This window comes from Bolinopsis microptera, unplaced genomic scaffold (genome assembly GCF_026151205.1).
Source record: "Bolinopsis microptera isolate Bmic1 unplaced genomic scaffold, MBARI_Bmic_1.0 sca12, whole genome shotgun sequence".
Classification (NCBI taxonomy): Eukaryota; Metazoa; Ctenophora; class Tentaculata; order Lobata; family Bolinopsidae; genus Bolinopsis; species Bolinopsis microptera.
In genome coordinates this window covers 1-61,455 of record NW_026971784.1, presented here as the reverse complement: position 1 = coordinate 61,455, position 61,455 = coordinate 1, and the positions used below count along the sequence as shown (strand labels likewise).

The 61,455-nt window shown below is 37.8% G+C and overlaps 1 protein-coding gene across 1 annotated transcript; it reads right to left on the bottom strand.

Annotated features, from left to right (window-relative positions):
* Positions 1–17,313: 17,313 nt before the first annotated feature.
* Positions 17,314–39,738, bottom strand: LOC134825687 (GTP-binding nuclear protein Ran-like). The gene is made up of 7 exons (XM_063837892.1): positions 39,715–39,738; positions 20,184–20,229; positions 19,812–19,896; positions 18,835–18,892; positions 18,347–18,602; positions 18,001–18,153; positions 17,314–17,756 (listed from the first exon to the last, which is right to left on the bottom strand). The coding sequence occupies exons 2-7, from the start codon at positions 20,220–20,222 to the stop codon at positions 17,688–17,690; spliced, it is 660 nt and encodes a 219-aa protein (XP_063693962.1). The 5' UTR covers positions 20,223–20,229; positions 39,715–39,738; the 3' UTR covers positions 17,314–17,687.
* Positions 39,739–61,455: the final 21,717 nt, after the last annotated feature.

Below are 61,455 nucleotides of genomic sequence, written 5' to 3'. Positions count from 1 at the left end.
AGTAAAATTTAAGACCCTCCAATAATTTAGTAAAATGTATTAGAATTATAAAATAACAGGTATTACAGTTGATGTTTTTGCAAAACATCAAATAATAAACATTTAAAAAAAATTTAAACGAGTAAAACATACGAAAATGTTAGTGTTTTACACTGTTAACTTAACCTTCGATATCGATTCGTTTCATTTCGTAAGTTAACTTCTACACGTATACTTCTATTCGTTTTTCGTTCCAAATTCGTTCTCGTTACAAACAAAATTCGTTACGTTAAATAATCATGTGATTCGACTCACTGATCATCCAGGGTGCATTAGGCGCCCTTTCAGATTAAAAAGTTTAAATAGAAAAATTAATTTTAGTCCAAATCGGTATCCGTTTCAGAATCCGAGTCTAACACATTCATCTTGTAGGTGAAGGGTGATTGTTAGTTATAGTTAGGGAGGGTATGTAATGGCGTGGGATTAGTTTAGTAAAAGCAATTTGACTTCAAGAATCACTAGTTGGAAGCCTAAACTATAGGATTTTTATAGGTGGCAATTTTTATTTTGGCGGGAACACCCATATACGGGCCACGCCCTTTTTCAGGGTTTCGCGGTCACTCGAATTTTTGTATTTCAGCCCAGGAAGGTCTTAAAGACTATTCCGATACACCAAAATGTGCCTAATAGCCACATTTGTATACAACTTATGAAGCAACATATACCTTAAAATGCTTCGTTTCGGAAATATGGCCGAAAAAACGGTTTTTGGCTTGACGCAGTTCGTAATTTCCGTGATTTTTGGCATTTCCGCCTAGGAAGGTCGTAGAGACTATTCTGATACACTAAAATGTACATAATGGCCAAATTTATATACAACTTATAAAGCAACATATACCCTAAAAGACTTATTTTCGGAAATGTGGCTGAGAAACGGATTTTTGCCGAGCGAACAATGACAATATTCACAAATGGGCTATTGGACTGTTAACTAGAAAGGTCTTAAAGACTCATGAGCAACACAGCATTTGTCACAAGATGTAAGATGACTCACTTTGTGTCCAGAAACACCTACAAAAATTGGAGAATGATCTACTTTATTGGGCATCTCTCTTAATGGGCCAGGCCAGCAGCATATTTGTGTCTTACGAAAGGGCAATTTTTCAAAATTACGGTTTCTTTAGTAAAGGTGAATGGGTCAGTTGCTAACAGCAAATTGTTCCCAATTACCGACTCCTGCACATCATACTATACTCAAAAACGCTCACTTTAGGAGTCATTAATAAATAACTACTACATGATTTGTGAAAACTCCAACAATTTTTACTTGGCACCAATTTAGCCAAAATGTAATGACCAAAATTCAACTTTTGATTTATTCATTCCATGAAACCATTATATGTACTAAGAATACGGGACCTAAAATAACTCGGCACTGGATCCGGGCCAGATTGTCGCTTGACCACTGACCAGTACCCCACTTTATAATTATAATTGACTTCACTGCCTCGACCAATATTGGTCTGTTATCCCTGGATTGAGATCTGTTGGCTGCAGTTTAATTTAGCTCTTTTACCATAATAGTAATACCGCAGTGGTTTGGTTTGCATAGATTTTCCCATTGTATGATAATGTCTTAATGTGTGTCATTCCTTCGTTTTTTAATCAAGTGGTTACTGGCTAGCTCTTTTGTTATTACAGCTGCCTCGAGATCTTATCTAGGGCACAATACATTAGTACTAGAACATTAGAACTGTAATTCTAGAACTTCAGATTAAGATTACTTGGCCGAATGGCAGGGTTCGATATTCGACTCTAAAACGCTCAGTTTAGGAGTGATTAGTAGATAACCACTGCATGATATGCGAAAACTCCAACTAGACAAGGATCATTCTTAATCAAAGTGTTCCTCGACTTGTACTTAAGTCTTGTAACCTACTGGAGTTTGGGCCACTGAATCGAATACGACCTGATATTAATTTTAGGATGTCGGGAAATTCATTAAGATTTTTGTTCTTTGGTTTTTCAATTGTGCTACAAATCCGAGTTTGAGTTGATAACACCGAATTTCTTGTTTGACTCTCAAAGAGAAGAACCACGGCTTAGGTTCCTCTTTTTGGCTCTGAGATCCAACTTTAAGATCGGACTTCGGAGATCCTCGCGTCATAGATCATGTAAGTGTAACATCAGTACCGTAGATCAGACTTTTGCTTGATATTGGACCTATAAATCTAATTATATATTCGAAACGGGATGTAACCAAGGTTAATTTAGATAAGATATACCAGCTTTCGGGGTTACAAGACCCCACGAAAGGCAGGCAGAGCATCCTAAATCCTCATGCTATCCTCACGTTGACCATCTAGGTCCAGACTCCAGCCTCTCATTAAAAAACAGCTATTAGGCCCGAGATCCGTCCCTCGTCCCGTAGTGTCCCGTCAGTAAGAGATCGTTCAGATTTTGGTCATTTAGACCCCTACCCGCTCTAAAATCCACTTTACCCAAAGCTGGAAAAATTTCACATGTGAAACCTAAATAGCTAAATCAGCATCTTGAGACCTTCTATTATATAAACTCCGTGATCCTACTATAAGCTTATAACTTATAAGGCATTGCATGCCGAAATTAAGATTCACCTCAACTGGTAATATGAACCTGGTATGTTACCTGAATGTCCTCAGTCAAATCTCGAACCCTGCTAATGCTATTCTGCCAAGTAACCTTAATCTGAGGTTCTAGAATTACAGTTCCAATGTTCTAGTATTTGTGCCCATGCCCCAGATAAGATCTCGAGGCAGCTCACAGCTGAAATAACAGAAGAAATAGCCAGTCACCACTTGATTAAAAAACGAGGGAATGACACACATTATCATACGATGGGAAAATCTATGCGACTAAAAAAAAGAATATGGGGTCATTCTGAAGTGGGAACCAAACCACTGCGGTATTATAGGAAATTAGCTAAATTAAACTGCGGCCAACAGATCTCAATCCAGGAATTACAGACCAATATTGGTCAAGGCAGCGAAATCAATCATAATTATAAAGTGGGGTACTGGTCAGCGGTCAAGCAACAATCTGGCCCGGATCTAGTGCCGATTTATTTTAGGTCCGGTATTCTTGGCACATATATCATGGTTTCATGGCATGAATAAATAAAAATTTGAAGTTGAATTTTGGTCTGGCACGTCACACATTTTATTTAAATTGGTGCCAAGGAAAAATTGTTGGAGTTTTCACAAATCATGTAGTAGTTATTTATCAACGACTCCTAAAGTGAGCGTTTTTGAGTATATGATGTGCATGAGTCGGCAATTGCGAACAATTTGCTGTTAGCAACTGACCCATTGAACTTTACTAAAGAAACCGTAATTTTGAAAAATTGCCCTTTCGTAAGACACAAATATGCTGCTGGCCTGGCCCATTAAGAGAGATGCCCAATAAAGTAGATCATTCTCCAATTTTTGTAGGTGTTTCTGGACACAAAGTGAGTCATCTTACATCTTGTGACAAATGCTGTGTTGCTCATGAGTCTTTAAGACCTTTCTAGTTAACAGTCCAATAGCCCATTTGTGAATATTGTCATTGTTCGCTCGGCAAAAATCCGTTTCTCAGCCACATTTCCGAAAATAAGTCTTTTAGGGTATATGTTGCTTTATAAGTTGTATATAAATTTGGCCATTATGTACATTTTAGTGTATCAGAATAGTCTCTACGACCTTCCTAGGCGGAAATGCCAAAAATCACGGAAATTACGAACTGCGTCAAGCCAAAAACCGTTTTTCGGCCATATTTCCGAAACGAAGCATTTTAAGGTATATGTTGCTTCATAAGTTGTATACAAATGTGGCTATTAGGCACATTTTGGTGTATCGGAATAGTCTTTAAGACCTTCCTGGGCTGAAATACAAAAATTCGAGTGACCGCGAAACCCTGAAAAAGGGCGTGGCCCGTATATGGGTGTTCCCGCCAAAATAAAAATTGCCACCTATAAAAATCCTATAGTTTAGGCTTCCAACTAGTGATTCTTGAAGTCAAATTGCTTTTACTAAACTAATCCCACGCCATTGATATTCCTGACATATCCTCCCTAACTATTAATACTCATTGCGTTTTAGGAAGTAGGCTGATTAGTAGTTGCAATGAGTATTTTGAGAGTTGGAATTCAAGGTTGATTAGGATGTAATTTTAGAGGTACTGTGGGTACGGGAAATCGGTGGTAAAGTTACAGAGCCATGTGCGTCTGGCGCGGGTTTACTGACCACTCAGGGCGCCAGCTCCTTGTGACAGCAAACCTCTACACATGGTGACTCCGCATTACTCGAGATCAGACTTCTTTAGCCAGGTCACTGATTTCCCGATGGCCGATACCGACATTTATCACAGTCATCTGGTGTATGAATAAGTCCATTGAGATGCACCACGGATCCCTATAGTACTTTCTGAATTTAGGGTAATGTTTGATGGAAGGAGATAAAGGTTTCAGGACCAATACCTTGTCACCTCTTTTGTCTGTTCTGCGGAACCTTCTCGTTTTATCGTGAAAAGTCTTGTGGCGTATTTGACTTACACTAATGTTGTTTCTTACGACATTGTACAAGTCTTTCATATCGTGGTACGTGACTGGAGCGAGATGAGCAGTGAGCACCGGATTTATAATATACTGTGCTATCGGTTTTTAGGGATGCATGAGGATCAATAGGGGTATCAGGGTTCCTGATTGGAGTGTAGTCCTGTTTAGTGGATTCCTCTGATTCGGTATCCATTTTATCTTCGTTGTTAGTCTTCACTTTGTTCGCAACGCATATAAAGTAAGTTTGTGTAGGGAGACTTTCGAAGGCAGTATGGTTCACCAAAGGTGACTTTGATAGGCTTTTCTCTCTCAAAGCCGGGTTATTTTCTACAGCATGTTGAGGGAGAGGTTCTTTCTTGAAGTTATTCTGTTTCTTTGTGTGCGTGTCTGCAGTATCATGCTCTTTTTGAGATTTAAGGTCAAACATTAATATTAAATCTTTGACGCTGTATTGCGGCTTAGTTTCAAGGCTCGAGTCTCTTTGGACTCCTGGAGGAGGTGATTTTCCGACAGGAATAGGTGATTCTTTGACAGGAGAGAGTAATTCTTTGACAACAGAAGGTGGTTCTTTGACAGGAGAGGGTGGTTCTTTGACAGTAAAGGGTGGTTCTTTGACAGGAGAGAGTGGTGGTTCTTTGGAGTTGGGTGGTCTTTCGCAAAGATTACCAATGAAGGAATAGTTGCTCACCGTCTTATTATTAAAGTCTAGGATCATCCCGTACTTTTCGAAGAAGATTTGTCCTAGAATACACTCTTCTTTCATTTTAGATGTAACCACAAGATCTATTTCGAAAACAGTTCCCTTAATAATGACATGAGCACCTCGAATGACTCCTAGAACTTGTAATGGCATACCCGTTATCCCTACTAGTTTGAAAGTGGCGTTTTTAACCAGGTATAAGAGATTATGTTTTTTGACGAAGTCTTCACTTACTAGGTTCATAGAGGCTCCAGTATCTAGGAGAAAGGTTGTACGGATGTCAAATATGGAAGCATCTAGATATACATATCCATTGCACGAATTCACAGATGTGTCATGTTTCAGCGTATGTGGCGATAGCTCCTCCCTCCCTCCAGGGGAGGGGTAAACTAGTTTTTTGGGACTGTTGAGGTAGTTTTGGAGTAGGATCTGCCGTTGCTAGTAGCTCCTTGAGTATTACAGTTCCATTCTTGCACTGGAATTTGGTTGTAGGATACCGGTCCATAATCAGAATATAATTCATTTATTCCGTTGTACGGGAGGTGTGGATTAGTACAGTGGTTGGTGGGTGAGTCTGGTGGGAGCTGTCCAGGTAACTGAGCTTCATCGAAATGTACTCGAGCATCATGGTTTGAGGCGTAATTTCTAACGTTCGTTTCAGATAGTTCTGGTCTGGTGTGGTTGCCTTGTCCCGGATACCCTCTAAATTCTGTTTCACCGTGGTATCCTCTCTGCGACTGGGACCTATTTAGGTCGCTGATTCGGTTTCGGCAATTTCGGATAATGTGCCCAGCCATTCCGCAATAGTGACAAGAGAAATTTCGATGGTTCCGGTTGGGTGGACTGGAGCGAGGATCTTTTAGTGGACATATAATGCCCCGGTCTCTGACATCCATAACAGATAACTGTGGGTCTCCCAGAATGTCTGTTATCTCTTAGATTGTCGTTGTAAGAGCTCTGAGGCTGGTTACTTCGTATGGGATTCGGGCCGTAGTAGGAACCGGGTTGATGTGCAGTAGGGTGTTGATAGGGGTGGTCAGAGTGTTCATCGTTTGCGTATAATTCAGGTCTTCGAATGGGGTGCTGGGGAAGGAATGAGTTGGTCCTAGCGGTATCTGCTGCAGTGGTTCTCTCGTTCTTTAGTACCGACACTGTAATATCATCGCCTTCTTTAAGAGTGGATCTGGCTCGATAAGCGCAGTCCAATTTCACTGCTACCTCGAGATTTCTGGCAAACGTGTCGTCTGTGTTCCCTATTAGGACAATAGAGATTTCATCTCGGAGAACTCCACCCGAGAGTGCGTCAATCAGAGCTGATTCCCTGGCTGCTTGGTTGTCAGAACGGTAACCGAGTCTTCCCAGGTCTCGTAGCCTCTCACCAAACTGGGCCACGGTTTCGTCAGCTCGTTGGATTGCTTTCTTCAATTCGAACCTTGCTTGTACTGCTTCGCGAGGAGAGCTTAGAGCCCTGATTACTTGGTCTTTGAAAGTGTTCCAATCATCCTCGGTAGCGGAGTCCATAGCTTGAACTATAGCTAAAGACTTAGGGTCCAGATAAGTCTGAAATTATTGTACGGCGTTTGCGTCCTTTAGTCCAACGACTCGCCTAAAGGGTTCGAAACATTCGAAGTACGCAGTGATGGAGGTTTTAGCAGGGTCAAATATCTCTGGTCTTCGAGTTCCAGCGACGCCTGCTCTGAAATCCACCCTAGCTTGTTCTACCGCTGCGGCTCCTGCATTTCTTGTAGCAGTCTCAATGAGGTTTCTTACTTGGGCTTTCTGATCTTTGGTGATACCGAGAGCTTCCACGGTTGCCATGTTCGGTTAGAGATTTTGGTTACCGGGAATTAGAAACAAGATTCGAAGGATGTGACTTTGTTGCAGGGGCGGATGATTAGAAGTTCTGACCTCACTACACTGACGTTAAGCTGAGCTCTATTAGTTAGGTGACGTGAACAAACTATAGTTGTTCCAAGCAAAAACCAATCGGTGCCCGGGTTCTCCACCAATGTAGAGGTTGGTGTTATACCGGGATCTTGAGGACTAGTTCAAGTACTTTTTTAGGCGTCTAATACAAAGTGATACTCGTTATATTAGTTTGACTTCTTGAAAGGTAAAGTCAACAAAGGCTTTTTAGAATATGGGAACTAAACACAAGTTCATTCGTATCTCATAAAACGGGTCAGAGACAGACTTATTTTACAATCGTAGCCACGGACGGCTATGGAGGTGAAAGTAATGTCATGTGAGTCGTGTTTCTCAATTGTGATTGGCTGATGTTAAGATAGTGTTAGGACGGTAAGAGGTGAAGGTAGTTACTTAGTCTTAAGGTTTCTGAGAATGAATTCGTGAGGGAGGTATTACTAATAGGTGTGAACTTGAAGTGTTGAAACTTGTAGGCAATGCTTTGTGAAATTAGTATGAGTTTATTTAAAGCCGTCCGGGAATAAAACATGAAATATTAGAATTAAAATTAAGAAATGAAATTATATGCTCTACAAGTTAATGGGCCGGTGACCTTATCACGTGATTAGGTAAAGCCAATCCCCTGATCACACGTAATCAATAAACTCATTTTGTTTCGTATCTCGAACTATCCAAACTATCAAATAAATGCGAAAATAAACCGTTATTTGAAAAATATGAACACAAGTATTTGTAGATTTGACAAATTCCTCGAACCAGTGGTAGTAATATAAGTCATACAAGAAATGATTATTTCAATTGGGAACTTAGTGACTTTAAAAAATTTACGGTCGCGGTGATTCAATATTGGATGAGCACGCAATTAAAATTCGTAAGCCGTGAATGAATGGAAAAAGCGACCAACCGATTTCATTATCTGTATCATTTTGTATTTGCCGACAGTCATTTAAATTAATATCATTTACTTTTGTTCGGGAAAGAGACACTGGTAGCGGTCCACTCTACCCAATTATGGGTTTTGGTCAAATTAAATAATACATATTCAGTATATCCATTTTCCAAACATAAAAATGTTCGCATCACGTGTTAAAGCTGTAATTCCAAAGAAGATGCATTGAGACATTAGAGAGTTTAAACTCAAGTTAAATTATATAAAACTAAAACTAGAAAACCTATAGTATATCGGTATTTCAAGAGTTTGAACAATTATATAAAACTAAAATAAGAAAACAATCACTGTTTTTTTCAGGCACGGTTTCCATTTCTGCAGCTCTGATAACTTCGCCTGCCGGCCCATACATCTACAACTATCTGCCAAAAACCATCAGAAACGCGTCCCTTTTCAAAAGATATTTTTGTGGGAGCCTTTTGAACCTAACCTGTTCCTCCATGATGGCTTTGATTCAAGTATTCATTGATATGAACTGTGATGCTCCTGTTATTTTCGTGACAATAGCATTACTGAGGGGTATTCAAGGGTTTGCAATGGGCATAATGCATGTGTTTGTCCAGGTGAGGAATTATTCCATCTGCAGCCATATGTTTTTTTCTAATTTTTATTTTAAACTATGTCAAACATATGATTTGCAGCTTCCAAAAATTGCAAATATAGATTTATCAATTTTTCTATATTGCAGGGACAGTTATTAAAAATAATTTCAGGGCGAGGTAATAGATTTGTATCTTAAGGAAGATAAGAAGACGATGATCTTGATAAGCAGTTTCATGCAAGTTGGGGCAATCCTCTCAGCAATATTGGGCACTGAGCTATTTGTAGCTGGTGGGTGGGTATTAGTTGGTCTTGGTATAGCCTCCTTCAACATCCTCCCTCTTTTAGTATTTCCATTCCTAAAAAACATAGAGGTGAAAGAAAGTAATAAACAAAAAGTTGATTCCACCAATAAGGAGTCCCCAGAATTGACCGATCGAAGTAACAGCATCGGCCCTCAGTATATTCCGCTTTGGTCACAAAAAATTGCATTCTACTTTCCCGATGTAGTCTTGTTCCTGAATAATGCGTTAAGTGATCTTATACGTTATTTGCTGCCTGCAAGGATCTTGTATTCCACCACCATGTCCCTTTCTTCAGCCGTACAATTAGTGCGCATCATGGGAATTGCCTCATTGATTTCTGCGTTAACATTGAGCCTTTTAGCTGGTAGAATCAAAACGCTTAATGTCATCACCACAATGGCGATAGGAAATATATTCTATCACTGTGGATCAGTAGTCGCATTTGGAGCCACTACAAGTGATTTCAAATTCTTTGACTTCACCAACCAATTGGTGATAGGATTGATTCTTATGGGTGGAGGGCATGCGTGTTATCTTAACCTGTATACCCCCACCAAGTTCTACCTTTACAAAAAGTGGAGTTTGGGCAACAGTAACCTCGGAGAACAATCTGCTAAGATCTTCAACATCGTTCTAAGCCTTTCTTCTGCTATGGGGACTATCGCATCAGCCCTGTCGTTGAATGAAGGGACTGAAATCCTAACTATAACTGCAATTTCCGGGCTTTGTGTATTTTTAACATTGGGACTGTTTCTTTGTAACCTGGTTAAATAAATTTGGAGAACTTGTCGGGGTAAACGTTTCTTAGACACTGTTTTAAAGAATTTGACTTTATTTCATCCGATAATCAATCTTAAAAGATATAATACACACTAGTTTTATATATTTCATTGGATTCCAGGATAAATTATTATTTAGCATGATTACAACACACATAACTCCGACATGCGCAAGAATTATATTTTCGGGCTTGGTGAATTTTTAACATTGGGTAAATTTCTTTGTAACATGATTAAATAAGTTCGGAGAACTTTTCGTGGTAGATGTGTCTATTTTATCCGATAATCAATCTTAAAAAGATATTACACACATTATATTTCATTGGATTTTAAATCCAGGATAAATTATTATTTAGCATGATTACTATTGCATCACAAGACTTGATTTTAGAGACTCCGAATCTACTCGTTTTCATTATCAGCACACTCAAATAAATGAAGGAAAAATGAAAATGAAGACATATTTTTGGAATGAAATAATGATTATTGAAACTTGGTTCTAATTCATGGCAGAATAATTGCTCAAAATATTTTTCACCATGGATCCAGTCTGATCAATTTTTGAGGTGATTTTTGGGACTATGGAAATTGAAACTCATTTCTGTAGAAAAACGCCTGATACGAATTTATTCACTCACAGATAATCCCATGATTTCCACAAACATTATTCCTAACTGTAAACACCCAAATCATCTCAACTGTAAGTGTAAACAGTGCTCTTTCGCTTCGCCAAGAATTATTCTTTAAAACCGTTAAATTGTACAGTGTACAGCAATATTGTACAATGAAGCAATGTTAGAACAAAGCATTAAAACGATTTCACTGGTTACAAATTAGCATAATTATAAAAGATAGAAAGATAAAGGTAGGTAAAACCCCTTGTTCTTCAACGTTCTTCTCAGGACTTGGGGAACTCAGATGGAAAACTGCAAAACGCTTTATCTGCGTTTATAGTAGTGATCCAGATTCCAGACTTCAGATTCCGGTACAACAGGATTGAGGATAGTGATAACAGCAGCCTTGTAGATGCGGGTCTTGGTTGTTGTTTTTATAGTTTTGTTGTTCCATGTCTTCCAGAACTGGTGGAATGCACAATTGGCACGCCGGATCCTGATGTCTACATTTGGATCGATGTACCATCCCAACTAATGTTGGTACCCAGATAAAAATAGTTACTGACCTGCTTAACAGGGATTCCCCCTAGATTGAACGATATATAAATACATAACGTATTAATATCTATTATCCAAACTCATAGCAAAAACACGTATTTTTGCCCGTAAGAGCCTCTACTACAGGCGAAACGTAACTGTTTGCCCCGCCACCCCCCCCCCCCCCCACAAATTTGTTTCCGCGCCACCAAAATCTTTTTGGTTGTAAAAAAGGTCGGGCTTCCTTTTTGCCGCCTCAAACAGCTTTTTGCCGTCCCCTTTGGAGCAAAAGGACCCCAAATATTTTATTCACGTCGACCGAACTTTAAATTAAATTGGATGGGATAATACACAAATTGGGCGTTTTTGCTTTTGAGAAATACCTGAAATTCGAAAAAATACCGCCTTCCCCTTTCACCCGCATAGCAGGGGTAGCGGGCGCGGTCGTTTCTGTGGTGGATCCCAGAGCGAATATGGGAATAAGAGTGCTGAAGAGTGAAGAGTACTGCTGTTCTCAGAGACTTGTGTTTTAGTCTGACTGGAAGTGGAAGAGAGAAAACCAGGAGGATGAACGTTACGTTTGCCATGAAAACTGTTACATCTACTCATCTAGGATGTAGAACGCAATATTCTGCAACGGAGTTGCTTCTTTCTTTTTGGAATCAACAACTGAATACTGATGATTAATTTATAAAGTATATATATTGCATTTCGACACGAACGTCACTAAGGGAGACACACAAGGTTAGGCTTGAATCCTTCGTAAATAAACTACATTTGTAGAGCCTGTAAAACATTTTAGATAAGCACTCTATCAAGCAAAATTGATATATTCATCATAATTTATTAACTCAAACGCATTAAGCATATATGCTATATTCAGTCTGGTCAATCATGCACATTGAACTGTAATTCATAGTAGAGTTTCTAACATTTTTTGGCCGCGCCCATTTTTATTATGTTCGTATATAATTATCTAAGCTTCTGAACTTCGTAGAGACTTTCGGGTTTTGTGAGTATCGCACGATGATAGCAGCATGGCCGGATGCTCATCTCGGAAGTAGTTACAGTTATTCGCCGATTCAACACGGTTTAAATGCACCGACATTTTGGACGGGAAATGTTTCCAACACTATTGTCATGTGCCATAAGCAATTGCAAAACTCCTGACGTAACTTGTGCCTTCGGCACTCGTTGGGTTAAGAGTTCTATAACCTACTATACCATAAGTAATCAGCAAGTCTTGCACGGTATAGTCATAACAGAGTAACAGAAACAATTGTGGATCTAATCTTTCCATGTCACCAAGGACACGATCACCAGTCCTTGCGAAAATGCATGATTATTCAAATTATTCACTAGGTCAAAAAACTACAAACAAATAAATCTTCATCTTGAGAAGAAATTGTTATTTCAGAAATATTGTAGCTAAACAATTTCTTAAGCGCTTTGTGACATGACATGTGATTCGCTGTCCACGTGGTGTTAACTTACCAATCAGATCACTTTAAAGTAACATATACCTAGTCGTCCAGCTGGACGGTTCTCCGCAGGACATATTTAATGCAATTTTTGGCCTTTTTTAGACTAATAATGAACCATAACTATATTTATTTGTAATTTTTTTAAACAGATAGTTCAGGCGATAGGTTATGTTCTTGCCGATATAGTCAGTGTAATAAGCGCCAAACGCGAGCACAGAACTTTTTTCTCCGATTTCGATAAATTTGGTACCAAAAGTTGTCTAAAAATGTGAATAAAACAAATCCACCGTGTAGCAATTTTCGGAAAAAATGCTACACGGCGCTTGTTCGCCGCGCGTGCTTTTTTCGCGCAAATTTTTAGTTTTTGGCCTATTACTTGCACATTTTCAATTATTATCACATAGATATGGTATCGTAATCAGCTCATCGAGACGAAACTTTTAGTACTAACAGGGAAGTTTAGCTCCGGACAGTCTATGCAACGTCTATGCAACGTCCGTGCAACAACAAAAGAACCGTCTATGCAACGTCTATGCAACGTCCCTGCACAATGAACACTCTATGCACACTCCCTGCACGGTCAGTCTATGCAACGTCTATGCAACCTCTATGCAACGTCCCTGCACAGTACCATATGAACACCGGCTACTAGCCGGCTACTAGCCGGCTAGTAGCCACTTTTGTAATAACAGCTCCTCAACTTCACATTACCAACCGGCTACTTACCGGCACTTGAAAAGTGGTCACTAGCCGGCTACTAACCGGCTACTAGCCGGCTAGTGACCACAAAGTGGCTACTAACCGGCTACTAAGCGGTCACTAGCCGGCTATTAGCCGACCCAGAAAACCTTACCGCCTGCTGGGCTTGCTAGAGGTTATAGATTTTCAACAGCACGTTGGGCGTCGCGCGTCACATCGAGTTTACCTTTCACACGCTGCATTTAGTTTAGTAGTCATGACAACGACATGACTTTGCAAAGTTTAAAAGCTGCAATCTTTAATTTAGCCAAAAATCAAACTTTTTGGTTTAATTCAGAATCTAAATTGTTCCCAATTGTGCTCCTGGGGAGCCTCCTTTAAATTTACGAGACGGACATTTTGTTGAAAACCGGAAGGTTCTATCTATTTTACTTTTGGAGATATACCCCAGCCGGTAGGGTTTCCTGGGGAGCTCTAAAGCAGACCTACTAGTAGCCGGTTTAGAACCGGTTTACTAATAGGTCTGCTTTAGAGCTCGGCTAATAGCCGGCTAGTGACCGCTTAGTAGCCGGTTAGTAGCCACTTTGTGGTCACTAGCTGGCTAGTAGCCGGTTAGTAGCCGGCTAGTGACTACTTTTCAAGTGCCGGTTAGTAGCCGGTTGGTAATGTGAAGTTGAGGAGCTGTTATTACAAAAGTGGCTACTAGCCGGCTAGTAGCCGGCTAGTAGCCGGTGTTCATATGGTACTGTGCAGGGACGTTGCATAGACGTTGCATAGACGTTGCATAGACTGACCGTGCAGGGAGTGTGCATAGAGTGTTCATTGTGCAGGGACGTTGCATAGACGTTGCATAGACGGTTCTTTTGTTGTTGCATGGACGTTGCATAGACGTTGCATAGACTGTCCGGAGCTAAACGACCAAGTTGCCGTCGCAAGTGCCACATGCTACATATGATAGTGCCACAAGTGCCACATGTGAGTGTCGCAAGTGCCACATGCTACATATGATAGTGCCACAAGTGCCACATGTGAGTGTCGCGAGTGCCACATGTTAGTGCCACAAGTGCCACAGTGCCACATTTACGTTATAAGGTTGTCTGCTAATTTGTAATTTCTGATAACAGTTTTTTTGCACTTTAGTGTTTAGTCTCCCTGCGAACTTGATTCACGATGTCAATCCTTCGCATCTCGCCGATCTGCATACGTGGTTGCGAGAAGAATTGTTTGATCATTGATTGTTGATGCGCGGCGCGACCCAGTAGTGCATCGCGCTACAACCTGCAAACGTAACATAAAATAAAAGCACGTGTGGCGATGAATGTTATATTATGATTATTTATTACCCAGCGTGAGCATCGAAGATTCGAGCATTAGCTTGACGGATGTTACTCGTCTAAATTTCTTCGAAGTAGCGCGCGCCGCTTTCTTCCCGATGGCAAGTGCTACGAAGTAGCGCGCGCCGGGCCAAACCATTAACAATGGTCAAGCATTAGCAAGCTAATCTAGGCGCTAAATTTTTTAAAATTACATTGCATAACATTTCCCGAAATTCGGGAAATAAAAAAATTTCCCGGTCGGGAATTTCGGTTCAAAAAAGATCAGGAATTCCCGACATTGGCAATTGGGATTAACTTCGTGATTGACTTCGTAATTGACGGATGTTACTCCTCTAAATTTCTTCAAGGTAGCGCGTGCCGCTTTCTTCTTGAAATGGTATGGCCCGATGACAAGTGCTACGAAGTAGCTTAATTGACGATGTCAATTCATCGTAGCTCGGCGCGGCACGGTACTCGGTAGTGCATCTCGTCGATCTAGCGAGAGAAGCCTCATTGCATTGAGTGCGCGGCGCGGCACAGTAACGCATCGCGCTACAACTGACAACGAAGTAGGGCTAATATTAAATACTAGTGGACTCTATGCAGCTCTCCCAGAGCCCCTAATTTTACTGATCTGGAGGTCACATTTTATTGAGCCAGTACAGGCTAACATTAAATACTAGTGGACTCTATGCAGCTCTCCCAGCGCCCCTAATTTTACTGATCTGGAGGTCACATTTTATCCATTCTCTGTCTCGCTGTTCAATCTTCGTGTTTCTTTCAAAGTGTTACAGTGACAAGGAGACCGAATGATATTGTTGTAAAATAAAAAGCTTGTCCGCTTTAGTTATAGTGATATTAAAACATATACAACACCATGTATTATGAAATTTTAGATTTTGTTACAAAATATGGACAGTGAATTTGATGTTGTTGTCTAATAATACAAAGATACAAGACGTGAGGCGCGGCGACATTATAAATTTTAGAACTGCCCGCGCATTTTGCTACTTTGCCGCGGCTCCACTAGTTTTTAACGTCTACCACGAAGTAGCGCGCGCGGCGCCGGGCCAGACCATTAACAATTGACAATGGTCAACTTCGTGCCCAGAAAAGGTTGACCATTGTTAATGATCTGGCCCGGCGCGCGCTACTTCGTAGCTCGTGCCGTCGAGAAGAAAGCGGCGCGCGCTACTTCGAAGAAATTTAGACGAGTAACATCCGTCAAAGAAAAGGTTACCGGCTGGCCGTGTTACTAGAGGTGGTTGTTTTTCGATAGCACGTGTGTCGGCGCGCGTGACGTCACGTTCACTGCATGATCGCTCGCGTGAATTACAATCTGGAGTCATGAGAACGACATTTCTTCGCAAAGTTTAAAAGCTGTGATCTTTTATTTAGCCCAAAATCAAACTTTTCGCGATAATTCAAAATATAAGTTGTCCCAGATTTGGCTTCTGGGGAGCCAACTTTAGTTTTACGAGACGGACATTTTGCTGAAAACCTGAACTTTCTATCTCTTTTACTTCCGAAGTTAGGCCCCTAACGGTAAGGTTTCCTGGGTGACGATACTGGATACAGCCGCGCACTCGTGCGCGGTAGGTCTACATAACAACGTGTGACAAAAAATTATCAGTTGACTTTGGTTTTTTATGGTTATGCAGCTGAACAAAACTGAAAACGGTTTTACATAAACCCTAATCATAACCTTGAAGCTATCCATAACTAAACCCTAACCCGAGCCCTAAATCGAATTCGTGTTTTATTTGTATCACGTTGCGACCCCACGGTCGTTTCACTATAGTCCTGACGATATTCCTGACGATACAGGGGGAGCCGCGCACTTCGTGCGCGGCGGGTCATACAACGTATGACAATGTTTTATCAGCCTGTCAAGTGCCACAGTTTTTTGCCTAGAAAACTCTCCAGGGAAGCAATTTTACGTCCTCATCTCATGGGGTGATTCGGAATCAGCGTCCAAAATATACCGGATCAGATCACTCTCAGTCTCATACCGACCCTCACTCTCAGGGCCTTTTCACAAGAATTTTCTTAAAATTTGGGAGAGCCTATCTTGCCTGGGTATTGCAAGCGCGCTAAATCACTCTGATCTACACTCTAAGGGGTCGTTCACATGTTACGTTTTCAGCAGAGGGGTTTTTTAATGCTTACGGTTGATTGCGGGGGGGGGGGGGGGGGGGGGGTTGGTCGTTGATTTAAATTTTTTACCGATTTTCGAAATACCAATTGGACAATTTTCGTTAATAGTGTAATCAAAATTTTCGTTTTTTAAACCAATTTTCGTTCAGTAAGTGCTTTGGGGGGGGGGGGGGGGGGGGTTCGGTCTTGATTACGCCTACGGTTGATCACGGAGGGGGGGGGGGGGTAAAAATTGCCAAAATATTGATTACGTAATATGTGAACGACCCCTAATTTCTCTAAAAAGGGCTCAAACTTCAATCGATGCATTTAAATTTTCGAACGCTCATTCCGAATCACCCCACATGACAAAATGTTAACCACCCCTGACGAAAAATTGTTTCGATCACGTGACATGACCGTTAAGGTTCTAAAAAGTCACACAGAAAGTGTTAGTAAGTAATGTACGTAAAGTCATAGTAGTTAGTAAAGTAAGTAACGTGATAAGAGTGTAGTGTATATTGATTAATAATATAATCATTATCCTACATTCAGAATAAAACGCCACTGAACACAGATTAAATTGTGCATGTGATTTGTGGTCGATTCGGTGCGGTGTTTACAGTTTACGTCAATTCATATTTTGTATATAAACTTCAACCTTAGGACGGACGTGGTATTCTGTCGAATTTTGGTAAAGTACGATGTCCGGATTGATTTACCTCACGACTTAGCAATTTTTCATCCCCCTACTGATAAACGAAAAATACCCTCAATCTAATGGCAAATTAAAAATATAAATAAAATAAAACAGTCCGGCTCATAGTTTTAATTTTATAAATATTTTGGGCGATACTGAACTAAAAATCAAATACGGGTGTTTACCCTCTTATTTTGAAATTCTAGCCGGGTTCTGAGGCTTATTCAAATGTTTTGACAGATTCGAAAATTCAAAAAAGAATTTCTAACTTCGATCTCCCTTTCCCAAGATCGAATTAGATTAGCCCAAAAGGAAACACATTTTAAAAACACTACTAAAGAGCAAGATCACATCCAGTTCGGCAATTCTAAACTGCAAATGGAATATCCAGACTAATTGAATGTCATTTAAGACTGACTAATCAAGTCTAAAGCCTTCCTCATACTCTCTCTACAAGTCGTCATCGTCGTCATCGTCGGGAAGGGCCATGTTCGCCGCGTTATCCAAATCTTGTTCGTACTGTGAATGAAGTAATGAATAATTTAAGGTTTTTTCTTAGATTACCGCCACTTTATTTATATAATCACCTAAGTATTAGCAACAAGTAATTCATTTTAGGACAAAGGATGGGTCCTTATTCAACATACAATACAACAAGTCCGTATGGACTTGAGTGGGATCAAATAAATCAGTGCAGATCGCTTCAATCTTCGCGTTCGTAGAATTAAAATTAACAAATTAGGTGGACATCTGAAATACATACCTGAGCCATGAGATGAGGATCGACTTTGACCTCTGGGGGAGCCAGAGCGGGTGCTTCAACAAACTGTAATCCTGCCTCGCCCGTAATCTTTCGGGCTAACCAAAGGAATGGTTTCTCGAAATTGTAGTTAGATTTGGCACTGATGTCATAGTACTGAAATAGAATTACGTTATCTTGCAACTCATGCATTACTGGGCGGCGCTCAGCCTGTCCCCAGGTAACTCCTGCAACCTCAGGTTACAAAATTATATCTTATACTCGAGTAGGGTTTAGAGAACTAAACATTTAAGAGGTAAAGGAAATTAAAAGTATTTCTAGTATGATATTACGCAGCTAAACACCATACCTGAAGATTCTTCTTTCGGTGGAATGTAATCTGTTTAGCCTTCACTTTCCTGTCCTTGATATCGACTTTGTTTCCACAAAGGACAATGGGCACGTTCTCCAGTACTCTGACCAAGTCCCTGTGCCAACTAGGCACATTTTTGTACGTGACACGAGACGTGACATCGAAGAAGATGATAGCACACTGTCCTCCGATATAGTAACCGTCACGGAGACCTCCAAATTTTTCTTGGCCGGCTGTGTCCCACACGTTGAATCTGACGACACATTCGTTCAATAAATAAGTCTCGTATTTACGTTATCTAAATTGATTTTGTGTATTGAAATTCGAAACCAATCAATCATTAGTCGCAAAATAAATTATTGTCTTATTCCCGAAAGTGATGTTTCATAACATTCGAGTGGAAAAGCATTATATAACAGTCAATTAACTGAATACTCAAATAAATGAGAACAGATGGTATTGGAAATTTCTAACGAATTGCAGACCTGATGGGCCCGAAGTTAGTATAGAACACCAGTGGATGTACTTCAACACCGAGGGTTGCTGAAAATATACGTGTTACAATATTACAGCCACACATACGGTCTATACATTTTATTACACTAAGTATTTCCCGCCTTTATTACATGAATGCGAGAGCGGCTAATAAAATGGCAATAAAGGTCAATGTTTGACCTCCGTATGTAATAATAATGGGCGTAGAGTAAACGTCGGAACAATTTCAAAACAGGGTTGTTTGACACGAAACTTTTATGAATTTGAGATACGGAGGATCCACTGGCTTGGAGTGGATTGAACCGGTCGTTCGCACGCACAAAGCGTATAGGATTAACATTTTTAGCGCGCGTCATCACGAATCGAGAGTGCCGAAAAAGGACCCAATTTTCGGGGGTAAAACGAAGCGCGCCACATTTTGGCGCGCTTTTGTACTGGAGTCAGAAGATCGTCACCTGCGAACTTCGACCCGATTTTAGAACGATGTACATTTTGTGTACTAAGTATTGCAAAATGTATCAAAACACAAACGTTAAAACTTTAACGTGGCTATGAAAACGGAAAATTTGTAAAAGCGCACTTTTTTCACGTTCTCAATTACAAGATCCCAACTGAATTTCAAAAAATGTATCCCATTAGCTATTTGCTATTCATAAGTGACCTCAGGAACACACCAAGGGAAATTTGTTATACATGGCTATGAAAAGTAGTGGCAGATCTTAAGTATACAGTTTTGGAAAAGCCAGTTTTTGAAATCACGATAAATTTCCTCCCCTTTTCAACTGAATCCATAATATATACACAAACTGAATTGAAATTGCTGGCATCTTCTGCTCTACTTCATTGCAACAGTACGATTTCAAGTAGAAACTGTTTAAACTGGCTTTTTATCACACTGAAAAGCCGTCTAACAGGTAATGTCAGTACTCAGCATACAGTGACAAGTGAATGGAAATATACAACTTACCAACGTATTTCTTCTCAAACTCTCCCGTTAAATGACGTTTGACAAATGTTGTCTTTCCAGTACCACCATCACCCACCAACACCAGCTGAAATTATTTTAATGGTCATTCTTTGACATTAGAAACTGCCTCAAGGTTTTATAATCCCTATTAAGTGCTTAATTAATTAGTCAAGTACACAATTCCCCGAATATTTTGAACGGTAGTTAATTGAACTGTTGATAACCTAAAGTTTAAACTGAGCTGTGGTTGTCATGGTGATGATGGCGACCTCCACAACTCAAAATCCACCATCAACATTTTCAACGTCAAGAAACTTCTTTAAAAAAACAATGATAGCCATTAGCCAGAATTTCGGATCAATCTGTACATACCTTGAATTGTGCGACGGGTTCTTGTTTGGTTTCCGACATGATCTCCCTTAAATATTTATATCATCAGACATATGAAACAATATTGACAAAAACCTGATTTACATTTCAGTAATTTAATACAGGGTGGGCCAAAAGTCAGTGTGCAAACGTTGGGTCTTATACCTCCGCCGTGTTTTATATTTGAGAGCTGTTGCTTTGCAGATGGCATACTGTACTTACTGGTTCGAGGATTCCGTCGTCAAAATTTGAAAATTCGAATATTTTAGACCACGCCCATTCAATATTAAAACACCTATATTGTTTTCTCTGAACATGCTGAACGCCTAATTTTTTCAGAGACGGTAGATTATTAAATGTTGCATATGATCTGAAAACATGAGGCAAAACGGATTAGAAATGACGAAGTTATCAAGCATTTTGTGTATCTCGTTAACAAAATTGACTGGGTGATTATGTGACACCGTGACACGACACCTTAATTGGGCACCCTTAACAATTCCCATAATGTTTAACGGGGTAGTTAACGGGGTCACCTTATCACGTGATTAGGTAAACCAATCACCTGATCACACGTAATGAATAAACTCGTTATGCTTCATATCTCGGTCATCTGAGAAGCTACAGTTCTAATTCTTTCAGGACAAACGTAATTCGAATGGCCAAACACAATTCAATAATATTTAGCTTGATCCGACTATCCAAACTATCAAATAAATGTGAAAATGAACCTCCATTTGAAAAAAATGAACGCGAATATTTTTCGAGTTGACAAATTCCTCGAACCAGTGGTGGTACTAAGTCATACCAGAAGGAAGTATTTCAATTGGGCACTCAGTGACTGAGCTATTAAGGCCAACGTTTGCACACTGACTTTTGGCCCACCCTGTAGTTGTATTCATTTTGGTGTCATCCAATTTTCTGAGTGAAATCAAAGATATTATGTCATTAAATGATGAGATATGTAGAAACAACACTTGCAACTTGTTTATTTGTTAACTTGAAAATGTCACGAATTGCTATATTACAAAATACTTTATTCAAATATGGTTAAAAATAAATACAGATTTAAATATTCTCAGTAAAGAGTCGACTCAAAATTAACAAAAAAGTGGTGTATTGAAGTTGCAAATAGTTTTAACCTCAAAATACCCATCTGCAATGCATGATATGAACACTATGCGGATTCTGAATAGTGTTCATATCATGCTCTGCCTACAAATTTATTTTCCCGGAACATGGCTTAAATTAAAATCGTTACACATTATTTACATTTTTGAAAATTTCACATTAATGTAATAATAACTTGTATACAATTTCCTTTTTTCAATTTTCATTTTTTCTTTGTACTGTCAAATCTGTTGAGGGAGAGACTAAGCTGAATTGTCAAGTTTCAACTTTCAGAGATCACTTGCAAATTTGAAAATTAATAAGTTCTGATACTCTTCAAACCGAATATGTGTTCACTTGAGCATAAATAGACTTCTTGAAGTGGAATGTTATGTGTAAATAATTCATCTGTTTACAGGTATCTGTTGTTAATTGGGAGCTGCAGTTGGGCAGGAATTTTGATTAATATAAAATGATCATCCAAATCAGATCATGATAGGAGGCCATGAGGATTTGATCTTTTTAAATGCTTCAGACTTTCAATGTCCTTTGTCATGACAGTTACTCTTTTGGCATGAGATGCCAAGAGATTCAAATCTTCAAAGTAAATCGTCATGTAAATTTCACTAGCCTCATGGAGGCATATCAGGCATTCCTTTGTTACCCTGAAATCCCTGTTCCTGAATGCTGATCCACCATCTTTAACTATTCGCTGTAGTACAGTCCTGACAAATCTGGAAAAGGGAGCACGAGGAATGAGATGATGTACAGATTGTTGGTACTTCACTATTTCTCTGAAGACACGATCTTTCATCCTTTTTTTGGTGGTATTTTCAATAAAGTTCTTACTTTTGCTTTTCTTTTCTTTTCCTCTGTCAGGTATTTTCTTCGTTCTTGCCATTTTCTTTCCTGAAGCAACACTAAGTTACCCTTCTATAAATGTACCCAATTTCATGAGACAATTCGATTTATAACTCTTTAAGGCCAGAGGGGGGGGGGGGTAAGGGGTCAAAAAATTCTACCAAAATATTATTTTCTAAATCGATTTAATTTTTAATGACAAAAACATTGCCGCTATTCACATATTTGTAGCTGATTAACTTTATTTTATAATTGAGGTTAACCGATTTTCACAAAATTGACTATACAACATTGAGGTTAATAAAATTGAGGTTAATATTTTATTACACGCCATAATTTTTTGTTATTTCGGTCAGCAAATGTAAACTCTAAATTTTAGGTTCATAATTGTCAGAAAAAGTAATATCCAAACGTGATTAAATGAGGTTAACCTCGTCTTTTAGATATAGCGAGAATAGATCAAATGATAGAGTTATTATTTTCATCGTAAGTTTACGGTATACACATTTCTAAATAGATGACGTGTTGATTGACTTTCTTTTATCTTGGGAAAATGAAAAAAATGAGGTTAACCAACACATTTTGGTACCGTAGGGAATATACATACGATTCTTATTTATGTAATGTACCACAATATCGAAGTGAGGTATCTATTGGTATCACAATGCCTACAACTATAATCACGTGACAAAGGTGATTCGAACTGACCATATTTTAGTAGAAGATTTTACCCGTAAATGGCTAAAAAATGAGGTTAACCTCTCATTTTTTGAATACCTGACTAATCAATTATATTTTAACCTCAAAAACTTAATCGTTATACTGTGCAAATGTTTTACTACATATATAATAACATATTGATAAACCAATCCCAGTGTTATATGGTCTAAAGCGAGGTTAACAACCAAATTTTAAGTAGTTAGTGTTTACAGGAAGTCTTGGTTAACCTCATTTTTTACAATACAAGGAAATTAACTACTGAAAGTAGCTAAAATCATTTAGGGGACGGCCAGGTCTGATCAAGCAAACGTTATTAAGTTTATAAAAAGTCCTAACTAACGAACTGTGATACATTCCAGTGAATATTCAAAATTTTGAAAACACTAAATTGCATCTATCTCAAAACACATTTTTTGACCTTTCGATTCCTTAGTTGAGAAAACCAGCCACCCCCTGATATTGAGATTTGGTACAGTGGTTCCTTGGACAATTATCCTCATTTATTATGTGACCGATTTTTTTTATTTGACTCGGTTCTCGAATTATGAGGTTAACCAGCTAAATTTTCCGAATTTTTGACATAGTTAACCTCATAATTCAAGAACCGAGTCAAATAACAAAAATCGCTCACATAATAAATGAGGATAATTGTCTAAGGAACCACTGTACCAAACCTCAAGATCAGGGAGTGGCCGGTTTTCTCAACTAAGGAATCGAAAGGTCAAAAAAGTTACAGCCGTTTAAAGATCCAGTTCAACATGTAATTACAGGTAAACCTCAAAATTTAGCGCGCGATATCTCAGGAACGCAAGGTCAGATTTTGATCTGGTTTTTTTCTTCTTGTTTGTCTCCAGCAGCTATTATCAAATATGTGAAAACTAGAAAAGTGCCATTTACCCCCCCCTCTGGCCTTAAGTTGCATCGTAATGAGATAATATGGTCAAAAGATTATTGAAGAGGTACAATATAATAATCAAACTTATAAAAAACAATACAGCTGGACCAAATTTACTTTGGGGGAAATAAAATGGGAGGTTAATTTAGGTGTACACTGGAGGTAAATATAATGGTTTTCAATATTTGAATCCCAGCTATATCACATTGTTTACGAGGTACAGTGTCAGTTACCACCAAAGGTTACAGCTGACAATCACTTAAGCAAAGGTAAACACTGTCATGAGACAATTCGATTTATAAATCTTAAGTTGTATCGTAATGAGATAATATGGTCAAAACTCAAAAGATCATTGAAGAGGTACAATATAATAACGAAACTTATAAACAACAAGCAAAGGTAAACACTTGAATTAGCATCAACAAACAACATATTACCAAAAGAATAGTTCCTCAATAATTAGCTGCACCAAAAATTACTGCACTATTACGACTGTCTCACCTCTTGTTCTTTTAAGGTGTAGAGTAAAACTGTGATATGTACAACTTGTCCTTAATTTATCGGAAGCAATCTCTTGGCTTGGCCCTTCGGATGGAACTAAAGTATCTGTCTGATCATTATAAAAATAGCAGTTCTGTTAACAACTTACACAATTAACTTCTACTGTATGGGTTAATTGAGTGCACATTTTTGCTTGATATCTCAACTTGGCGGCCTAGACTCACTAGTGACTAGAGGTTAGAGCTTCCGCTCAAATTGAAAACGAATAATTTCGATACTCTTTAAACCGAATATGTGTTCACTTGAGCATAAATAGACTTCTTGAAGTGGAATGTGTAAATAATTCATCTGTTTACAGGTATCTGTTGTTAATTGGGAGCTGGGCAGGAATTTTGATCAATATAAAATGATCATCGAAATCAGATCATGATAGGAGGCCATGAGGATTTGATCTTTTTAAATTCTTCAGAATTTCAATGTCCTTTGTCATGATAGTCACTCTTTTGGCATGTTGTGCTAAGAGATTCAAATCTTCAAAGTAAACCGTCATGTAAATTTCACTAGCCTCATGGAGGCATATCAGGCATTCCTTTGTTACCCTGAAATCCCTGTTCTCGAATGCTGATCCACCATCTTCAACTATTCGCTGGAGGACAGTCCTGACAAGTCTAGAAAATGGAGCACGAGGAATGAGATGATCTACAGATTTTTGGTACTTCACTATTTCTCTGAAGACACGATCTTTTATCCTTTTTTTGGTGGTATTTTCAATAACGTTCTTACTTTTGCTTTTCTTTTCTTTTCCTCTGTCAGGTATTTTCTTCGTTCTTGCCATTTTCTTTCCTGAAGCAACACTAAGTTAACCTTCTAGAAATTTACACAATTTCATGAGACAATTCGATTTATAACTCTTTAAGTTGTATCGTAATGAGACAATATGGTCAAAAGATTATTGAAGAGGTACAATGTAATAATGAAACTTATAACTTTATAAACAACAATACAGCTGGACCAAATTTAATTTGGGGAAATAGAATGGGAGGTAACTTTAGGTGTACACAGCTCAGCTACAGGAGGTAAATATGGTTTTAAATTTAGGAATCCCAGCTATGTCACATTGTTTACGAGTTGCAGTGACAGTTACCACCAAAGGTTACAGCTGAAAATCACTTAAGCAAAAGTAGACACTTGAATTAGCAGCAACAAACAACATATTGCCAAACGAATAGTTCCTCAATAATTAGCTGCACCAAAAATTACTGCAGTATTACGACTGTCTCACCTCTTGTTCTTTTAAGGTGTAGAGTAAAACTGTGATATGTACAACTTGTCCTTAATTTATCGGAAGCAATCTCTTGGCTTGGCCCTTCGGATGGAACTTAAGTATCTATGTGATCATTCTAAAAATAGCAGTTTTTATTAACAACTTACATAGATCTGTTCAATAAACTAATAAATTTTAACCATTAATTTAAGGATTTCGTTTATTTTTTGGTAGCAACGAACAAATTTCACAATAATACACGCCCTGTGCTCAGCTAAAATATCATAGGAATCTATGCTATAATTAGTCATAATTGAATGATTGTTTAAGTACTCCTCTCGATTGAGTATGTGTAACTGACAATTTGAATACGCATCAAATCATGTCTAAAAATACAGGGTGGGCCAAAAGTCAGTACCCATACGTTGGGTCTTATACCTCCGCTGTGTTTTACATTTGGGAGTTGTTGCTTTGCAGATGGCATACTGTACCTACCTGTTCGAGGATTTCGTCGCCAAAATTTGAAAATTCGAATATTTTAAACCACGCCCATTCAATATTGAAACACCTATATTGTTCTCTCTGAACATGCTGGATGCTAATTTTTTTAGAGACAGTAGATTATTAAATGTTGCATCTGATTTGAAAAAATTATGTGAAACGGATTTGAAATGACGAAGTTATCAAGCATTTTGTTTATCTCGTTAACAAAATTGACTGGGTGATTATGTGACACCGTGACACGACACCTTAATTGGGCAGCCTCAGCGATTCCCATAATGTTTAACGGGGCAGTTAACGGGGTCACCTTATCACGTGATTAGGTAAGCCAATCACCTGATCACATGTAATGAATAAACTCGTTATGCTTCGTATCTCGGTCATCTGAGAAGCTACAACTCTAAATTTTTCAGGACAAACGTAATTCGAATGGCCAAACACAACTCAATAAAAGTTGGCTCGATCCGACTGTCCAAACTATCAAATAAATGGGAAATGAACCTTAATTTTTTTTAATGAACACGAATATTTTTCGATTTGACAAATTCCTTGAACCAGTGGTGGTAGTAAGTCATACCAGAAAGAATTATTTCAATTGGGCACTCAGTGACTGAGCTATTAAGGCCAACATATGGGTACTGACTTTTGGCCCACCCTGTAGTATTATGTAATCGATCTCCTTGTGGAATCTCGAGTTGGGAGTTTCTTGACAGTGTCTGCCTACGCTACAGATGGTGGATACCAAACACTCCCATCGCCTGCGGGTATGGGAAAACAAGTGATCTTGACCACCTTCTCATCTGTTAGCTAGGGGGCTACTGACCCCCAGTCGGCTGACATCTTGGGTTGTACTGGATGTAACAAGTTTATTATCGGATGTCTACTTATATTTATTATGATATCATTATTCATTGTAATGGCAATAAAATTTAGTAAGTAAGTAAGTAAGTAAAGATTATGACATTACATCATCACAAGTGTCTAAAAAAATATCATTGCACTAAATAGAAAAATAATTCAAATAGATATATTCTTCCATCAACATTAATAATTTATTAAATTCAATTTTATTAATTAATAAAATCGAATGCATTATATATAAATAATTAATTAAAATTTCCCAGTGGAATAAAGATTTATAAAACTTTTCTTTGCCACAAAAGGATGAAACCGAAGATATTCATTATGTGTCTCCTTATTGCTTAAATAACTGTGTCCTTCAATTTTCCCTAAAACTTCGTTCGAAACATTCCAAAAATAAAAATCATTTACACTGTTTTTAGAAATCATTTTTTCTTAAATCCTTCCAACCTAACTTTAAAGCTTAAAACTGTCAAGCAGTTCTTGACATCTGAAGGGAGTTTGTTCCAGTAAGGAATGACTTGCTCCGGAAGAAAAGAAGACTGAAGATTCTCAACTTTAGTTACACTCTTACTACACCTATTGGTTGAAACTAGATTAAGACCAGATCTGCTCATTCTGAACAAACCCGATCCATATTCAGTCAAACCACTAGTTACTTTAAAAGCTTCAATAAGGTCCCCACGTATTCGCCGCTCTGCCAGCGTTGTCAAATTGAGGATATCCAGTCTACGGCTGTACCCAGGTCAATATCATTAAAAATATGTCGTATATTATTATATCTGGGTGAAATATGTCATGGTTTTTATCACCCGATGGGGCATTTTTGGGCCCCACAATGATCCAAATTGGCAGAACCCGATCCAGGGGGACAAAGCCTGCTACAGGCGAGTCCTAGAAAAATTTATTAAAAAATTCTTAACTTTTTTGATATAATTTTTCAAACACAAGGATATTTTTTATATGATATCCCCCGTCAGATATTTAGATCCATGTCAAATATGCGCTCATCTTATCAAATATGCGGGGACGTTTTTCATGTCAAGTTTTGCCTGTAAAATACAGGTAAAAATATGCGCGAACTTTCTCAGATATTTGTAAATCATGACATGATGTCAAGATTTCGGATGTCATGATTTCGGATGTCATGAAAATATCAAAATATTCCCAAAAATTTTTCAAGAAATTTTTTCGAAACATTTTTTTTAAAGGAATTCTGTAATCAACTATTTCTGAAATTAAATTAATTTGTAACAAAATTTAACAATAATTTTGTTATGTCGTGGTTTTCCTTCGAAATATGTCGTATATTAATATGCGAAATATGTAATGATATTGACCTGGGCGGCTGTATGGAAATTTTGTTTTACTTAAAATTTTGTTTGACTTAGTCCCCATGACCCACAACATCAGAGACACAATGGCGAATCTCCTGAGTGAGGTATGTCATGATGTGAAAGTTGAACTCCAGCTACAGAAGGTAAATGAGGGTGACTTTCTCAACCCTAAGACTATAACATGGTCACATTGTGACCAAGCTCAGCTTGATGTATCTGCTAGAGTAAAACAAATTTTAAATAAATAAATAAATAAAGTCAATTTTTACAGCACAGCAATATATATCTAAATATCAGATCCTCTGTAATCATAATGTATAAAAAAAGGAGCTTTTCTCTGTGCTGAAGGATGAATCAAGGCAGATCATGGTTCTGTTAGCAGGCCACCCTAGTTATGGACAATACATATATATAAAATAATTAAATTATAATTTTAAAATTGTGTCAAGATTGAACTAAAACATAACTCAGGGTAAAATAGACGTATTCCCTTCGTCAAATTAACTATTTACAATACTAAACTTAAACGAACTCCGGGTAAAATAAACGTAATCCCTTTGTCAAACTTGCTATTTACAATAAGTTAATAAATTAATACGGTTGAAAATTATTTCATATTCAATAACAATGTAGCATCAATATAATTGATACAAATGAGGAGCATACAGTGAGAATTGCACATAACAGGAGGACTGGAGGTATGGAGCAATAATGATTGACAGTGCACCTTTCCACTGATGTTCCTAATTTCCTGTAATAGCTTAATAGGCATGGAAATACTTTGATTGCAGGGGATAGATTGGATTCACTTATGTACTGAGATAACTTAACCGAAATAACATAACTGCCTAGATACATTGGCTAGTGTTGGGTGGGATCATGAATTTATCGTAAGAGTTATCCCCTTGGTAATTCTCATCAGTTAGCAACATATTCATAAGAGTTTCTTTGTATAACTTAGAAAATTTCTTAACGTCGTCACACTCTCTAAGGGACTTTGGTAATATGTTCCAGGCCTTAGTTCCTAGATAGTTAAACTCCTTGTGAGATCTTGATTTAGGAGTATAAAGATTGCAGTTTTCTGCCTCACGTGATCCACCAGAAATATACGAGAATTTCCCGATAAAATGCTTTGGACATGTTTCATTGATTATACGGTACATATATGAGCTAAGATGAACCTGTCGTCTCAAATGGAGAGGAAGCCATCCCATATTTTTGTATACATTAACCGACCTCTCTCTGATGTTTACATCTAGGGCTATTTTAGCAACCTTTTTGTACATGATATCTAACTCTCCTAGTCGTTTTTTATATGTTCTTGACCAGATGGTGTCTAAGTAGTCAAAATGTGGCAACATAAGTGCATTAGCAAACATCTTCCTGAACTTAAGAGGGAGAAGTTTTTTTGATCTATACATAGCACCAATTCTTTTGGATATCTTTTTCTTAATGTTATCAATATGTTCATTAAATGTCAATCTGCTGTCAACTATAAGTCCAAGGTACTTATGGGATTTAGTTTCACAGATTACCAAAGTAAGGTCATCACAAATTTCAACAAGGATGGCATCAAGGTTAGGCTTAGAGTCAAGGATCATTAGTTTTGTTTTTTCATTATTCAGGGATAGTTTATTAGCCTGAAGCCATCTGATAACTAATTTCAACTCTTGTTTGATGTTACCATAGTTTCCTCTAGATATATTGTCAAAATATAATGCACCGTCATCAGCAAATAGATAAGGTTTAGAAAATAGGCATGCATTAGGCAGGTCATTGATAAAAATGCTGAATAGAATTGGTCCTAATATACTTCCTTGAGGCACTCCAGAGTTCAATGAATGTAAACTGCTTATCCTACTCCCAACTCTAGTTTGCTGTAATCTATCTGTGAGGAAGCTCCTAAACCAGCTCAATGCAGTATCTTTTATTCCATAATGCTTCAGCTTTTGAATGAGAATATCATGGTTAACAGTATCAAATGCCTTTCTGATGTCCAGGAAGATAATTGCAGGATGCTTGGCACTGTTCTTAGCAGTAAATATACGATCAAACAGATCTAACATGAGATAAGTTGTAGAGTGATCTTTACGGAAACCATATTGATGCTCTGAAAGTATTCCCTTTTCATCAAGATATTGAGTCAGTTGGGAGTTCACACAAAATTCGATGCACTTTCCAAGAATCGGTAAAATTGAGATTGGTCGATAATTACTAGGATTCTCAGTATCACCATCCTTATGGATTGGGGTGACTTTTGCAACCTTGCAGCTGTTTGGCATGATGCCACTGGATAAACTCAAATTTACAAGATGTGTTAATGGAGCAATAAATGCAGGTAAAATTTGTCTAAACACTCTCAATGGTATATGATCATTAGTGGATTTGCTACAAGGGATACTTGCCACATAGTCTAAGATATTGGACTCAGTTATTTCAGTAAAGCTATTCAAGCTGGTCTCGTTGTCAATCTGCTCATTTTGTAGATAAGATAGAAATTCATTTTCATTTTCCAGCTGCACTTCTGCTTGGATCTTTGGACCTATTTCAGCAAAATATTTATTGGTGGTTTCAGCATCAAGATTGTTATTGATATTGTTAGCTTTAACAGGCAGATTTGATGCTGTCTTTATCGTTTTCCATACACCCTTTAGATCATTCATGGCACACTTGGCTTTCAGTTCTGTTGCTAAGTTAGTCTTCCTATTAATTCTAGACAAATAGGTTGAATAGTTTCTCTGCCGTTTATATGCCATCCATAATGAGTCACATTTATTACAGTGTATAAGACCATTTGGATGTATACGTCTGTTCTTGTTGTGTGTTAAAAATTTACGGTAAAGTTGTTAATCTTATATACCATTTACAGGATGGCAGAAACTCCAGGAGGCTTTGTCTGACTTGATTTGTATTCCTCGTTTGAAGTTTATGTTTCTATCATCCACTAGTGTTACTGTCTCACTTTATTGAATTAAAAGTGATAGCAGGAAATGTCGGAAAATCAAGTGAACAGTAGTGGACCACCTATCCCTAAGTTAGGAGATTCTTATCTTTTGTTCAAGAAAGAAGTGAAATTGTGGTCGGCAACCACATTGATCGAAGAAAAGCGTCAAGCAGGATGTATTGTTTTTATGTTACCTCAGAAGGCTAAGTCTGAGGCAGTGGAAGTTCCACTTGAAGTATTACAAAATGGCAGAACAGACACAGTAGAAGGTGCTGAAGTAAAGACATCGGGATTAGACTGCCTCCTGGAGGTCCTTGATGGAATTTATCTTGAAGATTTGGCTAAGGAAAAGTTCAAGACTTATGACATGTTCAGAAAGTTAAGTCGGGAAGGAAGCCAAGATGTCAAGGAGTTTATTTCGTCATTCGAAAAAGTTGTAAAACGAATGGAAGAGCATGATATTAAGCTTCCACAACCTGTTCTAGCGTATGAATTACTTAGAAGTTGTAATGTTAGTGATTACAAGTATTCTGTTGCCATTACTATGTGTGGCGACTTAACATACACTAACATGAAAGAAACGATAAAGAAGATCACAACTATGAAAGATCCAGAAAGTTCACACCAGAGAATGATTGGTGTAGTTAAAGAAGACTCTACATTTTATACTGGTAACTCCTGTATTGAAAATCAGTTTAATATGTATGATGAATACGAAAATGAAAATGAAGTACTGAATGCTCAGGAAATGGAGCAGCATGCATATTACAGCCAAGGAAGAAGTGGCTATTCGGGAAGAGGATACCGGGGATATGGCTTTAGAAGAGGAAATGGTAGAGGAGCCAGAGGATACCGACAACAGAATCAACAGCAGGAAAGTCAACATCAGGTAGCTGCGGGTGTCAGAAGTGACAGAAAAATGAACCCAACAGACAAATATGGGCGGCATTTTACTTGTAATGTTTGCAAGTCGATTTACCACTTTTCTAGAGATTGTCCAGAACGCCGCAGAATAAACAAAAGTGGAAATCAGGTAACGAGTGAGAATGTAAATCTCTTTATGAATGCTCCTGCCCAAGAAGAGAACTCAAATGTTATGGACCAATTTACCAGTGACAACTTTGGGTTAGCAGTTCTTGACAGTGGATGCAACAAAACGGTTTGTGGAAAGGAATGGTTGAAAGTCTATCTTCAGTCGCTGTCTCCAGAAGATTTCATTAAGGTGTGCTATGAAGAGAAACATGTATCGTTTAAATTTGGAGATAATGCACCATCAAAGTCAAGGACATGCTGCACATTCCCAGCCGTTGTATGTGACAAACAGGTGAACATTGTGGCACAAGTTGTTGATGATCAGATTCCATTACTGATTAGCAAACAGTCAATGAAAGATGCTAGAATGGTATTGGACTTTGGAGATGACACAGTGAAGGCTTTTGGTGTAAAGCAGAAAATCATCTTCAATGAATCAGGACACTGTAGCATCCCTCTGAGCAAGAATACTATCCATCAACAAGTCTGCTTATGTAAATCAGGAGAGGAAATTGTAAACCTGACCATGGAAAGTACTGACAAAAGAAAGATAGCGATTAAGCTACATAAGCAATTCGCCCATCCCCCACCTGAAAAGTTAAAGTCACTCTTAAGAACAGCAGGACAGCTTACCAAGGAAATTGCTCGAGAGATTGACACAGTATCGTCTAACTGTGATGTGTGCAAGAGATACAAGCGACCGAATAATCGTCCAGTAGTCTGTATGCCTTTAGCCAAAGACTTCAATGATACCGTTGCCATGGATATTAAGGTGTACGACAAGAATAAAAACATTTACATCCAGCACATGATTGACCATAAAACCAGATTCTCTGCTGCAAAAGTTATCAGGTCAAAAGACAAGGAAACCATTGTGGAAAGTGTCTTTACACACTGGATCAACACTTTTGGACCACCGAAGAAGTTCATGAGTGACAATGGAGGGGAATATGTTAACAAAAGTTTTGTTGACCTCTGTGAGAAATTCGACGTTCATATCATCACTACTGGAGCTGAAGCACCTTGGAGCAATGCCCTTGTAGAACGGCACCATGCCCTTTTGTCTAACAGTATGATAAAGATCATGGAAGATACTAAATGCTCAGTTGAAGTTGCTTTAGCATGGGCCTGTCATGCCAAGAACACTTTGGCAAATGTAAATGGTTTCTCGCCATATCAGTTAATCTTTGGCAAAAATCCATCTCTCACTTCTATTGATGATCCCTATGCTAGTCCAACGATTGTTGAAGATGAGAGTCCAAGTGAAACTGTTGCCAAGAACATCTCTGCCATCTACAGTGCTCGAAAAAGAATGATGGAAAGCGAAGCTAGTGAGATGATCAGACGAGCCATTAGATCAAAAACTAGAGAAGTGTACACTGATGAGATACAGTCGGGTGATATGGTATACTACAAAAGAAATGATGATAAGCGATGGCGAGGACCAGGAACAGTTATAGGTGTGGACAAGAAAGTTGTAGTTGTAAGACATGGTGGGTATATTGTTCGATGCCACCGGATTCATGTTGTCAATGTAAATGAACTGTACTCAAAAGATGTTTCCGAAGTAAGTGGGACCGATCCACCAGATGAGCCTAATCCCACTGTTGAAGAATTTTACAATGCAACTCAAATGCTGAAAAATGATGTTCTGTTGAACGCTTTCGATATTGCTCCTGCTGAAGAGGATGATAATAATACTGCAAGCACAGATAATATACCACAAAGCAACGAAACTAATGTAGAGGAATCAATGTCTACAAAGGAGCAGAAGTTCTGCAAAGCTAAGTCAAAGTATGAGAAGAAGAAGGTCAGTATCGAAGTGTTAAACACTGACCCCTATAAGTCACAGAAGACTGACGAAATCGAAAAATGGAAGCAAAACAATGTGTATGAAGAGGTTGAGGCTCACGAAGTAGATGATCAGTTTGTCCCCATTTCGACAAGGTGGGTCACAAATGACAATGGTCATAAGAAAAAGGCCCGTTTGGTAGCTCGAGGTTTTGAGGAAATTCCTCTTGATAGTACCGAAAGAGTCAGTCCTACTTGTCGAAAAGAATCTCTAAGACTTCTATTCACAGTAGCAGCATCAATGAAGTGGCCTATTCATTCTCTTGATATAACCTCAGCATTTCTACAAGGTAAACCAATTGAGCGACTAGTTTATCTTACCCCTCCAAAGGAATGCTATAAACCAGGAATACTGTGGAAGCTGAACAAATGTGTTTATGGACTGTCAGATGCTGCAAAGATGTGGTACAGAAATGTAAAAGACCACAGTGAACAAGCTGGTTTAAGGAAATGTTTATATGATGATGCTCTGTTCTTTTCAAGAGTTGACAAAGAAGATCTTGCAGGAATAATGACTGTACATGTAGATGACTTCATCTATGCAGGGACCAAAGGTTTTGAGTCTAATATTCACAAAGATGTGCTGCATGGATTTGAGATTAAGTCACAGGAAGCATCGCGATTCACATATCTTGGACTTGAGGTGGAACAAGATCCAATCTCATATGAAATCACTGTTGGACAGTCAGATTATATCAGTGCTTTAAAGACCATAGGACTATCAAGTAACAGAAGAAGCCAGAAAACACATGCTCTGACTCACGAAGAGTATGTACAGTACAGATCAGGTGTTGGACAACTTATCTGGTTATCTGTCCAAACCAGACCAGATATTTCGTTTGATGCTTGTCAGTTGAGCAATAATCTGAAAGATCCCAACGTCTCAGACATAATGCTTCACAACAAGATAGTCAAAAAGCTTAAAACTGATGAAGATGCCCCACTGACCTTCAGAGAACTGCCTAACATAAAGAATGGAGTAAGACTACTTACATACTGTGATGCATCGTTTGGAAATCTTAGTAACAATGGTAGTCAGTGTGGGTATCTGATACTTATTTCGGATAAAGATGGTAGAGTCAAAAACCCTGTCTGTTGGAAATCTGTAAAGTTGGACAGAGTCTGTTACAGTACTTTAGCCGCTGAAAGCCTTGCACTCCTGAAAGCGGCTGATCACACCATTTTTATTCAGCAAACACTACAACAAATACTGGGAGATTCTTTAAATGTGACCATAGACTGTTTTATTGACAATAAAGGACTTCTAGAGCTTGTACAGAAGACAAAGGACCCCATTGAAAAAAGACTGATAGTTACCATGGCATCACTAAGGGAAATGGTTGAGAAGGGTGAAATAACTGTTAACTTTATGCCCTCAAGGACGATGCCTGCTGATGTTTTGACTAAGAGAGGGCCTAGTTCTCAAAGTCTGCGTATGTGTTTTGAGAGGGACTAGTATTTTTAAAGAGTGAACATCGAATTTATTTTTTATTTATGGATTTATCATTTATATTTTTAGCTTTTTCATACATTTTAATGTCATTTTTGTTTTGAGTCAGAATCTTTATTTTTTACTTTTGCAGATTAGTTTTTAAAATCAGTGCGTGTGAGTTTCATGGGATTTTTAAAGTGCAAACTAAGTTATTTGACTAGTTTTGCTATGTTTATAAAAATGTTTACTTAAAAAAAAAAAAAAAAAAAAAAAAAAAAAAAAAATAATAATAATAATAATAATTTAAAGACCGAAGTCCCGGCCAATAGCCTGGTTCCCCTGGGTTGTTGTAAAATGATAATATAAAAATCCGAAGTCCCGGTCAGTAACCTGAACTGTGTTTAGTATAACTGAAAAAAAAAAAAAATGAAAAAAAAAAAAAAAATGAAAAGGGGATATATATTAGTCAGTTGAGACACCTGTTTAACCTCCCTCTGAAGTCCTCCTTTATGAGGCAGCCTTTTAGCCTGCATAACTCTTTGTGGAGCTGGTATTGATTTGTTTGTTTTGGTTCATTACCACTGGCTTTTAAGTTAGTTGAGAGGATTGCATAATCTATCCTCATATCACACCCATCTCATTTAATCATCATTCACATATGGCCATTTATACACAGAAGAAAGAAGATTTATAAAGATCTACAGAAGAAGCATTTCTAAACAGCTGCCAACGCCTAACGAATAAGTTCTCCTGCTACATGTTCTGGTATCCGTGAAGATCGCCTAATAAAGCCGGATACCGTGAAGAAACAGAAAGAAAAACTAAAAGAGGACTGATGTTAATCTTATATACCATTTACAGGATGGCAGAAACTCCAGGAGGCTTTGTCTGACTTGATTTGTATTCCTCGTTTGAAGTTTATGTTTCTATCATCCACTAGTGTTACTGTCTCACTTTATTGAATTAAAAAAAGTTTCCCTTTCAATTTCTTACTATCTAAAAATTCTGGAGATGGCTTATGGATGTAATCACTATGGCACTTAATTTGTTTAATTGGACAGAAGTGATCATAGTAGTGATCAATATGTTCGTTTAAACCATCAACTGCATCATTCAGACTAGTTGAATCTATTATCGGTCTATAATCACAGGTTTCCAAAAATTCTTTAAGAGCAGTAACATTCATTTTGCTGTGATCTCTTATTAGTAACTTCTTGAATTTTGAGGCCTTATGCACATTGAAATCGACAATGAACTTTACGACCTGATGATCTCCTATACAATCATCAAGGACTTTGCAGTCAAGAAACTTGGAGTAAGTGTTTGTTATGACAACATCGATTGTGGTCTTTGTGATTCTGTTTCCTAGTTTAGCAATGCGGGTAATATCCTGAACTACCTGTACCATTCCAAACATTTTCATTGTAATGTCTAATTTCTTATAGTTCATACTGCTGATGTTGTTTTGGTCTACATTTACATCACCCAGCCAAATAACATTCTTACTTCCTATACTCATCATGCAGTCTGTCATATAATCTAAAAATTTGTCAAGAGGACTAAACAACTCAGATCTGTAGAAACAGCAGATGAAAATATTGCAATCTGTAAGATGGATCCAAATAGCCTCGATTTGGTCATATTGCAAAACTAAGTTTAGTTGAATCATTTTAAACTTTATGTGCTCACTGATGAGAATGCCACATCCCCCATGACCATTGTCGTTAGGACGGTCTTTGCGGATAAAAGTAAAATTCTTGGGTAGGTTTAGACTGGCTGAGTCAATATCCGACTTAAGATTTGTTTCATTCAGGCATAAAACATCTAATTTCTCTTTCCAGATTAGATCTTGGATTTCAAGACATTTTGGCATACCTGTTAGTCCTCCCTGCATGTTGCAATGTCCCACTGCAAGCTTTTTGGCATGGTATGAAACTGTGATTTTACTAATGCACGGGTTAATGCAAGAACTGCTGTGAGAGCATGAAAATTTTTCCAATTTATGCTGCTATAAACTTGTCAGAATAAGATAAATTGCAGAACTGGCAAATTTGTATGAGATAATAACAAAACTTTCTAAAACTTCAATAAACATGAGGAACAATGTGTAATTATCCCTTATCTAGAATCTAGATGAAATAAATGTTAACAATCTTTCTGAAAATTCAAACTTGCTTATGGGCCCAATACTTCAGAAATTTAGCAAGTCGAATAACACCGCTTGTATTGAGGTGACAGTTATCAGATATTTTTGCAGATGGTCTGGCAAAATAAAATTCTTTCCTGAATCCACTTCTATTATAGTTAAATAAATTATGGGTGCTAATGTAATTAAAACAAGAATCTTTGCTACACATATCCTTAATAATCTTATTCAGCTCTGCCACAACATCATTGCGGCCTTTTGTACTCCTGGGAAGAATATTGAGAACATTAATTGTTGCATTCGGATACACTGACTTGAGATAATTTAAGAGATTACTAATGTCACCCGCTGCATCCTTCAGTGACTTTGAGCCAAAATAGACTGTGTTCACATTATTAGTTCCTGTCATAATATAAATAATAGATGGGGATGGAACGGAGTGTAGGTCAGTTTTTAGTTTATTTAACATTACTTTGGCATCAGCCCCAGGATAAAACAGTTTACTAGCACTAACAGTGGACGATGATAACTTGTCCGCATCAAGAAACCTGAACATAGAGCTGCTTATGAATAGGACAGACTTTTGTGAAGCTTTGGCTGGCTGTTTGCAAACTGAGAGTGCAGGTGAAGAAGAGTCTGTCAGTTTGTGTCCTGAATGAGGGATGGGTGGGGGCGGTGAACGCAGACCAAACTCAGTTGACTGAGTGATCCTAGGGGGCTTCATCAGTCTTAAGGTGATGCTGATCCGGGGTTCATCACACATTTCGTCTGGCAGTATCTCATGTTGAAAGTCAGCCTGAGACAATTTGGACATGATGAAGACATCTCCATGCTGAAGCTGCACAGAGCCAACAACTTCATTGCTGCCGTTTGATCTAATTTGCAGTGTTCTCGTCGCACCAAGTGAAATGGTTACAATATCAGAGTGTTCTACAATACATGATTCAGAATCGCTATGAGCTGGCATGAACTCTGCTCCAGTTTCATATAGATTGACGAGAATACTATTGTGTCTGAAATTGGGTAATATCACATTAATGTAGGAGCTGAGTTTAGCAAGGTAGGAATCATTGTGTACACTTTTTGGGTCATGTGTTGCACCTGAATACTCATAGGGAAAGTCACCAAAATAAACCGATTTCCTGTTTTTAAAACCGTGACTGAACTCAAGTTCTTCCATTAATAGATCAAGTGAAAATTTAGAGAATGGACCATCATCTAGTAGGGTAACTGGTTTCACTGGTGATGGGGAACAAGTTACAGATATATTCATTGGCCCCGGTGTTATAGGATCGTAGACAGGGGCAGGGACCAAGTTTGGATATTTGTCTCTGGGCTTAGGGGTGTTGATCCGTGATTCACCAGTAGCAGTAGATACAGGGAGATCAGACACATCATCCTCGTCTGCCATAACCTCGTTAACAACAATCTCACTGATAACAATCTCGTTTCCAACAACCTCCTGTGGAACAACCTTGTCCACGTCATCGTTGTCAACAAACAAACTGTCCGATACAACATCTTCCACAACAATGTCATCTACATCAAACGCTTCTACTTGATTGATAACAACGTGTGACTGAGGGGTAATGGTTATGATCTCACATTCAATCTCCTCTGATAAGTTCGGCAGCAAATTTTCACACTTAAAACTCTGTTCTTGTATTTGAGTTTGATCTGATATGAGACTATCATTGTACTGAGCAATGAGATCACTAGTTCTGATAATTTCATTCAATAAAGACAACTTTTTTTCTAAAAAGTCAATCTTGATGTCTTTTGACAGACAATTGTTACAGTTCTCTGATTTTTCAGACTGGAATGAAAAGTTCAAATGTTCTAAAGGGCGCTCACAAAAGTGGAGACTAATGTCTGAGCTCTGATTATTTGACATAGTTATATTATCAAGAGTTCAATGTTCAGAAGCACAATAAACACTGTAAACGCAATACCTTCAGTCCAGATAGTAGTTTTGATGAGAATAGTTTTGATGAGAAGGAGGAGGATGAGTAATCTTCAAGTACACTCACAGCAGTCCTTTGCACGTCAACACTTACGCTCGTCTATCATATCTCATACCTCAATAAATGTAATAGATTTGTAGTGTTGTAATTAGTTTAAAACAAATTAGTAAAACAAATTTTATTTTATACCCACAATCAATTCATATTTAGTTCAAATATTTAAAGTCAAAATAACCATTTCACATAAGTGGTTATATTATAATAAAATAATTTGTGATAAATTAATAAATTAATTTACACTCAAAAATGAACAAAATATACACAATTTTTACCTAGTGCAACACTGGTTCAGCGCGCGGCTGATCGAAAAAGTTTGATTTGATTTACTAACTACAGTGTACAGCGTACATGAAAAAATTACTTACTGAATCTTTTAATACTAGACACATTTTAATTCAGATGTTGTTCAATGAGTTAGCCACAAAAATGTTCAAATTATGTAGGAGGGTAAAGGACACAATTGCTAGTAGTGCTTCTTTGTGCCCGTTGACTACAATGAACATTTTGCGGAGTTTCTCCAGACGGCTTTTATTGGAGTGCGTGTTATTTACTTGGTTATGCACAAGCCAGGCCAACATTTTGTTTTTGTGTCAGCCGTGCTACCAGGTTGCAGAGTATTATAAACACTAAACAATTATACACTATACAAATTTGCTAATACAATATCATGCAGAGTCCGATCTAGCTGCAAACGTCAGACACCACAGTTCAGCCGCCAAGTACCGTTTAAGTGAACACCGAAACACGAGGTTTAGGTGTCATTTTGTAAATCACTTTATGGATGGATAATTCAGTAATTGTTGAAGAAAATTACAGTCACTGCCACCTATAGCGTTATGTCATGGGTCTGATTAACGGCCAAGAATAAACGTACGTGCGCGCTTAAGAAACCCGCGCAAATGTTGAGGTAGGGAGTAGCTGCGGCGCGCTTTTAACATACATTACGTATAGCGCCGTACGGAAACGGCAATATTTAAGTAATTAAGTATTTGTTTACATAAATTCCACGTTTTTATCAATAATCTAGCATGGTCCAAAACTGTTAAAGTTGTCATTATGCCACTCATTATCGAACCTGCTTTGGGCATCTAGAAGAGATCGGTTTAGCCTTGATTTGATTGAGTTACAGGATGTGTTCACAAGAGTATGGAGTCCATTTGATAAGAACTTTCTTGACATAAGGGTTCCACACCCAAATTGCTTAAATCAAACAGCATAAAAACTCTTCAAGACGTATATGAAGAGAACGAGGAGAAGAAGGATGGCTACTTGGAGAGAGTGTTGAATGTGGAGAAGGCCACCTTCACCCCGACTGTATTTCTCACATCTGGAGGCATGTCCAAATCCAAAGATTAGCCGACCTGTGAGCCAAGGCTCATTGCTCTACTTCTATATCTAGCCTCTATGAGGCTACAGATCTAGAGGCAAGAAAATGGACAAAAAATATGAGAACCCTCTTATCAAAAGACTCATACAACCTCATCCCTACCCCATGATGTCTACTATGAGTCATCGCGAGATACCAGTTTTAGACGACACTACTGATTATAGCACATGGAAAAAGAAAGCAGCAACAAAGAAACAACAAGCTAGTAACCTGATTATTAACGAAAGGAAAGACTGGGATGTGGAAAAACAAGTGACCACCTCTTTACATGTTAGCTAGGGGGCTACGTTGTGATAACCCACAATAACATCAGCGACACAATGGCTTATCGTTTGAATTTTCCCATCGTTTGAATTTTCTCAGTTTTCTTCCAGTGCACAATGGTTCATCTCCTGCGAGAGGTATGTTATGATATGAAATTTGAACCTCAGCTACAGAAGGTAGACAAAGGTAACCTTGATATGACATTCCTTCACATGAGGATTTCATATCCTAATTGCTGATCAAGCAATACGAAGACTCTCCAAGAAGTCTACGAAGAGAACGAGAACAATGATAAATACGTGGAGAGTTTTGAACGTGGAGGGCTACCTTCACCCTGGCTGTATTTCTCACATTCACAATAGGTTTGTCAACAGATAGAGTACCTCATAGCTAGAAAGAAGAATGATCGACGTAGGAATACATAAAAGCGACTTAATAATATATAAAATTATTCAAACAATATACACATAATATAGCAATGACCCTATATAAAAACAAACCTTTAAGAATATAAAAAATTCCCTAAACACTCAAAAATTACCCTTGGCCTTGTGGCTCCAAGTTAAGATCTAGACTGTTTATATTAACAATGTTTTTTCTCGCACCTCTGTCTCCACGGAGAGAAATCACTGTTGTTCTTAGGATTTCAAAGCGAAGGCGCTTTCTGATGTAACCTAAAGCATCCGAGTACCTCTGGCCAGTGTGGTACTCCATCTTTCTGGCCAGCTTTTTTACCAGTCTTTCAGCCTCACTACCCATTCCACCAGAAGTCGAGAACACTAAAGGTGTGAAGCTTCCTTTCTCTATAATAAATACGACACTCCAACTTACAGAATGCTTGCTAGAGATAAAACAAAATATTATCAGACTATACTATACATGCAGCATGAGTAACTGGTGGATAAGCCTTCGGTAAAAACGGATCCGGAAAAGTCAATGCGGCACTCGGGTCCTTGGTATTGTCGTCGGTATATTGTCCATTATTTACGTTCTGCTTTCATAGTTCAGACAATAGTGAGCTCTAAATATACAGCTTTAAACCGATTAAGTATGAATGAATGAAATACCTGACAATCCGCACTCCTATAATTCAAAAGCATGAGTAACTCGTAGTGATGTACGATTTCTAGAAAGTTTAAATTAAATTTGGCGCTCACAGGTCCTCGTGATCATGTGATCGCCGCATAATGTTCTGTAAATGCGCAGGGCACCTTCAAGCTTAAATTATTCACCATACTGAGGCAGTCAACCAACGCGCGGCTTTATTTAATTATTAATAAATACCAAAATTTAAATTTGTTTAAAAAAAAAAAAAAAAAAAACTTCAAGAACCCCTGCTAATAGAGTATCTGGTCAAAACCTGGCACAACTTAGCGAGTTTAGAAGGTTTGAGATGTTATTTGTGCTCCCCAGGGTCTCTACTTCAAAAAAAATTTGGGTGGATAATTTTTTATGTTTGTTTAAACCCGTGACCACGCCCTTTTTAAAGTGTGGGAAAAATTTGACCAAAATTATCCAAATTTGCCTATATTATTTGATGAAGGTTTCTAAATGGATTTTTATGATACTGTCAGTATAATTTGAACATAAACAAGGTAAAATATAATTAATTGAACTTAAGTGGCGCCTTAACCACGCCCATTTACGCCATTTTTGGCGCAAAATGATGAAATTTCAAATTTTGTTTAGCATCATGTGGGATATCAAACCTTAGGTATTTTGACACGAGAAAATGATTGATCGTGAAATTATGCTTCTCAGGGGCTATCTAAGGTGAGCAAGCTGTTCAAATAAAACTCGACATTATAAAGCAAGTTATCAAATTTAGAAAAGAAGTCAAAATCAAGAAACAAAGTATTGGTAACCTGCAATTAAAATTTATCTATTCTTACAGTTGACACAAAGACAATAGTCAGTACACTTTAATTGTCCTTCTGCTCTAAAGCATGAACATACTTTCTTTTGACAACCTGTTTTGCACTTGCAAGTTTTAAACAGGTCGTCAGGTAGTAAATTCAAGTTCTTGCAAGGGAACAGTTCACCTTCGTTATCTACCCAACTAAAATCTGTTGGTTCCAGGTGGGTATAATCCATCGCTAAAAGATCACTGCATACCTTGTACAAAAACCACCATCGTTTGATGTGTCCTTCTATGATAGAGTGAGAAGTAGGTTCTAATTCAAGAACTGAACTGGTTCTCTTCCAAGTTAGTACCCTGAGCTCATCAAAGGTTTTGGCTAGACACGTGCTCCTGCAGCTTGCAGCAACCTTCACTAAGTACTGCTCAGCTTCTTGAATTTGCTCGTCATCCAGGGTAAACTTCTCTCCGAACTTTTTTAATGCAACTTCCGGGTTAGCATTAAGGCTGCTCTTCTTAGTCCCTATCTTACTTAGGTAGTCAGCGCCTGTACCCAAATGAGCTTTCAAAAGATTCTTGCAGAATTGTTCCCCCAGGTTCAAATACATTGTATGTATAGGAAACATCTTTTTGTTACTCCCTCGGCCCTTCTGAAGGTACAGTTTTTGTAGTCCTTGTTGACTGAAATGTTTGAAGTAGAACAACAAAAGTATCAAGACATCAGTATCATCAGAAATAACAGTGACTGAAGACCGTAAACAGTTAATGACATCCCATTGAATGTGAGGTATTAGCCTCATATCCGCCTCTTCAAATGGCAGTTGAAGTTCACTTATTTCAGCAATATCCATAGCGCTGTTCAGATGTTGAGCTGGAATCGAATCTTCTCCATCTACAGTGCCGCTAACTATCAATTGTCTATTTACTCGCTTGGCCAAATGAAGCAAATATGACTTGGCGAATCGTTGGAATTTCACCTTATTATCACTTAGAGGCCAAAACTTCCCCATTTGTTCCGGTACCTTTGTGTTTTCGTTAATCATAGCAAGCCTGATCACACCCTTAGTCTCGGCAAGCCTTATTCGTCGTTCACCACTCTTTAAGGATGAGTCAAGATAGCTATCAAATATGATATGAAACACCTCGGCAGTTGGGTTGTTCTTCAAAATTCTTGCAAACGCTTCAGCAATCATGGAACCGAATGTCCAAGAGACATGCTTCCAGGTTAGATTAAAACAGAGTGGCGCGGAAGCTTCTTGAACAGCCTTGTCAAGATTCTGGCCTCTGATGAAAGACATAAAGTCAATAACAACAGCATTGTTTTCACCTGGAAGGTAGTTGTAATCGTCTACTGTCAGCTTTGCACGGTTTTCTACTTCTCCAGACATTTCATGTTTTCTGGGCTTCTCCATAAGCAGGCCATCAAATAGAGGATTATATCTAGTAAGATCATACTTTAACACTTCACGCAGATCACCTTTCTTTTCTTTGGCTATGTTCAAAGTTTTAATTGCCAACCTTGAAGACTTTTCATTCTTTTTGACTGCTTTTGAACTGTCGTCAAATTTAACTGATGGTACGTGATCAATGGGTAAGAGATTGTGCTTTGTGATCTTATCTGACAAGAGCCTGGTCTTATCAACATAAACAAGCCTGTGAAATTCATTATATTTTTCTTCCGCTTGTTTGAAGAATTGGCAATGTTGATCAGCGATATATACATCCGCATAAACTTGCGTCACAATGTTTTTAACTTGACCATGATGTTCTTTGAGGAAAGGGTTACCCTGTAAGCCTATGTACTCTGCGAGGTTTCGAGTATGACTATTGATCTCTTTAGTTTTTGATGGACGAAGATGATGATGAACTTGCATTTCAGAGTTACCTAACTGATTGGAGTTCGTTATCTCTCTGTATGCGTTTGTTATTGCGAGCTCTTCGTGGTATATCAGGCACCACTCCGCAACATAATCAGCTGATTTAGTGTTGACTGTTGCCAATTATCCCATGAGAACTCTTGGCACTCTTATTGATAGTCTGCTCAAGAGCTAGGTCTGGGGATACAGCATTGAACGACCCAGGTGTTCTCTTTACTACGAAATTTCCTCGAATAAATGCATCATAGAGTTCAGGGTGGGTTGTTTTGGCCCTTTTTAATAGCTCAAGATGAAAAGATCCGTAGCGTAAATAATTCAACGCATCACAGCCCAAAAATATTGGTAGGAGGCGTTCCAAAGTTTTCATGTTAAGGAAGAAGTCCCCATCTCTCTCAGAACGCACAAAATCTTTAATTGTGTCGATGATTTTCACAAAGTTGAGCCAAAATCTACATTGTGATGAGTTTTCACTACATTTGATTGAGAACGCTTCGATATCATCCATTAGTCGTTTCACTTCTTTACATGTTTGCAGTTCAGAAATTAAAGTCGTCGACTCAGTTTTGAGGTTCTGTACAAGAGCACACTGCAGCTGATCAAGTTTCTGTATTGCTATGGAGTAGTCGTTCATAGAGTTCTCTTTCCAGAAAGCTTCCATTTTGAGCTTAGTAAGTGCATCACCTAGCATCATCAAACCATCAAATGACCGATAATAATGAGAGCCACTCATTACAGCTTCGACAGTTTTCGGTCCAAATATGTTACACTCAATGTAAGCGTCTTCTACCCCAGAGCCCCGAACGAACTTACCAGCACAACGTAACGCAGACTTTGTCAAATGAAAACCGCCGAGGAAAGGAATTATCCGCTCAAAGACGTCAGGTTGTTGGAGATAAATCTTCGTCACTAGGTGATAGACTCCTTCATCGCATATAACAGGCAGTGTCTTCTGTTTCAAAAGTGCTGCAATGCTAGCGCAGTTCTGCAAAAGGCTGTAAACTGTCTCTATTTTGGTAATGGGGTGTGGAAAGATGGGGAGATATCCAACCGTTTTCAACGGTACATCGTTGCTAGTTGATGTGAGAACTTCACAACCGGCCCAAGTTGGTATATGTGTGAGTTGCTGAGTTTCTGGGAGTGGAGTTGATATGTTCCTTGTAAGATTAAGTACCTTTTCTTTTCTCTCATCAGTTTCGTATTGAAATCGTTCTGATTTGAAGCTTGATGGTAAAGGTTGCTCCTTGCTTTTGAGGTAAAATGGCAGCAATTTCTGGAACGGCAACTTTGATATGTACTTCCTGCCTGATACTACAAAATCCGTATGGTGGGAAACTCTGCCTTTGGTAGGAGGGCGGTAGTTTCTTTGACTGAACGGTACAGTTTGATACATGACCAAGACACTGTCGTGGGTTTCGTTCTTTCCAGTTATCGATGATTGGTCATTATGGTCAAAATTATCTATCCCCACACTTGTCTCCTGATTCTCATCAAAATTACTCGGCAGCGAGACTTTCATTTGTAAGTATTTGGTCATGATAAATAGCCCTAACAGCGCTCTCAGCCTCAAAAGTTCTGGATAGCTAATGCAGAATCCCAGGTGGTTGGATGCTGTGATAAGTTCCCTACTGTGACTTTTATGGTAAATTGCATGAGCTTGCATGATATGGAAAGGTGTTCTTATTTCTCCATTATTTGCCATATAATGCATAACCTGAAAGAGGGAGTTTGCTTTGAGAATCTTTTTCGGACTGTTTGTTAAAACTGATTCAGTTTCATCTTCGATTTCATCGTCAGTTTCTGATATTGTATCTGTTGCCACACTCTTCTGATACTTGAGGAATGTTGCCTTGCTGATATTAAGCAAACCCCCCAAAAAATCCATTACGGACTCCGGCATTCTTGTATCCCTCAGAGCAGTCTGCAAATCTACAGCATCACAAAATCTGTCTTCAAGCCCAAAAGTCATTCCTCTCAGCTTTGTTCGTAAAATTCTTCCTGCAGATTTCACTTCGTTCAGGACTTGCAGCTTTTGGATCATCGAGGCAGCATCTGTTGAGGAGGAATACACGACTTCCGAGTCGCTTTTCCTGTATGGTTTACAGAATGACACTTGATCGGAAAATTTATCAACAACAAATTTTTTAATCTTGTGATTGTAAAACTTGCCGTCTGGGTGTTCTGCAGACAGAAAATCCCGAATACTTGAAACTGGCAGTCCATATTCTCTATCAATTAATTCTTCGATTATTGGAGTTACTTGATTTTCGTATATTTTCGATGTTGATGGAGAATCAGAGGAAATGTAAGTGATTTCACAGTTCTTGTGAGCATAGCAATATGATTTCACACACTCTCGCTCTTCGTCAAATTTCTCTCGAATCTTGTTACTTAGTTCATCGTCGTAGTTATCAACACTCTTAGCGATTAATAATAATAATAATAAGTAGGAATTTATACATCGCTTTATAGCCATAAAGAACTCAAAACCCAAAGATTCAGTTCAAACCATCTAAAGCGACTCATGAGTAACATGTACATAAGAACTTATTTTTATGAAGTATGGATTTTATGAGAAAGGTAATACATGATACTTATACAAATACGTTTTCAAAGAGATGAGTTTTTAGTTTCTTTTTAAATAAGACGATATCGGTTAGTGTTCTCAATTGATAAGGAAGCTTATTCCAAACAGAGGGTCCGCAGTAGCTGAAACTTCTCTCGGTTTTACTATAGTTTGAAATAGGAGGAACATTTAGGAGGAAATAGTCTTCTTCAGTTCTTAGTACACGTACAGGTTGACTTTTGATGTCAATACATTTGATGATATACTCCGGCGCTATGTTGTTAACGCATTTGAACACGGTTAGAGCAATCTTATACTCTATTCGTTGTCGTATCGGAAGAAAATGGGCTTTTTTCAGGAATGGAGTGACACTGTCCCATTTTTTGATAGCTTTCCAACCAAACAAGAATCGAACACAGGAATTTTGTACCTTCTGGAGTTTCTTTATTAGAAGATCAGGTAAACCGTATAAGAGTCCATTGCAGTAGTCTAGTTTTGAAAAGATCAAGCAGTGAATGAGCTGTCTTTTTAGATCATAGTTAAGCTTTGAGCCTATAACTCGAAGGTTTCTCAGATGGATGTTGCAGCAACTGATAATTGAATTTATTTGGTCTTCAAATGTTAGGAATTGATCAAATAGGACACCTAAACTTTTCACTGTGCGGGATGCATCCACAGGGTCAGCTGCATTGTCAAGTTGTATTGAATCGACTGGACATGAAGAGTAACTGTTCTTGGTCTGTACTACAAGAGCTTCTGTTTTGTTTTGGTTCAGTTTGAGTTTATTTTGGGTCATCCAGGTCTTAATATCTTCAAAACAATTTGTTATTCTCTCTTCGATTGTTGAGAGATCTCGAAATAGTGGGTTAAACTCAATGTACAGTTGAGTGTCATCTGCGTACATGTGGATGTTAAATCCATGTCTCTTTGCGATCTGATTGAGCTCCTTTGTGTAAAGTATAAACAGAATTGGACCTAGAATTGAACCTTGCGGGATTAGTGCTTTAATCTGTCCAACGGTCAAAAGATTACGTGATTTATCAACAGGTTCCTCGCATAAAAGGCATTTCGTAACCAATCTTTGATAACGGGATAAAAGTAACGCCAAACAGTTGTTGTGATAGTAGAGATCCTGTGCGATCAGACGTTCGACTGAGTCTATATCAGCTAACCGCACCGCTGCACTTTCATCTTTGAGATGTTTTATAGCCACAAGCACCTGTTTTGCCCTTTCAACTTCACAAATTCTGTACTTTTCTCTGATGTTTTTACCATTTATTGTAGTCTGCACCGAGTCACACATAAAACATTTGGTAGAATTCAAAACATGCCCTTTCGTCTGTATCTCAGAACCTGAAAAAGACATCTATAAATAACTTAAATGGTCTGTTGTTTTTTCTTAACTATTAGTAAAAGGTTGAGTGTTCCAAATATATTTTGTACACCGTACAGCAATCATAAAATTTTGAAGAACAGTATAAAACCAAATTTCCATCAAAAGTGACACACATATTTTAAGGATCGATTTAAAAACAATCAAGTATAAATCGATTATTAGTTGATTGATAATCTTAATCAGGTAAGATTTCCAACAAAGCGATAATTTTTATGACAGATTGGACGTTCATTACTTGGAGTGTTTCTATTGGAAGGGGTTTTGCTTCGTGTATTCCGTTCTGTTACGTTCGAACTCTTATCAGTAGACTGTTTACTCTTAAATTGTGCATAAAGTCAGCAGACAGAATATATGACATAATTTGAGCATTTAATGTCGTATTGCCTGTATTAAAATATAGGAAGATGTTCTTGGCAAAGGATTGAAAGTTTAACTCACGTCTTTGCTTTCATCTTCCTCCCGTGCACGTTTTCTTTCTTTAATAGCATCTAAAGTTTTCTTGTGTACATAATCCTTGTAGCACCGATTCAATTTCGCGTGATACTTGAATCCATTTGGTAGCAATGCAATACGTTCTAATACCTTTCTATCTGCTCGTGTTTCGGCAGCCTAGAAAAATAGGCTAAATCTATTGCAAATTTTATGCTGCGACACCTCAGGAGGTATTGTAAGGAAAGAATTAAAAATTGTCAAAACCACACAATCGAATTTGCAATAGTTGTAAAAGTTGTAATGACTTGTTAAGATTACCTGCAATACTTTTGTCCTGCCATTGTCACTGCTACTAAGTTTGAAGAGTGTTGTGCTGGCGTCTAAGCAAAAGATACAGTGTTTTTCTGGATCGTATGCCGATTCTTTAGTTAGTTTAAGAGATATTGATCCGGTAGGCTGTGACCCTCCAGCCCCTGAATCATGACCGCTACCCCCAATGCAGCTCATAAAATTGGGTTGTTTGCAAAGGCAACTGTTTAACGAAGTTAGCACAAAAACTTCACAAATTTGACGCAAAGAAATAAAATAATCATTGTATCGATTTTAGGGGTTTTAGCCGCTGACAGCATTTCTAATCAATGTCATGGGACATCACTTATCAGTTTTTTGCTTGCTCACTTGGTTTCAAATTGCAGGAGGTCTTTAGTTTTATCGGCTACATTAAAGGAATTTATCACGAGTAGGTGATATTAACCAGAACAATAACTGATCAGGGAACACTCTATTCGAAAAAATACCATCACCAATCATTTTCTCGTGTCAAAATACCTAAGGTTTGATACCCCACATGATGCTACAACAAAACTTGAAATTTCATTATTTTGCGCCAAAAATGGCGTAAATGGGCGTGGTTAAGGCGCCACTTAAGTTCAATTAATTATATTTTACCTTTTTTATGTTCAAGTTATACTGACAGTATCATAAAAAGCCATTTAGAAACCTTCATTAAATAATATAGGCAAATTTTGATAATTTTGGTCAAATTTTTCCCACGCTTTAAAAAGGGCGTGGTCACGGGTTTAAACAAACATAAAAAATTATCCACCCAAATTTTTTTTGAAGTAGAGACCCTGAGGAGCACAAATAACATCTCAAACCTTCTAAACTCGCTAAGTTGTGCCAGTTTTAGACCAGATACAGGATTATGCGTTGTAACATCGCTTTTTCTCATTCTCATGGGACTGGTACATTGCTGGGATCGATTTGCTTGCATTGGAGGGGGCTGGGGCATGAAATACCCTTACATCAAAATATGCCCTCTCTGAAGCATTCCAAATCGATCTTGCAGAAATGTCCAGCCTAGCTTGGTCTCCAAGTACTGTTCCCTTAGGCAACTTCAGACCATCAACTGGAAGAAGAACTGGCTCAGTCTGCACATCCTTGCATTTCACAGTTCTCATTAGTTCAGCAAAGGTGTCTCTCAGCGAGTTGTGCCGCAGTGACACATATCCACCGAGTTTGCAGATGAGCGCATGGTTTGCTGAGTACTTTTGGCCACACGTACATGTCTTAGGGCTGTCCTTTAAGTTTAGGTTATATCTGAGTGCTATTGCGTCTGAGAACTGTTGTTTGTTCATCAGATATCCATACTCTTTTAAAGGTAGTGCTGTTAACCAAGCACTTGCCCCTTTCTCAGCAGCTAGTTGGAACATCAACTTTGCCAGTGGTGTTGACTCCAGCTCCTGGCGTATTTCCGCTTGTTTTTGTCGATAGAAGAGATTTCGTTCAGTTGTTATCTCAGTTTTCACTCCTTTGCTTACTCTCCAGTCCTCTGTGTAGTTGTCTACCTGCTTGAGAATAGCTTCTTTAAGGGGTTTTGTGGCTCTACATGAGAATTTGTACTCTCGGTCTGCCATGTCCATCATAACTGGTATACCCAATCCTCCATATCTTGGTGGTAGAGCCATTATGTTCCTTAGTTCATCAGTGCAGCTAAACAGCTAAACTCCACCTGTCAAATTATATGTTTAGAATCATCCATGACAATTGTCCTACAAACTTTATGAACAAATTTAGTTACATATCAGGAGGTAGTAGGAGCGGCGAAAGCTGCAACCTTTATGTCAATAGATCAACATCACATAAAAACTTTCAATACTTGGGGGCAAAATGTTGGAATAATGTTCCAACAGATCTACGAAATCTGCCCGATGTTAAAAGCTTTAGTGATTCGTATAAGAAACAGCTACTATCATCTATAACAACAGACCCTAATTATACCGTCGACAATTCATATGACAAATTTTACACTGCAATCATAGTCGACGATAACTAAGTAACTTCTAATTCTTTTAAATCTGAGGCATATATAATTGATGTATCGAAAAGATATTCCCTTTTTTACCACCTTACCATTCTGATTGATTTTGCACATGACTGACATGTTTTAACTGGAGAAGGGGTTCCCAGTTCCCACAGTGGTAGTTTTATAAACCACTTTTAATTTATTGACCTATTATACTTAGTGGTAGTTTTATAGACCACATTTAATTTATTAACTTATCATACTTAGTATTTTTTTTTGGTGACTGTATCACCCAGTTTTAACATTTGATAATTGTACAGTTTATTGACGACACATTGACTGAATGTTATTTTATATTCTAATTTATATTCTAGATATTTTATTTATTCTACAACAGACGACAACTTCCTGTTTTTTCTTCTATATTAGTTACTCATATCTCTTGTACAGACTTTTTTACAAGGACATTGACAAATGATACTCACATTAGGCATTCATTATTGCATCTAAATTATTTCACTTGCATTAGGCTTAGAAATTTATTCTCTGGTCAACAGATTTCAAATGTTTAATTAATTTGTAGTATGACAGTAAGGTATATAAGAAGTTATTTAATTTTGCTTGGGCTATTATATTGACTAGGTATTGAGGTTTAATGATGATATGGAATTTGAATTCTATATAAATTTACACTATGTGGTTGGGGCATTTTGCATAGTAAATATGGTTACTACTCATATATATCATATTATTTGATTGGTATTCGATTTCTGATTATTTCTTAGGAATATGATTATTATATCTCAATTTGGCTTTAGGTAGGGTGCCCCGCTAAAAGAACTGGATTCTTCCAGGAAGCATCCCGTGCACAGACCTTGGTCTACATATATATTAAATTATTAACCATTCATTCTGTATGTGCACGAAAATTTATTTCAATCAAAAAACAGCCTGTTGATGATAGCTGGGATAAACTCATCGCGTGTTACTTGTTCCAGAGGAGTGAGCCTATCTGCAACTCCTGGGGTAGTTCTGCACACATAGTTCCATCTTTTACTAAGCCCATACATGTATGCACTGTATGCTATTTGAGGTTCTCTTGATGCTATATGGACACGTTCATTTGAGTTTGAGGATATTGGTAAACAAAAATAATAGCGTTTTTGACGATAGTGGCTTAATTTTGACATCTATTAACCTAGCACGTTCAGTTCAGTTCTGAACATTAGCCGCGTAACCCATACTCCCATATGCACTGCTCAGAAAGAAAATCTATTGTTGTTAGGCACTATAATGGTTCAAATGTCACATTTTGTGTGACTTATTTAACTGCAGTTGTCTAATTATCATTCCTTGGTCTGAAACATAGTAGATTAGGTCAATCTAACAATTATGATACAACATTGGTTAAAGGGCACGGATCGAACGGTTACAAGGCAATATTTAGGTAACTTTGTCACACTCAGAATACCATACCTCTATTCTACTGTGAGGTGTCCTCAAAACCCTTTTTACTCATTATTTGATGGTTGATCTACCAAGTACGGAGTACCAATCATAGCCCTAAAATATGTTGCTTTGAATAGTAAGCTAATACAGGCACAATGAGGTTAATTCTGTCACAATATATGGAATTTAAAATTTTGGGCGAATTATTTATATCTGATTTTGGTTTGAAAGGCGGGAAAACTTTACATGATGACAATGTAGTTGATGCAAGTTAAGATCAGTTGATGTTTACATTGTCACAAAAAATTATACGAAATCGTAACAATGATTATATAATGAAATAGTCTCTTATAATAAGTAATAACTCTTATAATAACTGATGTGACAAAGTAAACATGTCTTGCCCCTATTTTGAAGATCTATATATTCTATAACTCTATTAGAATTTAACATTCTTTCAGAAAAAATTGGTAGAATATTGTCCAGAACATCAGAGCTCAAGTTTAACAATTTTAGGTTAAATTTGTCAAAGTCACTAAAAATGTGACAAAATTAACTTTTCCTGCCCCAACAATTTCAAGATAGTGTGTAAAAATTAGCATAGGCTGCCTTATCACCTGCTTATAACCTAAATAAATCAATCCAAACTACAAAAAAATATATGTTAATGTGATGACGATTACCTAACTGTAATAATAACTGATGTGACAAAGTAAACATGTCTTGCCCCTATTTTGAAGATCTATACCTCTATTAGAATACTATGTAATTTTATCATCAAAAAAATGTCGATAAACTAACTAGTTATTTTGCCAGCAAGGAGCTGACAGAGTTATAATAATTTTTTTGTGACGAAATTACCCTATTTTTGACCATGTTGTGGTAGTTTAATTGTGACACTGTTAACATATTACCACACGTTAATGATTTATGTGACTGGTGCATGGTACTAGCAGTGTTGTTTGATCCATATTACGTAATACAAAGGGTTTAAGCTGGTATATCATTATTTGTTCAATTTCACACATGTTCAGATATCATCAAGATTATGTGACAAAGTAAACTTGTCTGTGCCTTCTGTGTTTTAATTCCTTGCGACTATATGATATAATAACAATTCCTAGCACTTCCAGGCCATTAACTAAACCTACACTACTCAGCATTGCTTATCAGGGTTCCCTAAACATTGTTCACATATTTTCTTAAATGTGTGACAGAGTAAACCTGAGTGCACCATCTAACGAAAAAAGTCGTCAAATATGTAGGTAATGGTCATATGTACACATCCAATCAACTGGACACTCAAAATTTTGGTCGAAAACGGCAGCAAGGGGTCCATATTTACTCTGTCACATGTTTATAGTGTGACAATGTAACCATTTCCGTGCCGGCCGTATTTAAGCGATATCTTATCACCTGATTAAGATATCGTTATGTGACAAAGTTAGCCTAGAGGATGAGACGATTATCCTAACCATCAAGGGTTTGTGTAATTTCATAGTGTGACAAAGTCAACTACACTGTGCCTTTTAATAGGGTCACTTATATTTACCAATATCCTCAAACTCAAATGAACGTGTCCATATCACTTAATTGTTTAAGATCACGACACCATTCTTGAACTTTTTCCTCGATGAAAGCCCCTTTTCCTTCATCAGTTCCGATAAAGCTGCCCAGATATCGTCGACCAAGGGGAGGTACAGATAAAGTACCAAACCGTATTGTGTATATTTGGTTGCAACTCCGGTAAATGATGAAACATGTCTCTTATGAGAGTGATACCGTGAGTTGCTTCCTTTTTTTTATTTTTTTGATATCGTCGACCAATACTTGTCACATTGACATCTGGGAACAAGTTTCTTGCCTTCTCTTCGTGCTCAGGCTTGACTATCACCCATGTCTTGGAAGATTTAGGGTTGTAACCAAAAAGTGGTCCTTTAATGCAAAGGTTTTACTGGGCCGCGCTCAGCCTGTCATTCCGCCAAATCTTTATTCTTTATTCATCTTTATGTTAATGAACATAATAGCCTGGGGTCCTCAGGTAAGCAGAGGTTATCCCACCATTTCCTCATTTCTTCCAGTTTTCCCCCAGCAGCAGAGTCATCAGCATACCAGATCTGAGTCACTTTTCTCTCAATGTTTCCTGCGACTTAATAATACATGTAAGGCATACGAGGAAGAGAATACATCACATCACACCTGGAACTGGCACGGGTACAATTGTAATATCTTACAAAGACAGCATGCTAAATTATTTCGCAAAACTTGTTTATCTTGACACTTGACAATATTTAAAGTTTACCGTTTTATATGGGCGCGGCGCGCGCTTATAGCTAAATATAAATTTTGTTTTAATAAAAATATTGTTTTGCTAAAAAAGATTCGCAAGGTTGGGAACGACTTTTATTGCCCTACGTGGTTATATAGGCAAGAAGATAACAAAAGGGGGGCAAAACCCCTTAGTTTATTGTAGTTGTTTTTAACTTCATCCCTGAACTAAACGTGTTTTGAAAATTAATTTTAAATTGTGTAAATATTTGATTGATTCACGATACGATGTCAATTATTTGCATTTTAGTAGAGGCTCTTACGGGCAAAAAGGCGTGTTTTCTGCTACAAGTTTAGAGACCTAACCGCTAATTGGACACAATAGTATGATGTCTAAGGATCGATAACATGTTAAGAAGTATAGATTTGGCCTTATTAGTCACGTGCTATACCAATGCGCGTTTTAAACTTTGACAGTCTATTACTCTAAGGCAAATAGAGAAATTATATTCATATGTTGTCAGCAATAAGATCACATCATTTTATATTTGGTGTGAAAATATGAGCTAGAACAGACATAATCTCGCTGAGTTATAGCTGTTTGAAATTTATGATGAATGCGCGGGTGCCAATTGATAACAACTAAATGCTTTTGCGCGTAGTGCGCGTCGAAAATTTGTATTGACATACGTTGCATGCCACTTTTCGCGCGCGAAGCGCGCGCCGCCGAAGGCGCCACTCGTAAAATATCTGTTCCATATATTGGACCGTCGACGCGACGAGTCCAACTCGGCGCGCGTCCTGGTAGGTTGTAAACCTACAAAGTGTTCATGTTTACTGTGTACAAAACATGTAAGCGTGTTTTAAGTGTGAAGCAAAATAGTGGGAATAGCATTGACTTGACGGATGTTACTCGTCTAAGTTTCTTCGAAGTAGTGCGCGCCGCTTACTTCTGCCCGATGGCAAGAGCTACGCACAGGGGGAGCTGAAACCAGGTTTTCGATCAAACGCTGCCATTTGCAGTCAAACGTCGCCAACAGTTGCTCTCGTCCAATGAAATCGCTGCATTATGTAAGCCAAGCTTCGCATACGAATATATGTAATTCAATTAAGCATAATGACTTGCAGAATGCAGCGATTTCATTGGACGAGAGCAACTGTTGGCGACGTTTGACTACAAATGGTAGCGTTTGATCGAAAACCTGGTTTCAGGCCCCTCTGTGTACGAAGTAGCGCGCGCCGGGCCAGATCATTAACAATGGTCAAGCATTGACCAAATACAAATGATGAATTAGGAGTGAGAAACGTGGGTGGCAAATATGGTTAGTTTGTGGATCATGTGGAGCTGAGTAGTGTGCTCGGTGAAGTATTGTTATAGCAAAAGTGTGCTAGTGTGAATGGTGTTCACATAGCCATGTGTCTACGCGTACTGCGTGACGCGCTTGTTTCTTTTGCCGCCTACGGCGGTCGCGCGCTACTGCAAGCGAGAGGGCTCTGGTTAGAGCAATGAATGGTGGCCCCTGCCCCTGTTATGTACAGGAAAAAGTATACAAACCTATTTGATACATGTTACGTATCACAAATATCGCGAAAAGTGGCATGCAACGTATGTCAAAAACCTATAAATATTGTTACATGTCGACGATTTTGTAATTTTATTAGTTCCAGAAACAACTATAAAATCAATTTCGAAAGAAATTTCATGAAGACCCCCGGCCTCCTTGAAGGCATTATACAGGAGGGGCAAAACTACTGGTTTGAGGATTCTGTAGTAAAAATTAAATATTCGGATATTTGTTTGTTTGTTTGTTTATAGAACCCGTCCCCAATCTCGTATTGGAAAATGACTAAACTCAGGTCTGAGTGTGAATACGGGTGGTACCTGCAAGAGTGTTCATTAAGCATTTAGAGTTCTGTAAAACTGCAGTTACAATTGTGCTAGAGTATTTTTAGTATATACGATTGGTATCAGATATATATCCCTACATACTTCCAAAATTTATAAAGCCGTAGTACATACATATCACATTACACCGGAGCCTACACAGTGCAATCTCCTCCAGTCGATCTGCGCCGCGTATGTTTATATCAGCGCGCGGCGCAGACTGGAGGAAACCACACTCTGCAAGTTCGATCCAGTGCAATGCTACATGTACGTACTACGGCTTCATCTCCAACTTTCTGCACAATGTACTGGAATGTTTTGAAGGAAAAGAAAGAACAAAAAAAGTGATATATATAAATAAAATCAGCGATTTAATGTTAGCCTTAGGAGGGTAACTTTAATTCCCTGGTTTCTAAAATCAGCTTTTTAAAAAAAATAATAAAGTATGTAACGTCGATACCAAACCGATTATTGAGCGATAATAACTGAGTAGTTGATTCCTGGGTTGCGGAGTCATTCAGATGTTCCAGTTTTCGAATGTGGTTCTTGTTCAGTTCTTGACCAGAAGTGTCTAATGAAGTAAGTCAGACAAGCAAACTCTTCCTTAAATGCTATAAGTCGTCTCAATCCCAGAAATTATGAATGATGACCCAGTGTAAAAGTGCAGAAATCGGCCGAAAATAACAAAGACTAAAAACAGCTAAAAAGTGACAGGATTCAAACACAAGGAAAATTAATAGCTTAGAGCGTAATAAGGAATATCTCCAAACGGAGGGTGAGAGGTTCTTTAATTAGAGCTAATGATTAAATGAGACCCACTAAAGGTACTAAATTAACCGGACTGCTAGCAAGGAATCGAGAGTGGGAATAAAAATAAAAGCGGAATAAATTTTAAGATAATGAAACAGAAACTGAAAGCTAAAATATATACCGTTCTAGAATGCCTCCGCAAACTATTGCTCCTTTGTAATGCACGTGTTAGTAAGTGTAGTAAAAAGATAAAAATAATAAAGCTATAAAAATGAACGGAGCGGTGAGAGGTTCTTTAATTAGAGCTAATGATTAAATGAGACCCACTAAAGGTACTAAATTAACCGGACTGCTAGCAAGGAATCGAGAGTGGGAATAAAAATAAAAGCGGAATAAATTTTAAGATAATGAAACAGAAACTGAAAGCTAAAATATATACCGTTCTAGAATGCCTCCGCAAACTATTGCTCCTTTGTAATGCACGTGTTAGTAAGTGTAGTAAAAAGATAAAAATAATAAAGCTATAAAAATGAACGGAGCGGTGAGAGGTTCTTTAATTAGAGCTAATGATTAAATGAGACCCACTAAAGGTACTAAATTAACCGGACTGCTAGCAAGGAATCGAGAGTGGGAATAAAAATAAAAGCGGAATAAATTTTAAGATAATGAAACAGAAACTGAAAGCTAAAATATATACCGTTCTAGAATGCCTCCGCAAACTATTGCTCCTTTGTAATGCACGTGTTAGTAAGTGTAGTAAAAAGATAAAAATAATAAAGCTATAAAAATGAACGGAGCGGTGAGAGGTTCTTTAATTAGAGCTAATGATTAAATGAGACCCACTAAAGGTACTAAATTAACCGGACTGCTAGCAAGGAATCGAGAGTGGGAATAAAAATAAAAGCGGAATAAATTTTAAGATAATGAAACAGAAACTGAAAGCTAAAATATATACCGTTCTAGAATGCCTCCGCAAACTATTGCTCCTTTGTAATGCACGTGTTAGTAAGTGTAGTAAAAAGATAAAAATAATAAAGCTATAAAAATGAACGGAGCGGTGAGAGGTTCTTTAATTAGAGCTAATGATTAAATGAGACCCACTAAAGGTACTAAATTAACCGGACTGCTAGCAAGGAATCGAGAGTGGGAATAAAAATAAAAGCGGAATAAATTTTAAGATAATGAAACAGAAACTGAAAGCTAAAATATATACCGTTCTAGAATGCCTCCGCAAACTATTGCTCCTTTGTAATGCACGTGTTAGTAAGTGTAGTAAAAAGATAAAAATAATAAAGCTATAAAAATGAACGGAGCGGTGAGAGGTTCTTTAATTAGAGCTAATGATTAAATGAGACCCACTAAAGGTACTAAATTAACCGGACTGCTAGCAAGGAATCGAGAGTGGGAATAAAAATAAAAGCGGAATAAATTTTAAGATAATGAAACAGAAACTGAAAGCTAAAATATATACCGTTCTAGAATGCCTCCGCAAACTATTGCTCCTTTGTAATGCACGTGTTAGTAAGTGTAGTAAAAAGATAAAAATAATAAAGCTATAAAAATGAACGGAGCGGTGAGAGGTTCTTTAATTAGAGCTAATGATTAAATGAGACCCACTAAAGGTACTAAATTAACCGGACTGCTAGCAAGGAATCGAGAGTGGGAATAAAAATAAAAGCGGAATAAATTTTAAGATAATGAAACAGAAACTGAAAGCTAAAATATATACCGTTCTAGAATGCCTCCGCAAACTATTGCTCCTTTGTAATGCACGTGTTAGTAAGTGTAGTAAAAAGATAAAAATAATAAAGCTATAAAAATGAACGGAGCGGTGAGAGGTTCTTTAATTAGAGCTAATGATTAAATGAGACCCACTAAAGGTACTAAATTAACCGGACTGCTAGCAAGGAATCGAGAGTGGGAATAAAAATAAAAGCGGAATAAATTTTAAGATAATGAAACAGAAACTGAAAGCTAAAATATATACCGTTCTAGAATGCCTCCGCAAACTATTGCTCCTTTGTAATGCACGTGTTAGTAAGTGTAGTAAAAAGATAAAAATAATAAAGCTATAAAAATGAACGGAGCGGTGAGAGGTTCTTTAATTAGAGCTAATGATTAAATGAGACCCACTAAAGGTACTAAATTAACCGGACTGCTAGCAAGGAATCGAGAGTGGGAATAAAAATAAAAGCGGAATAAATTTTAAGATAATGAAACAGAAACTGAAAGCTAAAATATATACCGTTCTAGAATGCCTCCGCAAACTATTGCTCCTTTGTAATGCACGTGTTAGTAAGTGTAGTAAAAAGATAAAAATAATAAAGCTATAAAAATGAACGGAGCGGTGAGAGGTTCTTTAATTAGAGCTAATGATTAAATGAGACCCACTAAAGGTACTAAATTAACCGGACTGCTAGCAAGGAATCGAGAGTGGGAATAAAAATAAAAGCGGAATAAATTTTAAGATAATGAAACAGAAACTGAAAGCTAAAATATATACCGTTCTAGAATGCCTCCGCAAACTATTGCTCCTTTGTAATGCACGTGTTAGTAAGTGTAGTAAAAAGATAAAAATAATAAAGCTATAAAAATGAACGGAGCGGTGAGAGGTTCTTTAATTAGAGCTAATGATTAAATGAGACCCACTAAAGGTACTAAATTAACCGGACTGCTAGCAAGGAATCGAGAGTGGGAATAAAAATAAAAGCGGAATAAATTTTAAGATAATGAAACAGAAACTGAAAGCTAAAATATATACCGTTCTAGAATGCCTCCGCAAACTATTGCTCCTTTGTAATGCACGTGTTAGTAAGTGTAGTAAAAAGATAAAAATAATAAAGCTATAAAAATGAACGGAGCGGTGAGAGGTTCTTTAATTAGAGCTAATGATTAAATGAGACCCACTAAAGGTACTAAATTAACCGGACTGCTAGCAAGGAATCGAGAGTGGGAATAAAAATAAAAGCGGAATAAATTTTAAGATAATGAAACAGAAACTGAAAGCTAAAATATATACCGTTCTAGAATGCCTCCGCAAACTATTGCTCCTTTGTAAAGCCGTAGTACATACATATTGCATTACTTTAAAACCGACTTTACACTGAAACCGTCACAGACGCGCGCGCGCGTTTTTTCGCGCGAAGAATCATTTAATCTTCGCTATGCGTGTTACGTTAAAAGAAGTAATCCTGCTATAATCTGCCATTTGTGGCGCATTTGTGGTATGAGAGAGATAGATAGAGAGAGATATAAAGAGAGAGAGAGAGAGAGAGAGAGAGGGAGAGAGGGAGAGAGAGAGAGAGAGAGAGAGAGAGAGGGAGAGAGAGAGAGAGAGAGAGAGAGAGAGAGAGAGAGGAGGA

Coding starts and splice junctions, on each gene's coding strand:
- LOC134825687 (XM_063837892.1), bottom strand. CDS start 20,222: ATGTCGGAAACCAAACAAGAACCCGTCGCACAATTCAAG. Junction 19,897..20,183: donor AACCCGTCGCACAATTCAAG/GTATGTACAGAT, acceptor AAATAATTTCAG/CTGGTGTTGGTGGGTGATGG. Junction 18,893..19,811: donor GTTTGAGAAGAAATACGTTG/GTAAGTTGTATA, acceptor GTATATTTTCAG/CAACCCTCGGTGTTGAAGTA.